The sequence below is a fragment of the Sceloporus occidentalis genome, unplaced genomic scaffold (genome assembly GCF_023333645.1).
Source record: "Sceloporus occidentalis isolate IW3139 unplaced genomic scaffold, rSceOcc1.0.p SCAF_136, whole genome shotgun sequence".
Classification (NCBI taxonomy): Eukaryota; Metazoa; Chordata; class Lepidosauria; order Squamata; family Phrynosomatidae; genus Sceloporus; species Sceloporus occidentalis.
Window position 1 is genome coordinate 910,719 of NW_028317116.1, and position 71,053 is coordinate 981,771.

Genomic DNA, 71,053 nt, shown 5'->3' on the forward strand with positions numbered 1-71,053 from the left:
TGTATAGAATTCACTAGCACAATGTATAGATGAAATATTGAGCTATACCTAAATTGGAGCCTGTAGCTGACATGTTGGTGGGAGACCTTACTTTAGATTTTAGTGATTTTTGGTGCTTTTCCAGAGTTTTTAAAAATCACCATTAAACTGTCCCTTTAAGTTACTTTTTAGAATGAAATAAAAAAAAGAGAACATTTTGTTCTGATTCCCCGAGTGGAGCCGAGATCATTTCTAATTCCAGGAAGTTTAATAATATCGGTGACATTCAATAAACATATGGTTTCCATGGATACTTTATTTTGCTCCAAAAATATTCCTGCGAGGTCAGTAAACCTTTTTCTTTATACATTATATTGACTTTGGTAGATAGATTTTATGGAAATACCAAATTCATTTTAAATTATAATTTACCTTTAGACTTAAGAAGTTTCGGGGGACATTCCTGATTTCACATACCGTATTTGCTCGATTATAAGACGAGGTTTTTTTCAGAGCAAATGCTCTGAAAAATACCCCTCGTCTTCTAATCGGGGTCGTCTTCTAATCAGACCTCAAATAGAGTCTGATTAGGATCCTCCTGTCTCACCCCCCCCCCCCCCCATCATACACACTTACCGGTGCTTCCTGCTGTATTGCCGGGGCAGCGGGTTGACGTCTACGCGATCCGCGTAGACAACGTCCGCTGCAGCCGGAAGGAGGTGTGGCTAGCAGCGGGGGTTGTCTGCGTCAGAGTGGCATATAGGGGTATAAGGCATTTCTGGAGGCAGAGTGCTCTATACAATGCCTTTTAACTCCCTTAATGCCACTCTGCCTCCTGAAATGCCTTATACCTCCCTATATGCCACTCTGCCCCATAATATGCATTTTAACCCCCTAAATGCCAGAATGGGATATAGGGGTATAAGGCATTTCTGGAGGCAGAGTGGCACATAGGGGGTCAAAAGGCATACCATGGGGCACAGTGGCATATAGAGGGTTAAAAGGCATATCATGGGCCACAGTGCCATATTGGAGTGGCCTGGGGGCAGATGTGCGTAACTGGGGGACAGGTTGGAAAATACAAGAAATAAAAACAAAAAAAATATTTTTCTCAATCATAGCTTTTATTTAAAAAAATAGTTTACATGAATTAACATTTACTGGTAAAACTTTTTTCCTTTAGGGTCGTCTTATATTCAGGCTTTTTCTTTTTTTCCTAAGTTAATATTCAGATTTTGGGGGGTCGTCTTATAATCAGGGTCGTCTTATAATCGAGCAAATACGGTAATTACTGGGGACGGAAGTCTGTCCCCTAAAAATTAAAACAATGGCGCAGCCTATTCTTTAGCAAAGTGGTTGTTTTTTAATATGTTTAAAGGGACCCAGTGATATAAAATGCAATTCATTGTTATTGTTTTATATAGCGCCATCACATTCCGCGGCGCTGTACAATACTCATGACGTTAAAGTGTTTCCCTTTCCCAAAGTAACTTCATACTCCAGCTGTTCTAACCGATACGGTAATCTAATGGGTTAATTAATAGTAGAAGTTCTCTTATAAACTTATATCCCTGTAACCTATTTATTTGAAAGAAACTTACAATTCTAAACATTCTCTTCCTTATTTCTAACGAGGACCCAATTACTCTTTTTTTACAAATAATATATTTGTGAAAAGGAATTAAAGGACCCTAAGCATTTAATTCCTTAGTTTGGACAAAATTAAATATAAAAGTTAACTTTGAGCCCAGAGCTTTCACCCTAACTTTTCCCATTTATTTTATTAAATTTATTAAATTAATTCAATGCTAATTGGAATCGTACCTTGTTATCTCACTCAAAGAGAGAACACTCGATAAGGCGTAGATATTATTATTATTATTATTATTATTATTATTATTATTATTATTTTTATTATTATTTTTATTGCATTAATTATTATAATAATAATTATTATTGTTATTATCATCATCATTATTATTATTACTACTACTATTATTATTACCATCATCATCATTATTATTATTATTATTACTATTATTATTTATTCATTTATATAGCACTATAATATTCCGGGGAGCCCTACCATGGATAATATACTCTGCGTTTTGTCCTGTGTTAAAGAAAACGTATTAAACTTGAAAATTAACTTTGGCATCTCTGGAAAAAATGTAATTGTTACCATGAAACCATGTTTTTACAGAAATTCTGCATTTCTACTGCAATACAGCAAGTGTTATTTATAAAGTGCGTAGCATTGCTATTATAAATGTAGAGTTTTCTAGTATTTTTGGTTTTGGGCTTCATAGTTGCTGGAAATTTCTGAATGAGCTTTAGAAACGTGAATTTTAGAAATAGCATAACTGATGATTTTTTGAAATGTTCATATTGAGTATGAGCACAAATATTTCAGGCAGACGCTAACGGACCCTAACAAGGAGAATAATGGGTTAATTGACCCCGTTTAATGTATAAAGCCGTTTCCTGCTGTTTCTATACACATAATTGGGGCTTTTAGGGCTTTATTATTGGTTTCAGGAGATATATATCTTTTTCTGAGTTGCCCCTCGTTGATGGGACGCAGACACCAACCTGCAAAGAAACATCCGTGGAGAAAATGGATTTTTTAAAACCAGCCTATAAAACGGAATTTAATTATGTCATTAAAGTCAGCAAACAAGTAGTCAGTGGAAATAGTGATTTAGTCCATTTTGCCGTTGAATGTTCAGCAACTTTCTGCCTCCGAGGGTGGTGGTGGGGGGGGGATAATGTGCGAAAACCTAAAATGACAAATGCATTTTAAAGAAGTCGTTTAGCATTTTTTTTATTCCATAAAAAGTAAAAAATAATAAGTGGGATTTATTTACAGATGAACTGCGTTTCACCAAAAAAAATTGAGGAAAAGCAAATAAAAAATTGACCAAATATAGAAAAAAAAGCTACTGATCTTTTTAGACCTTTAAGTAACGCTATCCCCAAATCAAATGGGATTGCTTATTGCCTGACTGATTTGGGTGATACCTTCATTGGCTATCTGGTAGATTGCAAGCTTTTGAGGCAACCTTGGTCTCTTCTTCAGCCAATAAAGGTATCATCTTTACCAAATTTGCCTTTTTTTTCCTTTCTATGGCTTACACCGTCCTGGGCTATAGTCTAAAGGATGATGGGGATTGTAGTCTCATGCTCCAGCGCCCCCTGGTCTCCCATCCCCTGCCTGCCCCTGCCCCTGCACATCCACGTCGGTGCACATAGCGTCACAAATCTCCGTCCTGATCGCATGTTCCACTTACTGCCTGTTTGCCGACCTTAATGATATAATTGGATCCTGCTTTACAGAGCGGCCATAAAAACGTCCATTCTCCCTGGCGATGATCACCGCGGGCTCCTCGCCCCCGCCACACACACAGAATTCGGTAGGATTATTTTATTTTTTTATAGCTCTATCCCATCCCTGACCATAAAGCGCCCGTTGCTATGGTTTCCTAGGAAAGGTTAATACGCTATACGCGCAGCAATATGCCGAGGTCTCACCTTCCCTGACTACAGGAGGAATACGGTGATCCGTGATGACTGCATAATAGCTCTTTATTCGATACTTTTACGATGTATCGCTCTTCAGATCCGTGCGCGCCTCCAGTGAGAGGTCTACACGGCGACGCATCGTCCATCGCGTTATCTCATCACCTGTAACGGGCTGATTTGCATTGATTAAGATCTGTGGAACTCCATGGCGTCCGCCGGCTCGAGCCGCAGACAGACAAAGCTTCAATTATTCTACTTATCTGCCCTGCACGTGATCCCATTGGCTGCACGTCTTTTAGAGACGACCAATGGCAGAAGAACCGGTCTGCAAGCTTTGTTTCGCATTCTAGGGGCCCCTAGGGTCCAATATCTCTGGGACCCCCCCCCCCACAACTCTTGGTTATTTTCTGGCGAAGATACTTAATATTGTGACCAAAAAACATCAACGAGTCTTCTTACAACCAAATTAGTGTAGTATCTCATCACAAAGCCTCATATTTGTTGGTACAAACTGTGTCGTCATTACTGAGCTTTACATGTCTGACGTGCCTCTTTTCCCCTATTACAGGTTATGTGGCCGTGTGAGCAGCCATTTTGAAGGTTCTTGGCTCCTCCCCCTCGTTCCAGCAGAAAAATGGTCCCTCTGTACACAATAAGGACTCGTTCTTCCACCTAACCAGCTGAGGAATGGAGCAGAATAACACTGTCGATGACAGTGATTTCCAGCGGAACCTTATAATTGTCCTTTCCAGTCCTCTTTCTGCCTTCATCATCATCTCCAACCTCTTCATCATCTTTGGGATTGTCTTCAATCGTAAATTACACAACACGACCAACTACTTCTTCCTTAGTTTGTTATTTGCAGACTTCTTCACCGGGGTCGCACTACCGTGCATCCCCAGAATGAGATTCAACAAGGAGTTGCGTTATTTCCCTTGTATGTTTGTCTTCATATCCCCCAACTTCTTCTTCCTCTCTTTCTTGGCCAACCTGTTGATGGTTCACTATGAGAAGTACCTTTGTATCATCTACCCTTTGCACTATCGCAGTATATGGGTCCACCGTTGCGTTCCATTCTCTTTGGTCTTGGTGTGGATATTACCGCTGGCCTTTGCCTGCTTGCCGATGATGGGTTGGAATCATTGGAACGAAACCAGCACCTGTTCCTATAACTACGTCTTCACGAACGCCTACATTTACGTGGAAACCTACGGCGTTGTTATCCCGTCCATTCTGGCAATGACGTTCATCACCGTCAAACTACTTTCCGTGGCCAGGAAACAGTTGAAGGATATTAAGAAGCTCCACCGCTCTGTTCAGAGAGGAGCAGCCACAGAGCTAGAGCACCAGATGGACATGAGGTATGCCAAGTGCATCGCCATCGTCTCCTTGACTTTCTTGGTGTGTTGGGTCCCTTACATCGCTTTCCTCCAAGTCTCGGTCTTGGCTATGGAGAAATATGTCATCAGCTGGTGGATTATCCTCACGCTCACCTGTGTCGGAAGTGGCAGTGCCGCTATAATCCCCATCATCCTTGGTCTCAGCCATCACCAGTACACAGAACTTTGGAGGAACATTTTCAGGACGTACTGCAGCGCGTGCTGCCAGCGCCAAAAAACGCCGTCCGGTCTCCATGACATGACGACCAAAGACGAGACGCTGGAGGATGGTCTGACCGCTGTCAAGTAAAGTCTTTATGACATTTGAACTCAAAAGGTTTCTTGAGAACGTTGCCTGATGAAGCCCCACTTCTTGTAGACTTGTAGTCTTGACCCGAGGAGCGAAGACCATGATGGTACCCGAGGGGTGAGAGGTGTTCATATGTGGCTCGTACGTCTGGTACCTGAAAGCTCAAGGCCAGGCCGACGTGGACTATTAATGTATATTTTTCCTAGACGTTGATGCAAAGTTTTGCCCTGGGAATGTTTCTTCCCTCCGGGGCTACGGAACAATAGAGAGGCTTTCTGCACACGATTAAGAGCTTTTTATTGATTTTAGCAATTTTTTAGCAATTTAGCAATAATATCTTTTGAGGTTATGCATGAAGATTGTTCTGGTGCAAAGTTGCAAAAGTTGAACGATCGGTATGAACATTCCATTGGTTTCCATGGCGATTGCAGCTCTTTTACCACTACTTTTGCCTTTTTTCCATCACTCCTTGTGCTTTATTGTTGTTTACTTTTGGTGACGGGACGTCATACTGTCCGACGATTGTCTTATTTATTCGTCTGCTCTTATTAAATACTAATTTACTTTGAAATAACGTTTCACAATATTTTCTAAATGTCCCATTTCTTATTTTAGTTTTTAACTTCTTGTTATTCTGCAGCGGCGCCCGTAAATATGATGATACTAGCAATTTTTGGGGCAATAGAATGACTTCTATTTTTTTATTCTTAATCAGGAGTACTCAACAGATTGCCGCTACTATGAAATAAAAATGACGTGTTTTGCACTAAAATACTGTGTATTATAGGGCGGATTGGTGTAGTTTTATACAAGTGTGTGTTTTGCTGTGTTTTATGAATATTATACTTTTATTGCTTTTATAGTTTATCACTCAATCTGTGTCTGATTCCATCAGGTTACGAACGACACCTTCCGACGTTTTAAATGCCCGGGTAGGGGTACGGCTGGTGATGGGGCTTTATTATGCCCTTTTCTGTGATTTTGTGACCTATTGATGACAATTTCTGCCACTAAAACATTTGAAAAGAGAATAATGTATTTTATTTACCCCGTTTAATTTATAAAGCCGTTCCCTGCTGTTTCTATACACATTATCGGGGCTTTTGGGGGCTGTAGAACCCAGTGATACCCTCATACCCAGCAAACATTGTGACCTCCTAGAAAAGAGGGGCATCAGGGGAGAAAAGAGGGGCATCAGGGGAGGAAATTGGAGCATTGGGGGAAGAAAGAGGGGATTAGGGGAGAAAAGTGGAGCATCGCGGAGCGAGGGGCATCAAGGGAGGAGCGAGGGGCATGGGGAAGAGAGAGGGGCACAGGTAGAGGAAAGAGGGTCTTCAAGGGAGGGGAGAGGGGCACAGGGGCAAACTAATCCATGAACCCTTCTCCTGTTCCTACTTTTTATCGGCTCTCACAAAGAGTCCACAAACTCTACTTCATTAACCCCTCGAGTCCTCAGACGCGCTCAGGATATGTCTCGGAACAAAAATAATGAAATCCTTTGACCCCTTGATTAGTCCGCACACACGCTTCATCATGGAAAGCGCTTTAATGTTCGCTGGTAGCGCTGCATCCGGTCTGCGGAAAACGACGCGCGTTTCTCACGTCGCAGGTGTGAGATTCTGTGACGAGTAGAAAGAAAGATCAATATTGAGTCACGTCGTACAATGTCACGTCCCTCCATCCGCCGTGTTTGCTTCTGTTACATTTTGTTCGGTATGGACTCCGTGACTAAATAATACGTCGATGTAATTGGCCGTTAAAGATTAAACAAGTGATGCGTCTCTGAAAGTCGTCCTTTAATTCAATTGCATGTAAAGCGCGCGCATGACATCATTTTAGGGAGATATTATCTAAGCAGATATTATAGCTTCTTCCGAACATTCTAAGCCCTACAAAAGGACGGAAGAGGGACAGAAGGAGGACCGGTCCTGCTAAAGAGGGGGCACTAGAAGGGCACGCAGTAAATAAATTAACCTAAAAGGCACAGAAGCTGTGATTTCACCTCATGTTTGTTACTGAAACACAGAAAACATTTTTAGGGTGTGAGTGGACACTCATCGTGTTTAAGGGTGTTGGAGAGTCCGAGTGCAGTTCTTGATTGTGCTACATGAGATGCAGAAACACAAATGCTAACACCATACACGCGTGTGCAGGCATGCTAACACCATCACACACACAGACACACACTCTAACACTACACGTGGATATACACACTCACACTAATTCAATACTCACAACACCATACATACACACACCAGCACATAGATGCACCTGCTATCCAACAGCATACACTAACACACCCACTTACCCTAACACTGTACATGTAGACTCACCTCTCCACTCAGTGACGTAACAAAAAATGCCAGGGACTCCAAGCCCCTCCTATGCACATACACTTACTAACATACTTACATACACACAGTAACATACAAACATACTGACACATACTAACACACACACAGTAAAACACTTGCACACACTAACACACTGACACAAACACAAACAAACACATGAACTAAAATACTTCCACACACACTAACATACTTACATGCACCCACATATGGTAACATACCTACACACAAAGTATCATACTTACACACCCAAAGTAACATACCTACACACATGTACTACTAACATCTGCACGCATACAGTAACATATCTAACAATCTGACTTACACTGACACACATACACACCTACACCGACATACTTACACACACTAACATTCTTACTGACACACACACACAACCTAGGCTTGTTGGCTCAGGACAGGGTAGACCGGGGGCCATCGCTTCCGCTATGTCAGAGCGCCGGGAAATGACGTCATAGTCCGGGGTTTGGACTTGGCGGCTGAGCGGGGGGTCCGGTCTCTAGCACCAGCTCCCCCCCTTGGACACACCGCTAGGCCTACCAACGGAGGACCGCGAGAAGACCACCGGAGACAGCGGCCCCCGGCCTATAGCTAAAACTGTGAAAAAAAGGTTGTAAACTATATTTTAATGGCTTCCCCGTCAAATTTTAGCTCCGGCCTTTGGTTTTTTTATAAGCTCATTTACGATGTTTTAGCGGCGAGAGAGAAAACGCCGAGCTCTCAGCTCATAAATTTCGAGTGTGCAAACACGGCCGTCTCGCTAAACGCATCCCGCGCTGACAGCCAAATGGATAAATGTGTTTGCCCAGCGGCCGTCTCTGCCGGTAAACAGGGACATTAAATCACAGACCTACTCCCCGTCCTCAGTGACAGAAAACTTAGAACCGGAGACGTTCTCTTTTACTGTTTAATGTACACATTTTATGTAACCAGGCAACCGCGATATAATTATTATATTTATATATATATATATATTGCATTGGGAAGTCCACCCTCATCCGCTTTAAATGCCCAATTTAATCCTTCAATTAGCTAACAGTGTCATTAATTACATTTCTATAAAATATTTTTGTGAAGTCATGTGACACAAGGCGAGTGTGCTGACTGTGTGAACAGCTTTGTTGCCTTAGTAGCAGAGATATAGAAGGTGGTAGATAAGTGGAGCAGTCTCCCAGCAGAGGTGGTTGAGGTTAATACAGTGAGGGTATTAAACATGCATGGGATAGACATACGGCTCCTGAATCTAAGACGAGACCAACCACTGATGAAGGTTTGAGTCTTTACAGCAGGAGAAACGGGCGAATAGATGGGGGCCGGATGGGGCCGATCTGCCGGCGGGTTCTGCGTTTCTCTGTGATCCATGAAATGATTATTTTTGTGTCGCCGGAGCTCGATGCCCTCTTTTCCGTTGTAAACTCAAACGCACTTCCTTTGTTTGTGTGACTTATTATATTTTTTAAAATTTTGTTTATATTTCGCTGCCTTCCTGGCCGAGTCCCGTCGGGGGAATCGTCAAGGAAACGGGAGAATTCTTTCCTAAGCGAAGGAAGGGGCGCTCGTTTATATATATTATCTATCTATAAATCTATATATATATATAGGAGGGTCACATCATATCATTAACACAAATGATCCATTTAAAGTATATGGGATCACAATAATATATCTGCATTCCCCACGCTGGGACCCAAATCCCTCTTTCTTTCCTCAAAAATATGTTTATTTAAACAATTTAATTTATAAAGCCGTTTCCTGCTGTTTCTATACACATTATCGGGGCTTTTAGGGCCGTAGAACCCTGCGATCCCCTCATACCCAGCAAACATTCTGACCTCCTAGAAAAGAGGGGCATCGGGGGAGGAGAGAGGGGCATCAGGGGAGGAAAGAGGGGCATCGGGGGAGGAGAGAGGGGCATCAGGGGAGGAGAGAGGGGCATCAGGGGAGGAAAGAGGGGAATCAGGGGAGGAAAGAGGGGGGCGTGAGGGATTTGGGACACTAGGAGGGACTGGTCCTGAAAAAGCCAGACACCCGGGTGGTGTGCACAGTGCAGCCTACATGTCGGAGTGAGATTAGGAAACATAAACAGCTCTGCGCAGTCCCCAAACTGTCCTTTATTATAAACCGCGTTAACACAATTCTGTTTCTTCACCCAACTTCCTCTTTAGACGCATCCCGTGATCCATGTCTGTAAACGAGCGCGGGGACAACTACACAATTCACACAATTAACTCTTTCACTAACTATTTTCTTCTGTTTGAGAAATCTAAGCCTAGGAATGATCTAGATTGTCAGCTCACAAGCCGAGCCTTCTTTCCCTAATGTATCGGTTCGTCTCAGTCCGCCAGTTCTAGTTCTGTCAGAGCATTCGAAGGTAGGGACTGTAAGATGCGCTGCGGGAATTGTTGGAGTTATAAAAAATAAAATATAATAACAATAACAATAATAATAATAGATAATAATATTATTAATAATAATAATAAAATAATAATAAAGAATAATAATAGATAGCAATAATAATAATAATAATAATAATATTTAAAAAAATAAATAATAATAATAATAATAATAATAATAATAATAATAATAATAATATGGCTGATAATCCTTTTGCTATAAAAACATCAGTTTCTGCCAGATTTGCATTTTTTCCTCCGGCACGAGCAGTCGGTGATTTTTATAAAATAATTAAAATGCCGAGACAGCAAAAGTTCCTCTTTAAAGGCAAATATCTGCTATAAAACTTTGCTGACTGATGTCACTGTGATGTCATTGTGATGTCTCCATGACAAGCCACACCTAATGGTCCGTGAACCTTCTGAAGTCATGGGCGGGGGAATTCTTTCAATTCTTTCTCTGTAAATACAGACTACACAATAAATGATTCGCTAATTATATATAATAAATATTAAGTATAATAAATATATCGTGAAAATGTGGAATTTAACATAGAAAAATATAATCTACCGGCAGATCGGCCCCATCCGGCCCCCGTCTAGTCGCCCGTTTCTCCTGCTGTAAAGACTCAAACCTTAATCAGTTGTTGGTCTCGTCTTAGATTCAGGAGCCGTACGTCTATCCCATGCATGTTTAACACACTCACTGTATTACCCTCTACCACTTCTGCTGGGAGGCTGCTCCATTTATCTACTACCCTCTCAGTAACGTAAAACCTACATTCCATCTAACCCCCCTGACCCTCTAGTTTTACATTATGACCTCTAGTTCTAAGTTAACATTTGCTTTAACACAGAAATATTTATTACAATATCAATTGAACTATCTTAGTGTCCGAAATACTGCTATATATGTGTTTCTGAAGTCACAAGACCATCTCTGTCAAGGCTGCCGCGGAATATGTAACACGGGCTCCTCAAAGAAGAGAATTGAAGTTTATAGCTTAAAAAAAACATCTGCAGACGTGATGTTAATTTCCTCATTAAAAAAAATTCAATTGATTTCACTTTTTTGTGGTTTGTTGCAATTGAGCTTCCTATCCCAAGCTCATTGTTAAAGCGGATAACGACTTTCCTTTCCATCTAAAAACATCCCAGTTATTTTTTTCTTTCCGCACCACATATTTTTTTTAAATAAAAATAAGTAAAAGGGGTCGGGGAATTTTCAGTTGAGTCAAAAATAAAAGATCTTCAGGATAAAAAGATGAAAGAGACAAAAAACATAAATTCTGCGATAGAAAGATAGCCGCTTACAGGAACAGCCGCGATACCCGGCTCATTCTCACGATTCGTATCCGGTTTGGCTCGGTTGTATGTTATCTGTTTGGCTACACGTCTGGAACATGCCAGCTGGCTTTCAAATCTGTTTTTTGGGGGTTTATAAAAGGAATAAACGATTAAACGAGCCATCGAGAAAGGAGATTAAGAAAGTTTTTTTTCCTCCGGTAGAAAAGTTTGCTTTTCGTAAAGAGAAATTCTAAGAGCCGCTGTGTTCTAGTAGCGGGTACCTACCGGCGAGGGACGAGGGACGAGGGGGGTCCATGATTTGAGGGGTTATATTACTGTATACAGCGCTGGGGGTTATATTACTGTATACAGCGCTGGAGGTTTTTATTGTATACAGCATTGGGGGGTTATATTACTGTATACAGTGCTGGGGGTTATATTACTGTATACAGTGCTGGGGGGTTATATTACTGTATACAGCGCTGGGGGTTATATTACTGTATACAGCGCTGGGGGTTATATTACTGTATACAGCGCTGGGGGTTATATTACTGTATACAGCGCTGGGGGGGTATATTACTGTATACAGTGCTGGGGGGGTTATTACTGTATACAGCACTGGGGGTTATATTACTGTATACAGCGCTGGGGGTTATATTACTGTATACAGCGCTGGGGGTTATATTACTGTATACAGCGCTGGGGGTTATATTACTGTATACAGTGCTGGGGGTTATATTACTGTATACAGCGCTGGGGGTATATTACTGTATACAGCGCTGGGGGGGTATATTACTGTATACAGCGCTGGGGGGGTTATTACTGTATACAGCACTGGGGGTTATATTACTGTATACAGTGCTGGGGGGGTTATTACTGTATACAGCGCTGGGGGTTATATTACTGTATACAGCGCTGGGGGGTTATATTACTGTATACAGCGCTGGGGGGTTATATTACTGTATACAGCGCTGGGGGGGTATATTACTGTATACAGCGCTGGGGGGTTATATTACTGTATACAGCGCTGGGGGGGTATATTACTGTATACAGTGCTGGGGGGTTATATTACTGTATACAGCGCTGGGGGGGTATATTACTGTATACAGTGCTGGGGGGGTATATTACTGTATAATAAGCGAGTACAGATTGTTCGGTTTCTTGCTATGAACGGCTGTTATTATCTGAGGCTGGAACGGTCTCACGGGGAAGATACTTTGTATCGCTCTGTCCTGTGTTTGGGATCCATCACTAACCCCCCCTGTCTTCCCGGCGGCTACAATTCCTTTATAAGGTATAGATGGTAATGGTGGAGGGCAATCTGTCCGCCGGGGAGACAAGCCGCCGAGCGCCAGAGCTCCCCCTGATAAGATTATAAGGCAAATGCCCCCCAGAGGAGGCAGATAACTAATGACGCCTTTCATCTCTGTGTAAATCACGTCTCTTTGACATCTTACAGGGGTCCGAAGCGATCCAAGTCCTCCCTGATCATTCATTTCATGCGTTTATTTAGCTACCGGAACAAATAGGATCTGCCGGCTCGATCTGGGACAGCCTGCAACCGGAGACGAAAGGAAATCTGGCCAAGAATAGGGATATTTAGTCTAGATATTTAGATATCTCGATATTTCGTTAGTATTTGGAACTGGGGCAGGAGCGAGCGGTTGAATGAAAGTTCATTGGATTCCCTTACGAAAAATTACTGCAGTTTTTCTGAAGTAATACTGCAGTTTTTTGGACATGAAAAAACTGCAATACTGCACTTTTACTGCACTTTTACTGCACTTTTTTTTTTATATTGCAAACCTGCAGTTGTGCTTCAATGTACTGTAGCTTTATTGCATTTGTACTTCCGTACAAAAATAACTGCAGTACAGTGAAGTACAAATGCAGTACAACTGCAGTAAATGTGCAGTAATACTGCAGTAAAAGTGCAGTATTGCAGTTTTTTCATGTCCAAAAAACTGCAGTATTACTTCACAAAAACTGCAGTAATTTTTTTGTAAGGGTTTGAGTGGTTTCTGTACATTTTTAAAACAAACGTCAGCAACGATGAATTCGCTGACTTTTGCATTTTCTATGGAAGTTTTGGGTCATTTACGCTGTTTTGTTACCTGCAAGTTCCTGGATTTATTAAAAGTAGTTGTGAGTAATGTGGAGTACTGGTGATCAGGTTCTCTCATTGACAGCATGCACTGGGGATCTGGCCTCGTTGACAGCATGCACTGGTGATCTGGCCTGGTTGACAGCATGCGCTGGTGATCTGGCCTCGTTGACAGCATGCACTGGTGATCTGGCCTCGTTGACAGCATGCACTGGGGATCTGGCCTCGTTGACAGCATGCACTGGGGATCTGGCTTGGTTGACAGCATGCACTGGTGATCTGGCCTGGTTGACAGCATGCGCTGGTGATCTGGCCTCGTTGACAGCATGCACTGGTGATCTGGCCTCGTTGACAGCATGCACTGGGGATCTGGCCTCATTGACCGTATATACTGGAATTCTGGCCATGCTGGGACTGTGTACGGGAAATCAGAGCTTGTTGAGAGCTTCTGTCGGAAATCTGGGAATTCTCAGACCGCGTTGCCCCTCTATACATTAGAGATCTGGTCTCCCCGATTGCTTTGTTTTGCTTTGTAGCGACGAGCCATCACATCATTTTTTTGAACCGGGGAATATCTCTTCTCGAATTCAGGAGGCGTCCAGTAATAATAATAAAATAACCCCCTGCTTGGGTATAACTCGCTGAGCAGAGAGGAAAGGCTTTCCCCCAATTCACGGATCGGCATTTCCGATATCTCTCACTCCTCTTCTCATTGTTCTCAAGATTCTAGGAAGTCAGGAAAAAGTCCTTCAAGACGCAGATTAACGGACGTTACGTTCCAGATCCCTAGAGAAGGGTCTCCAAATACAGAGCAGAACGGGAAATTCATGACTCCTGTATAAAGTATAAAATTATAAGGAATTTTTTCGGAATTTTCTGCCCCTCCGTTATTCCATTTTTTTTTTTTTCTCAATGCAATTGGATGATTATTAAAAATTATAATAATATTATTAATATTTCAGTGTTGTTGCTTGCAGCAGTGCTGTATTATTGAAAGGTAATTGAAAATAATAATTAAATAAATTATAATTAATAAAAAAAAATCATAAAAATAATAATGTAATATTATTAATAAATTATATTGTATTATTAATAAATTATATTGTATTATTAATTATTTCTATTATTATTATTATTATTATTATTATTATTATTATTATGTCACTGCAGACTTGTTGTGCTTATTGCAATGTATTTTAAGTAATTTTTTAATGTCATTTTTTTTTTTTGTCCCCCCCCCCAAGATAACGTTCAAAAATCGCATTAAATTTCTTCAACGGGGAAAGAATTTATCGGAAGTTTGTGTTTTGCTTTTAAACATAAATTGTTAACTTAGGAGTGACAAACGTTTGAAAGATTTAAACATTTATTGCTGGAGAAAGTGTAACAGACGGCGCGTTTAAAATATATCACGCTAGATAAACATTTCAGTGCCGGCGAGACGAGACGCGCGAGTCGTGAACGGCCACTAAAGAGGTTCTTACAACGGCCGCAGAACCAGGAAAGGCGAGGAACATTTAGAAGCTGGAGAGACGCGGCGGTTGGGAGACGGATCCTTTTATGAAATGATCAAGGTTCCGGGAGCGCTGGTGGTGAAGACGTTGGCCGGAGCGCCGGGGGGGGGTTACTCCTGGGTGTAGTGGCTCGCCTCGGACAGCTGCTTGCCGTTGTTGGTTTCGATCGTTTTAACCAGGACCACCTTTTTTGGGCCCGAAGACCTCCGTGCAGCGGAACCGGGCTTCAGGTCCACGTTTAGGAGACTGGCTATTAGAAAAATATGTCACGTTAGAAAAGCACTTTAACAACTAAATAGCGGATGTGCTTTTTTGTTTTTTTGCTACTATGGGGTGGAAAAACCTCTTAATTTTTTTATATAGAAAAGGATGATTTTCGAACTCACCCATTTTATCAAAAACACTGAGCTGTGGGCTTGAATGGTTTTTCAGCCTAAAACAAGAGAAAATGCGTTATTTGTTTGTGAAATTTTGATCCCAGTTAGGTGAGGGCTGATACCTCCTGGCCGGGGGGCAAGTAAAGCCAAGTGCCCCCAGTAACAAGCACTTACATCCGCTTGTCCGGAGCCTTCCTTTATACAGATACACTGTTACAGTGGGGTCACTTAACTTTACATTACAGGACCCCAGCGCTGTCCAGCTCTGTTTGAAGATTTTGGAAATGCCCCAGGGCACAATTGCCCCCCCAGCCATCCCACCCTTACTCGATGCCCCTATGCGCTTTTCATTAAGGGTTCCAATGCCGGAATAATCATTATAGAACCTGAGCTTATGGCCTGTTTGCCTCATTTGACCCTCACCTGGTCTCTTCCCCTTCCAGCAGCTTGCGGTAGGTGGCGATTTCGATATCCAGCGCCAGCTTAGTGTTCATCAGATCCTGGTATTCCCTGACCTTGCGCGCCATGTCTTGTTTTGCCCTTTTCAACGCGTCTTCCAGCTCTTGGGCATGCGCCTTGGCGTTCTGGACCGCCTGCTCCCCGTGCTCCTCGGCCGACGCGATGCCATTCTCCAGGTTGGCTCGCTGGTGGGGAAGGAAGAGAGGAAGAAGCTTAATTTACGGCGTAAGTTTAAATTTTTAATAACAAAGCACATTTTTTGGCCCCAATATTTCCGTTGAGAAGACCACGTCGCGAATACCGGATTAAACCAATAAGGGGATGCGTAGGTAGAACCTCTGTGACCCAGTATATGAAGAGTTAATGATTTGTGGGTTAAAACGGTGGATGTGCAGTTTTACCAAAGAAGAGCAAATGCAAAAATATTACAGTAAACTGATCAATAAATGAATGAGAAAAGTAATCAGCATATTCTAATACCTGTCCCTTTAAGACCCCTTATCTCCCACCCGGCATGGACTTCTAATACCTGGGTCTTTAAGGCCTCATTTTCACTGTTAACGCGCTGGATCATGCGGTTCAGCTCCGCCAGCTCATTCTTCAGCGATTTCAGCTCATCGTTGCTCCTCTTGGCCTGGTTTACCATATCATCGATCTGCATGGGAGAAAAAAATAACAAAAAAAATAAAAAAATAATACAATGTATCTTTTACATCCATCAAGATCTGCCAAGAACCCTATCCTCTCCGATTTTATTATTACTTTTATTATATTTTTGGGGAGGCGCGTTATTCTGCATCCTGGGCAGCTCCCCTTTCCAAATAAACCCAAGTTCTATAATAAAAGTTTGCTCGCTGTATTAGCCTCTACTACTTCTGCTGGGAGGCTGTTCCATTTATCTACCACCCTCTCAGTGAAGTACGGCCTCTTGTTGTAACTTCCCTTCTAAAATCTCTTTGTGTGTTATAACGTTTCCTCTGTGGAGTCCTGAAAATTGGATTAATTTGGGTTTTGCTATTACAGGCTGAAAAACGTAGAGTTTTTTACATATTGAGTTTTTGGTTTGATTTACTGCAGAATCTTGGGCAGGAATTATAGACACTTTATCCATTTTGTAAAAGGCAGATCTATTCACTAAAGTGCATAAACTTGCGAGATGGATAAAAATCACACAATCAAATCTAATGTTAATTCGCATTGACTCTCGCCATAAAAAAAGATTGAAAGAAACTCACTTGCCCTCACCTGTAACTCACAGAACGTCAAGTTACATATCCTCACCAACAACTCGTGGATTAAGATTATCACGTGGAGTCTAGCGTTAACCCTTAACTCGACTGACCGCTCAGATCCACAAAAGACATAATAAGGTTTCTAAACATGATCCCTGTTAACCATTAAGACCATTAACACCATTAAGGTACCTTGCTCTTGTACCAGTGTTCAGCCTCCTGCCGGCTCTTCTCGGCCATGGCCTTATACTGACCCTTCACCTCCTCCATTATGTGTTTCATTTCAAGGTCCCGGTTGTTGTCCATCTCCACGGTCACCTTAGCATTCTGTACCTGGGATTTCAGCTCCTGCAGCTCCTGGGAAGAAGATCCCCCAAAAGGGTTACCCTCCTTAAGTCTGTACCAAAAAAAACCATAATCTTACAGGAACGGCCATCACTAACAGAACAAACCTTTCCACGGAACGCTTCGATACATGGTATTGATACATTGTATCAGTATTCGCGAGTGGTTTATCGGTGGTTTACAAGTTAGGGATATCCCAGTTCGGAATAAGTACGAGAGAAATGGATTCTGGGACATGCTTTTAAGTTCCTAGCCGAGTGTTAATGCTGTTCATCTGGAAGAGGGACACTTGGTACCAAAGTAGGGACTGGCCAAACTAAACAGGGGAGATTTGGGAGGTATGCTACTGGCTGTGGGGGTCACTGAGACACCGTTACAGACTAAAACCCCAGACAATGTTTCGCCTCGGAGTTTGGTGTGAGAGATACAGATGTGAGGAAGTTGCATGTTTAACACTTTAAAAGCCAATAAGTGACGGAAAGCTTAGCTCACCACGGTGACCCTGGAACTCAAAGGGTTAATGATGCAATTGCGTGTGTTTTGTGTGTTACCTCTTCATACAGCTGCTTCACGTACTCGATCTCGTCCGTCAGGCTCTCCAGTCTGGATTCATTGTCCACCTTGTGGAGGTAAGAGTCGTCGAGATCCTGGGACGAGACAAAGACAAAGCGACCCTTAAGAGGACGAGAAACAAACGAACGCAGAGAAGGATTTGCAAATTAGCCTTTAATGTGAAAAAAGGGTTTTCCAAGGACCCGTAAACGCATTTTATAACATTTACGGAAATGGGATCTAGGGAAAGAAAGAACAAGAAGGGGCAAGGAAACTGAACACCCCCCCCCCCCGACTTCACCGACTTCACCGACTTCACCGACTTCACCGACTTCAAGATTATAGCAAGTGCCAGGAGTCTGCAATGATTCATGTGCAATACCTCATACAGCCACCGGGGCGTCTAGAGTAACAAAGGCTTCAGACAGCATTTATACCCTGAGTGGGTCGTTTCTGAGCTCTGGGGAAATTAAAAAATCGGCCCCATTCGGCCCCCGTCTAGTCGCCCGTTTCTCCTGCTGTAAAGACTCAAACCTTTAATCAGTCGTTGGTCTCGTCTCAGCTTCAGGAGCCATTTGTCTATCCCATTCAAGCCCTATGCACTCCTTGGTCTTTTATTCAGGATAGCCATATGTCGATAACTCATCATATAAACTTCTAAATCCTCTGCTGGAAGGCTGCTCCATTACTCCACCACCTTCTCACTAGATTTTCATAGAATACAAGTTCCATGTCAGTGCACCTGAAACCTCCCTATTCAGCCTCTGCTCCGGTGTGAAACGCGCGGCCGGTCTCATCCCCTATTAACACCGGGTACAAAAACCCACATACCTTCTTGGTCAAAACAAAGTCATTTTCTAATTGATTTCGTCGGTTAATTTCATCCTCGTACCTGCAGAGCGAGACGGAGTTTAAAAGGGCAGTAAAGAGAATTACTTTGCATAAAATATTTGCTTACGTTCCGGTAACATTTAAGATGCTTATTTTATTGGCTTCATTTTGCCTTCTGCGGGGAGATCTCAGGGTAAAGGATATGGAAAAATAATTACATTGTAACAACTGCCTGAAATGTTACCCCCCCAGCACTGTATACAGTAATATAACCCCCAGCGCTGTATACAATAATATAACCCCCCCAGCGCTGTATACATTAATAACCCCTAGTGCTGTATACAGTAATAACCCCCAGCGCTGTATACAGTAATATAACCCCCAGCGCTGTATACAGTAATATAACCCCCAGCGCTGTATACAATAATATAACCCCCAGCGCTGTATACAGTAATATAACCCCCAGCACTGTATACAGGAATATAACCCCCCCAGCGCTGTATACATTAATAACCCCTAGTGCTGTATACAGTTATTGACAAAAAGCTGGTTTTATCTCCTTTTTTCCAATAAACTCCCTTTATCCGCAGACCTGGAGCCGTCGCTGTCAGTCATGTGATATTTTGGGTGACTTTCCCAGCTCAAACACCACACTGAGCTGACGCTTTATGGCAATGCTAATGAAGTCCTTACCTCCATAGACTTTTATTAGTCAGTGTGTCAGCCCGGTGATTAAAACAGACCCATTCTACTGTCCCCCACAGGCAGTATGATAAGGAGTCGGGGTGTTTAGTCGATTGGGGGTCAGATAAGAGAGCGAGAATCATACAAACAGCTGGCATGCCGCTGCCTGAAAACTTTATATTACGGGGAAGAAACAGAGCAATATTTTTGAAAATGTATTTTAAATCTGATATTTAGAGATAAAAATGAATGATGGGGGTTATTATAACCCTGACTTTGACTGTAGAGAGAGTCCCTGGTGCCCCTCGGCATACTTTGCCGCCCCGTCGCTCTGCGTTTACCTGCTTTTGAGCTCCTCCACCACTCCCTGCATGTTGTGGAGCTCGGCTTGCAGCCTGTCCTTCTCGTGTAGCAGGCCATCGATCTGCTGCTTCAGGTGATTGCTTGCAGCCAGCGTGATCTGATCGATGTTGGATCTGTAACTGTCTTTGCCTTTTAGCAAATGCAGCTGGGTCTCCAACGCTTTGTTCTGTCGTTCCAGGTCCCGAACCTGTTAACAAGCAGGAGATCCTCAGGCAACGTGGCTGGACAGCTTCCCACCAACTATTATCATCTCGGTGACCACAAAATACCCTTCAGTCAGCCAATAAAAGTATAATCTTTATACATTCTTTGTATTGGTGAAAGGACAGCTTTATGAATAATGATTAGAGGAGCGCAAGGAAGTCCTCATTGGATCTGCACTCATACTTTGAGTCCCGGATCCTATTATGGGCCGATATTAATGAGCGATGAGTTTGATAAATGGAAACAATGAAAGATTTGCTCTAATCTGCAGACGGATTCCTTCAGTGCACCCAATGGGTCAGCACTAGCCAAATGCTAAATGTGAGGCAATCAGCAGTAGGATTACGCTGGTTCCCATAGCAACAGCTCAAAATGTAGAGATAAAATGCTTTGTTTGACTGGCGTTGGCTTGTGATGAGCAAATATAGTTAATGAATAAATGGACAATATTTATTAAATAAAACAGAAAAATAAATACTTAGAAGTAATGGAAATATCCTGTAAACCACGGACTCCTTTATAAAAGGGATTATAATTGTTATGTCCTGTCTATCCTTTGTACAGAGCTGTGGAATATAATGCTGCTATATAAAACAATAATAACAATAATAATAACAATAACAATGATAATAATAACAATAATAACAATAACAATAATAATAACAATGTAACCAGGTAGATGTAAAATTAATCCCTTTCCACCAGGTGGCGCAATATCACACCTTTTGTATTTTATACACTCCCAGTCTAAGGATACATGGGGGGATTCTTGAGCAACTTGAAAATGTAAAGGGGCCAGGTGGCTATCGTGTGCATGAAAGCAGGTATGATGGCTGGAGTGTCCCTTTAATGCCCCTGCAGGGCCTGAGCTGGTTTACACCCCCTGAGTGTAAATTTATAGCGATCATTCCTATTGATGGCACTTAAAGGGTTAAAGGTGCAGCTGAACGCATCGTGTGATTTACTGTATGTATTTTAGGGGCAGTAACATGTATATCACAACACACAAAACATAAAGGGGGGGGGGGGGATTAGCCGGGCTCTATAGTTTAACCTACAGATCAGTCTTCTCCCTGCCAGAACACAAGAGGGCAAACATTGCACCGCCAGCCAACAAGGGTGGCACCTGCCCCAGGGATTATACGAGATCTGTTTACCGAGGGCATTGTTTCTAATAATTCAACAATAAAACAGGAACCTGATGCACCTAGGTTCCCACTATTATCCCGCAGGTTGGCAAAGTTCTGTGCTTTTATTGGTGCAGTTGAGCTGACTGTATAAGGGCCGGTTGTGCTGAATGTTCTTTTAATGTATCAGTCTTAGAATTGTTGGTTTCCATCGCATTCTATTTCAATTGTCTTTTGTCTGTTTCTGTCTATGAAGCTCCCACGTTATTCGAACCTCATTATACGCCCCAAATATTATTTTTATTATTAAGTATTATTATTATAAGTAAAACATTATTAATATTATTATTAATATGATTATTATGAATGTTAATATTATTATTATTAGTAGTATGACGGTGATTATTATTAATATATTATATTATTAATATTATTATTATTATTACTATTATTATTAATTATTATTATTGTTAGCGTTGGGCGTGCGCAGTCTGAGTCTTTTTATACAAATACAAGTGGGATTTTATTACATTGTAACCCGAGCCGGCATTATCTGTTACCGAGGGCACGACTTCGAATGCATTGGACAAAAATGGACATCTGATCCGCTTAAATATCACGGCACATGTGATGTCATACATGTTGGCGGAAACTCAGGCGTGGGAACAAGATGTCTCACGCAGGAGTTTCCTTGCAGCTGAGGGTCCTACTGTCATAGCTGCCAACTTCTACCACCGGCGAATCGGGATGCCGGGGGTGGCAGAGCCTCGGAGCGCTGCGCATGCACACGATTCTGCACGCTGTGCTGCCAACAACACTCTGCCTCTCAGGGTTTCATTGGAATTAGCACGGAAAAGACAAAAGTCCCAATATTTCGGGAGACTCCCATACGTTATGATGTCACGAGCAGACACATGACATAAACACTATGATGTCATATCTGCAGGGGTTTCTCATCTGCTCGGTTTCTGGGCCAGCAGGCTGGACGTTCCCCAGGGGTGGCATTTGCCATCCGGCAGCTGGATTTGCATCTATCTGCAACCAATAAGATTCCTCACCTCTCAAAATCTTAATTTCACTGACTGTTTATTATTCAATTTGCCTTTTGCTGGCACTATTTAGCCCGGCCCACGTCTTCCTCTATTCTACAGCATGTGCTTAAAGGGTTAAAATCAATCTGACAAATGATCACATTCTTTTTTTTTTTGAAGAGATAATAAAATAAATTCTGCACAAACATTTACAAAACAGAATATGATTAGAACTGACGGGGAGGAAAAAGAACTTGGGGGGGGAGGTTAAAAAGTAGTTAACCATTTTCCTGCCAGGGAGCTGCCTGGGTGCTCTTTTGGGTCGTTAAATATTTAACCATTTATCTGCCAGAGCACAGCCTGTACGTTTTATTGGGTCTAAAGTTTTTTTGTTAACCGTTTATGTGCCGGGGAGCTGCCTGGGTGCACTTTTAGGTGTTTAAATATTTAACCATTTATCTGCCAGAGAACACCCTGGAAGCTTTATTGGGTCTCAAAGTCTTTAACCGTTTGAGTGCCAGGGAGCTGCCTGGGTGCCCGTTTGGTAGTTACAGTATAAAAACAATTTAACTATTTATCTGCCGGAGGGCTGCGTTGGGACTTTTCAGGGTTCAAATCTATTTAACCCTTTCTCTGCTGCTCGGTTGCTGTTTGGGTTCTCCGTAACGGCCAGTGAATTCCAGGACAGGGCTTTACTAAGAAAAAGTTCCTTTGCGGACCGAAGACATCGGTCAGGCAGCAGTAAGCAGTCTCCGCGCATGTGCGAGGGCTCTGGGAACCTGCATTCTGGCCCCCTGTGCCTTTCTGGCCCCCTGTGCCATTTCTCACTTGGTACTGAGATCAGCAGTGATCTCATCGACTCCTCATGCATGTAATTCATACGCAAGCCCGCTAGTAAGCCCGGGGAGCCAATGCACGCAGCGCCGGGGGCCACACACCGCTCGTTGCTTACCTTGTCTATGAAATTAACAAACTGGTTATTGAGCCCCTTAATTTGCTCCTTCTCGTTGGTCCTGAGCTCGTGAAGTTTGGGGTCCACTTCTAGGTTGGGTAGCGAGGAGAGCAGGAAGGTGCTGGAGCCCGGAGCCGCGCGGGACAGGTTCAGCCCGCTGATGGACCTCTGGAGACCCGGTTGAAAGCCGGTGCTGGCCCGAAAGACGGTTGGTCTTCCAGAGAGCGAGCCCTGCGAGCGGCTGCTGAAGCCGCGGGTGGCCCCGTAGCGGCTGTTGTACAGACTCATGGCGGCCGAGAGCCGGCGGGGAGATTTCTGGGGAGGACCGCGGGGTTCCGAGCGAAGGCAGCAAAGTGAAGCAACAGCACGGACGCCACGTTCATATGTGACCGGCGAGGTCCTCCTGCCCCGTTTGTTGACACATTATTTGAATAAACCTTCCTCCTGCCGAGGGATGGGCCGCATCACCTGCCTCCGACAACCAGCTTAACGCTTGTGTCGGCCCTGGGGCCACCGGAAGCTCCCCAGTCTAACCAGGAGAAACGTGCCGACTGTCTTCTTATCTGCGGTCAGATACTATGTTTCTGTTCTCAAAGAGTGCGAGCTCTGGGGAGCAGATCCCCTCCTTCATACGTGTTTAGATTGTAAGCTCATGTGCGGGACCCTCAGAAGCCCACCATCCTTGCCAAGAGCTTTGTATGAAGGTGCCATAAGGCTAGATTGTAAGCTCACTGGCCCAGGTCCCCAAGCCCTGCTGTATCTGTGTAACTGTATCTTTGTTATGTATTCATTAGCCACTCCATAAATAAACTGTACATCGCCACGGAATATGTTAGCGCGTAATAAATAAAGGATAATACTACTTTGTAACCCAAACAATACGTGGCTTCTAGAGGGGTTAACGCTCTCATACCACCTCTGCTTGGACCCGGATGGGCTTCATGTCATACATGTGAAGGAATGTAGTACACGCTAACGTGCTTGGAATGGAGAATGCGTGTCTTTAAACATATTTACTGCGGGTTGCACACCTTATTGCTGACACGGCATACATTGGGCTTTAGAGGTAAAGATTAACCCTTTGGTTGCCAGCGTGTATGTTTTGCATTGTCTGCTGGCTCATCCAGAATGATTGATGATGTCAGTGAGCGCTATGACATCGTATGGGATTTGGAGAGGTTTCATGGGGTTTCATGGTGCCGTTGCTGTCAGTGTCTGGGTTGCAGAGCACCTGTCCCTTAAACCTGTCCCTTTAACTCACCTGTCTGTGGAGGCGTGGTCACAGACCCCGCCCATTCTCTGTCTTTGCAAATATCGCTCATTATCATAACAGCAGCTGCACAATTCTACACAACAGCGAGAAAGAGGACGCTCCTTTCCCAAAGCAGCGCCCGTCTCCATACCCCTGCCAGGGCATTATATATACCCTGCACCTTATCTCTACACTCTGTGCACCTGAGCGTCTCACTGGGACCCGCAGGGTGTCTCACCTGGGTCACTAACACACCTGGGCACCTTGTCATCCCTACCAGGTCGCTTTCTCCCCCGGCACACAGGTCCGCTACCTGATCCCAGGTGTCCTGTTGCCCTCCTCATCTGCCCCGCACGCCTGCGCAGGTGCACAGCTCACGTTACCCTCCTCGCCATGTCTTACTACTCGACCACTAATGCCCCCTCGTGGAGGAGCAGCTCCTCGAGCCAGACCGGGGCCCCTGATTTCAGGATCTCCGGCTCCAGGTTGCAGGCTCTGCGCTCCGGTTTGGACTCCGCGCTGCCGGCTCTGCGCTCCGGGATGGACTCCATGCTCCTCAATAACCACCAGGAGGTGATGCAGGGGCTGAACGAGAGGCTGGCCGGCTACCTGCAGCGGGTCCGGGGGCTGGAAGAGGACAACCGCAAACTGCAGGAGGAGATCGACGAGATCAAAGCCAGCAAGAGCCTCGGCTCCAGGGACTGGGAGTCCTACCAAGCGCCCCTGCAGGGACTGCGCAAGCAGGTGAGTGCCACACGGGTACCAGGCACTGCAACTCCCATCACGCTCAGCCTCGACCGGCTCCAAACAAGTGCTCTAACCTATGGCCCCAAATGCTGTGCCCTAGAAATCCCACCATGCGCAGGATTTGGATGAGGATGATGGGAGTTATAGTCCATGCTCATTGCAGTCCCAACGCTTTATTATATAATATTCTCGAAAGGTTTACTATGTAGCATTCCCATCATGCTTGTTAACCCCCGGTGCTGTGGACTATAACTCCCATCACTCTCTACGCAGTCACTGTCTCCTTTATGTGATCAGGCAGAGCTCTGTTTGCCTCTTCCGCTTAGAAAAATATTAATTCCCTTCTCTGGGATGTCAGGCAAATACATTGTAGCAGATCCATCACTGTATTATTACAGAAAGGCTGTTACCATAGAAACTTAAGAAACTATCGGTGCCTGCTGTTCAGTCACATGATGATTAAATATTCCCAGCGAAAAAAATAAAGAAAAAATAATAATTATAATAATAAAAAATATATATAAATAAGGTAAGAATTTATTTGATTAAGGAATGATTATAGATCCATCCGCACCTCTGTCCTTTGCATATGATTTGCGTGACCTGCCAGCCCCGTGTCCTCGCGTGGCGGGGTCCCATCTGCTAGCGCAGCACGGGCAATAAAAAGCGTCAGCTCGGAAACACACCGAATCTGCAAAAAATAAATGAAGACAAATAAAAAAGAAAAAGAAAGAAAAAAAACAGAAGCGATGATTTTCACTATCGGATTCAATTCTGACAATTTTTTTGCAGAAGTTATTTATTTTTAAAGCTTTTTGTGTTTTTATTTATGAAAAAGGTGGAGGATCTGAATATGGACAACGCCAAACTGCTCCTGCAAATTGACAACGCCAGGCTGGCTGCGGACGACTTTAAAGTCAAGTAAGTTTTTATGTTGTTTGTTTATTTATTTTTTATTTAATTTGGTCACAAGACGATGTAAACCAAGCAGGATTTTGGTTCATTAATTAATATTTATTTATGTGTTTTTTTAAAAAATGCATTTAAAGTGATTTTGTTGTGTAAAAAATGAAAACTTTTGAGAACATTTTGATCTATACATTCTGCTACCCAAAGCCTCGCCCCCCGCTAAGTCTGGGGGGTATTGCTGTAGTAATGGCCCGGTTATATTCGCCCTTGTTGCCCCCGCAGGCTGGAGGCTGAGCAGGTGATCTGCGACGGGGTGCACAAGGACACCCAGGGTCTGCGCAAACTCATGGATGACACCAACTTCTTACGTATGAAGCTGGAGTCTGAGGTGGAGACCCTGCGGGAGGAACTGTCCCATCTCCACAAGAGCCACAGGGAGGTAACAAGGACCGTTTTCTTTACTTTCCTTTTTTTTGTCCCCAAAAACGCCCTCTGAAACCCCGAGGGATTCCTTATGAGGAAGTCTAATTATTATTATTTTTATATATATATAGCGCCATCATATTCCGCAGCGTTGTACAATGGAGAAGCCTGATGGGGGAAAACAACATTTTAAATTAAAGATATTTACTGCAGCAAATTTCATTATAAAAAAAAGTCGTGTCAGTAAACGTGATAACAATGATTTGTTTAAGAGGCGGAAAGAGATTTAGGTCGTAAAGAGGGACTTTCTTTACTAAGCAAGGACACTTGGAAGGTATGCTTTTAGGAACATATTTTTGTTTTGTTTTTACATTTTTTAAAACAACAAAAAGATTTTGATGAATAATTTCTGACATTAATGGGACCATACTTTTTTGGGTGATTTTCCCTGTTTAAACACCACATTGAGCTGATGCTTTATGGCAATGCTAATGAAGTCTGTCCCTCCATTCATTAGTCAGAGAGTCCAACTGGGTGATTGAGACCGAGCCATTCTATTGTTCCCTACAGGCAGTATGATAAGGAGTCGGGGGGTTTAGTAGATCAGGGGTCAGATAACAGAGCGAGAATCATACAAACGGCTGATATGCAGCTGCCTGAAAACTTTATATTATGGGGCAAAACCTTTTTTTTTTAAAGTTTGGAAAAACTTACTAGTAATAAATAAAATGATACAACTTGTTAAAGGGGGATTTACTTTTATCCTCTAGGGGAATGTGACACGGTGCAATACCCTTCACTATGATGCATTGTTCACCCCTGTGGGACACAAAGGGTTAATCAACCTTTTACAGAATAAAAATCTATGGCATTGTTCGTTTCTCCCTTATTACAAAACATGTTTGTCCAGAAGGCGTCTTCCCCGAGACACGAAAGTTTCCTTCATCCGGGTAACAGGTAACCGCGTGTTGGGTTTATCAGGCAGGGATCTGTTTGTCTCTCGGTTTCACGCGACGGCGCGAGAGCGTCGCAGAGAGATTGCGGTCACAGAGAGACGCGCACTGAACGGAGACATCGGGGCAAATAAAAAAAACACAAAAACAACCCCACCAGATACCCTAAAGGGAATGTAAAGATTATGGAGGGGTTACGGGGCAAACTGGGCAGGACACACGTGTGTCCCTAATAAAACTATAACATTCTGGGTAAGCACCAGCCATCTTCTTTTAATAATTCCATTTTTATGTTTTAATCATAAGACACTGCGGACCCCCAAAAAGTTACAGTGGGGGTAACAAATAAAACCTGAATGCAGCAACGTTTGATAGAATCACATTTGTTACACTTTTTTTTTTAATCTCTTTTCTAAGTTTTATGACGTCAATAGTTTTCCTCTTTAAAGTGAAGCTGGTGTCCAAGTGGCACTGAAGCAAAATGAAGAACGCGCTGACGGTAAATGTCTGTGTATCTCGGCTTTGCAGGAAGCGGCGGCCCTCCAGGCCCTGATAGCCAACAATGACGTCAACGTGGAGGTCGACGCGCCCAAAAAATCGGACCTGAATGACAGCATCGCCCAGATCCGCAGTCAGTACGAGAAAATGGCGGAGCAGAACCGAGCGGAGGCCGAAAACGCCTACAAGAGCAAGGCAAGAAAAAACGTTATTATTAACCAAAAAATAAATAAAAATCCTTTCCCGACCCGTTAGTAACGCAACAAGACGGAGGAAGTCAAAGGATCGCATCTCTCTCTTTCTGCCCTAGTTCGACGCCATGTCCCAGGAGGCCAACGTGAACACCAAGGCGTTGGAACAAGCGAAGAACGAGGTGGCCGATCTACGGCGCCAGCTGCAGGCCTTGGAGATCGAACATCAGACTCTGCAGAAGACGGTGAGGAGCGTTAAAGAACAGAACTCCTGGGGGGGACCTCTTGGATAGAACATTAAAATATATTAATATTATTACTTTCCTTGGTTTTTTTTCTTACGGGCGCCGCTCGCAGGTCGATTCTCTGGATCGCGTCCTGAAGGACACAGAAAACCATTATGGATCCAATATGATGGAATTAAACCGGGTCCTTTCCAGGCTGCAGGACGAGCTCGCCGCCTGTCGGTCTGACATTGAGCGCCAAGTCCGGGAATACGAGGCCCTGCTGAACTTAAAATCCAAACTGGAGAACGAGATCCACGACTATCGCACTCTACTCGAGGGAGTCGCGGACAAGTGAGGTTCACAGCGTTCCAGTTCTATGTAGACATTTCCTTAAACGGTCCCGTATACAGTGTTCCGAAGGCCCTTAGTGAGACGGCCTAATGTTTATTATAAACTCTTTTTCCACGTTCTCCCAACAAAAAGTATCAACTTCAACTTAAGACTCCATCTTCTCTTGGGCTAATAAGGCAAAATCTATTTTTATGACCCATAAACTGCCCTCGCTGTAGTCAGTACGTTGGAAAGATTTCCCAGTCTTATGTAGGCATGGATGTAATGTAAGGAAGTTTTACTTTACTGAGAAGGTGGTACATAAGTGGAGCAGCCTCCCAGCAGAAGTGGTAGAGGGTAATACAGTGAGGTATTAAACATGCATGGGATAGACATACGGCTCCTGAATCTAAGACGAGACCAACGACTGATTAAGGTTTGAGTCTTTACAGCAGGAGAAACGGGCGACTAGACGGGGGCCGGTCTGGCAGCATATTATAATTTTTTTCCTTTTTTAATAATATCCTCTTGATATTCTGTGTTTCAGGCAGGACGAGCCGAATTCCCCGCAGCCGGGGGGTAAGTGAATACGGTAAGCATGGTAAATTATGTATTAAATCGACCTGAATTCTATAATTAACACATTCTAAGAATTAGCAAAATCTCTTAATTCTATTTAATCAAACTGTTCCTGTTTGACTCTCTGCGTCTCCCACAGAACCCGACAGACAGACAGACGAGAAGGTATCGGTGACCGAAAGGGAAATTTTGGACGGCAAAGTCGTTTCCTCTTCATCCAGAGAAGTTGTCAGATAAAAATCTGGAAAACCTGTTATCTGCGACTCGCATCCGGATCATTCTAAAGAAATCTAAGATTGTTATTTTGGGTTGGGGGTAGATTTCATTCTGTCTTATTACCCTTTCTTGGCTAACAATTGATTTGTCTAAACCGGCTCTTTATGAAACAATAAATGGTATTTTAATGGTACATCATTCTGCTTTTTGTTATATATAAAACATGTGCTAGAAAAACAGTCCCAGCATTAGGATAGAAAGATTTATTCAACAATTGCAAAACAATTACTGTCAACATTTCAATTCATGCGCACAGGTGTATTCACTGGATATCATTTTTTTTTTTGTCCAATAAGAAAACAAGTAAATATAGAAGCGAAACATGGCAGGGACGGGGATAACGGTAGAACAGAGGCTACAACGCCAGTCTGTCTCGATATATTTCAGTCTTGGCAAAGCACAGCTTCAACATTTGAGCTTACGGAATAATACCCCAGAATGCAGATCTGGAACCGTTCCGCGGGGGGGTTTTACGCTCGGGAGGGAGAGGAGCCGCTCTGTCTAACTTCGCTGGTCTTGCCCCGGCTCTAATGCAAGTAATCAGCGAGAGGAAAAAGTCTTGCCCCTACGGAGAGAAGAACACAGAGGATAAATCTTATGCCTGTAAGAAATAATACCGCCCAGGTCTTTGCATTCAGCTGATGCCTCCCGACTTACGTTATAGTTTTCATCTCCTTCTTTTCGGCGTCAGGACGAGCTCTGTTCAGGACCTTAAGGAAGTCTGAGGTTTTTGCCCTCATGCGGGTGTGGATATAAGCCTGTGGCCAAAAAGAAATATGGATGACTGAACCGTACAACTTCCCTGCAAAGTCCGGGGCATCAGAGAGAACAGGAATTCAGATCAAAGTAACTTTAGACCCATACGGCTGCTACTAATCCAGTGAGAATAATGTATAGACAAGAAGGAACCCTCATAGTAAGCTTTCCAACTCCCAGCCTATGAGTTTCATATCCATACTTTAAATGTACCCACAGAATTCAAGACAAACCCACCGATCACCGAAAGTATCCAGGATCTGACCAAAACACTAAGGTTTTTGTAGAATTATAATACGTAAACCAAAGCAAGAGCCCTGCTCGGACCGTTCGGGCAGCAGGTATTTCTATCTCTGGTGAATTACCTTGGAGCACTTGATGTGATAATGCAAGTAATCCCGGAATGTGTGGATAAGATTGATGGTGTTGTCCTTTGCGTTGGCGTTGGTGTGGCGAGGAAACAGAACTAAAGAAATAGGAGAAGAGCATTAAATAAACCGTGCAGACAGAAGACACAGAGGTAAAACCGACGAGGGAGTAACACGCGAGGCGCCTCACTCGACAGAGGTAGTGAACTCCGACTGGCGACAGGCCGGATTAGAATGAATCTGTCCGGTTAAAGCCAGGAAATAATTGGTGTTGAAGCTTTAATGGCACTCAGAACACAGTGAGGGTCCACGCAACACTGAAGATCCTTTACAGTGTTACTTACCGAAGGTGATGTACCCAATGTTATCACCGACTGCTGCGTCCGTGTCCTTTAGCTCCAGAGGTGGCTCCCGGTGGCTGAAGAGCACTTGGGGGGCCGTGTGACTGGCACGTCGCCCCTCCTTAAACTCCTGCACAGGGATAAAGATCACCAAGTGAGAATAGTAAAAAAAAAAAATCCCGTAGTATAGAGAGACTGTGCGTCTGCCAAAACAGCGGAAGCCATAAAACAAACCGTATTCAATCTGGGTCCCTACTGGAATAGGACGGCAGAGAATTCTGGGACCCTGGCGGCCCTCCGCGTGGCTACATGTGCAGTCTTACTGACGGGTACGATCTGATATATTATATTTCTATTATTATTAATCGTAGGCTCCCACTGCTAGTCCTCACGGATCCGGCAATTACCTGCATGAACACCTTTCCTATAACAACATCGTCGTCGTCTTTAAACACCGTGCTGAACACAACGGTCACCCTGTCCTTTTTGGACTCCACATACCTGCAGAGACACAAAAAGCGATCGTATAAGAAACGCACCTGATAAGAGACATATCAGCAACATCCAAATTATATCCAAACACGAGAATCCAGAACAGCTCATTTTTGGGGGGCGAGATGGATTAACAGGCGGGGAGTAAACCACATCCCGCAAAAAAGCAGAACCAGACTGATGATAACCGAGGTGAATATCGGGAAACGCGGCTGACATTCTACGAGCGGACGCTTTTTTTGAATACACAAAGCGCAAGATGTGATTCTTAGAGCTAACATTAGGCAAGAGAAAAACATAAAAAAAAAAAAAAGAAGGTCTTACATGGTCTCGTCGTCCCTGTAATGGATCACCGCTCGGCTCTCACCCTCTCTCCCCTCCTCCTGGAACTTGAAGTACTTTTCGAAGACCGAGGCGAAGCAGTTGCGTTTCAGCATCCCGGCTTGGTGAATGACGGACTCTCTGTTTGGCGGTAAGGACTCCAGATCATAGAGCAAGGATACATTGTAACCTGCGGGAAACAAGCCAGCCAGTCCTGATAATGCCTAATAAGATCCTAATAAAACCCCTTTAAACGGACACTATGGTTGAGTGACGCTTATCCGAGTCCATTTTGCATAAATATAAAGTATTACGAAATTTATTTTACTATCTCATCCTCCTCCTCCCAGGCTTCCTCTATTGGAAGCAGGAAGCATACTTGCGTACACTTCCTGCCACTTCCTATCACATGCTCTCGTGTGCCAATCTCGCTGCCCTTAATTATTAAACAGAACATTAAATAAGGTTCCTACCTGACTCGGGGGAGACAAGGAAGTTCCCATAAACTTTCTTCAAAATCTGTCCAGAAGGAAGAACAAGGGAGTCAGACTCAAAAACACAAACATAAATAACTGCAAATAACGGGCGCACGAGCATCGATTTAATATCCGGCTTAAAACAATACAACGAAAATGGAGCCCTACGGAAGACTTCCACGCTTCCTCGCAGGCTGTGGATATCTGCAAATCACCAGCATCACTCCTTACAAACGACTCCTGTGCTGTTAGGAAACACTTCATCGAGCAAGGGATACCCGAGACCCTCAGTGAGAACACCTCATTCACCTTAAATAATCCCTACCTATCGGCCTATGCGGCCGGACTACAACTGTCAACAGCTATGACTGGCTGAGAGTGATGTGAACTGTAATTGGATTATAACACAGAACGCTTCTGTCGCCAACACATAACGTCAGGGACGCCAGGCCAATAAGACACTAAACACGTATTATAAGACAATGTGTGGAAGAGGTAAAAAGGGATGGAGAAACGTTAAAAGAGGCCATTACCTAACACTAGAGGATCAGAGACATTAGATGAAATGTAAGGAAGTATTACTTTACTGAGAGGGTGGTGGATAAGTGGAACAGCATCCCAGCAGAAGTGGTAGAGGGTAATACAGTGAGGGGATCAAACATGCATGGGATAGACATACGGCTCCTGAATCTAAGACAAGACCAACGACTGATTAAGGTTTGGGTCTTTACAGCAGGAAAAAAGGGAAGACTATGAGGGGGCCGGATGGGGCCGATCTGCCTGCAAATTCTATGTTTATAATCGCTGCAGCTGCTAATTTCCTAATAACGAAATTGTTAACTAAGCCTGTATTTATTTAGTTCATGGACGGTGAAGACTGCTGACTCTGCGATAGAGTCAGGGCTCCGGGGAAGGCATTCCAGCGGTGTTTGTAATGTGCTGAATCTTAACGTGATGCAGCCGTGTGCAGCGAGTCAGGAAGTCTGACACACTTCCTGATCTCCGACCACAGAGCTGCGAGCGCGACTACAAAGGGCTCGCTTCTTCCATAAAAGGCTGTCTCACGTTCACGTTTTTACACGGGGAGCATCCCGCGCCGGGCAGATTAACGCAGAGACGCGGCGACAGACTCAGTGCCGGGAAACGCTGCCCCAGAAAGGAGAGAGAGTCAAACTTTCATATTATATATATATATATATAAACCTCACTCCTCCGCCTGCTTTTCTGTTTTCATTAATATAAATGTTTTCAGGCAGCCCCATATTAGCCATTTGTTCTCTTATCTGAGCCTAAAGTATTAGACAAACACTCTGACTCTTTATAATACTGCCTGTGGGAAACAATAGCTCAGTCTTAATCACCAGTCGGACTCTCTGACTAAAGAAAGTCTATGGAGGAACGGACTTCATTAGCATTGCCATAAAGTGTCAGCTGAGTGTGGTGAGCCGGGAACGTTACCCAAAATATCACATGACTGACAGCAATAGCGGCTAAAGGTTTATTTATCTTTAAGACCTGACTCAAGGGTAGTCTTGTCTGCCACCCCCTCCATGCCGCTGTCCTTCCTACTGGGCACTGGAATACAGTGTGATCTCCGTGCACCCCACTTTTATAGCAGAGAGGATTCCTGTCTCCTTGGTCCTGCCGCCCTAATACACGACGGCAGATACAGGAAGTTTATAAAACAAAAGGAGATAAAACCAGTGTTTTTGTCAATGCTAAAATGGGTTTTACATCCCCCCCCATGGGACTTCCCATTTAGGACAGATCTATAAAGTATTTAAAATACCTTAAAACCCACATATAACGCCCAGTAACATCCAATCCCCGTCATGGATTCACTAACCTCGTCAGCTCCGTGTTCCTGCAGCTCCTTGTAGAACTTCAGGGAAATACTGATCATCACCTTGGACTTGTCACCGTTTGGATTGGAGATGTGGTAGAGAACCCCATCGAAGTCTGCAAGAGGAGACGGGTTAGACTGCTGTGAGATTTCTGCGGGTCAAGGAGTCTCATGGCGCGTCTACAAATCGTTTGTTGCGCTCTTAATGCAAGTAGGGAATTAAACCGTTATGTATCGTAGCTTCTTACTATATGAACGGTTATTGGGGTTTATTCACTAAACGGGGAATTTCAGCTGACTTTACTGCACAATATAAAAGGCCGCCCCCAGTGAACGTCTCCTGCAAGAAGAGCTTAGTTGCCCCTGGTAAATACATAGTTAAACAGGTAAGAATGCTTTAAATCCTCCTAACCTACAGAACGACACCGTTTCAGTCCAGCCCTTCCAGGAAAAGCTTGATTCATAATGAATTCGGCGAATTAAAAACACAATTCTCGCGCAAGCTCCAACTTTAGTAAATAAAGCCCATTATGAATTTATCTGATGAGTTTCCAGGTGGGGAGATGCAGACATTCCTTGGAACGAGGAGAATAAACAGCTATGTGAGTCTTACCTGCAAAGGTCACCTCGACGGCCTCTGGCTTATTTCTGAAAGAAAAGGGGGAAAAAAAAAAACCCACTGTATGTCAATGAGACTTTTTTTTTTTTTTTGCAGGAACACACACAACTTTATATAGGACACACAGAGACAATTGGGAATAAGGGAGCCCGGTCCCAGCATGCACTGCGGCGAGAAGAATGCTTCAAACGCAGGGCTTGTCGCAACTAGCACTGAAATGCAGCAAAGATGAGGAAGTAACGCACCAGCCTGAAGGGCGGAATTTGTTTGGGTTAAATATTTTAACAAATGGACAAAAAGCCCCTCCGCAAAGGTGAAGTTTTTTTTTTTTTTAAATACAAAATAAAATTGCAAAGGGGAGGATGCAGACCTATATATAATTACAGCCTTAACGCGGTTTATATTAAGCTGTGTGAAGTACGATCATGATTGGACATTTTTAAAGGTGCTGTTCCACTTTGAGAAGACCTTAGCAGATCTTTCAGATTCTTTGATTTGGCCCTTGGTTTACTTAAAGAAAATGTTTTTTTTTTTTTATATTTTTCCCCTGTTTCTATGGTGACGCATGACAATTAAGCATTCCTTGAATAGTTATGAATAGAGAGAATGTTTTTTAAAGAATTGTTCTGGTGATGGATCGGGCGTTCGGCTCTACTATGAACGTTACCGGTTATTAAGGTGCTGGGATCTGGCAGAGGTGGTAAACGAGTAGAGAGAAAGATTTATCGCTATAGCAATCAATGAAGGGGACCAATCATTGCTACAGCGGTAAGGCCACATTAGCGCCGGCGTCACCTCCCAATTGGTTAATAATTATTTGCCTCCAAGAACCACACCTTTACCCCACAGGCCCAGGCCTGAGCCTTGGCCCTCAGACATCTCTATGAACAGCCATGCAAATACTGTTTCTGGACTACCACTCCCATCATTGCAAGCATAAAAAGCAGACCCCCGAGCATCAGACTCCTCACCCCAGGTCTCCTGCTGCAGCCTCTGTGCCCCTTGTATGGGCTGACACCCCTATACCTCCCCCTGTGGCCTCAGACTCCCATAACCCTCAGCCTCCCCCTGTGGCCTCAGACTCCCATAACCCTCAGCCTCCCGTAACCCTCAGCTTCCTGTGGCCTCAGACTCCCGTAACCCTCAGCTTCCTGTGGCCTCAGACTCCCGTAACCCTCAGCTTCCTGTGGCCTCAGACTCCCGTAACCCTCAGCCTCTGCTTCCCATAACCCCCAGACTCATTTGGTGACTTCAGACTCTTATAACTCCCGTCTCTTCCGCTGCCTCTCCACCTCAGGCCTCCGTTCCCTCCCCGGCCTCACCCAGCCGCCGCGTTTTCAAACTTCAGTCCGAGGGTCTCCTCGATGATACGGTTGTTAACCTCCAGCAGGATCATGACGGGTCAGGGAGGGGGGGTTTACCGGGTGATGTCCGAACTGTCTCTCGCTGTCACGGGCTGACAGGCCGCCGCTCCCTGCCTATTCTCACCCAACGGGACACTTCCCTCTTCCCGTATTGCAAGATGGCGCCGCCCAGTACCGCTTCCTCCGTACAGCAACATGGCGCCGCACCATTGCGTTTCCTCCGTACGGAAGCTCAGTCACGCCCACTCCGTGCATGTTATGTGACTGTCCCGCACTTTCAATAGAATCATATTACTTTTTGTAAACTATTCAATGACGAAACAAAAGTTACTTGAAAAAGTAGGATATTGGTTTTAATAAACTAACAAAAAAATCCTAGTTACCTTGGATTAAAATTGTATTTTTAATAATAACATAAAAAAAATCAACACTGACCCAAATATCCAACGGACATAAAAGAATAAAACATACAAAATCCCCCTCATATTCATTATCCTCAGACTTCTGCGGTCTGGATATGTACGGCTGCGAAAAGCGTAACTTATGGCCTACTACTTCTAAAAAACGTGTATTTCTACCCCTAAAATAAATAAGTGTGACAGAGAAAAAATGGCCTACTACTTCTAAAAAACATGCATTTCTACCTCTAAAATTAATAAGTGTGACGGCGCGAAACCCAGCTAGTTATGTCTTCACGACGAGGGTCTTCCCTACTTCAAAAAAGACCCTTTATGAGATCTCCAGTCACGGTGCCTAGAACGGTCCAAAAAAATATACCAGTATATCTATAAAAATATATATATATATTTTACACAATTCATATTGGAATAAAAATATTTTTTTTTTATTTTGAAAATGAAAAAAATAAAAATGTAAAATGTTTTAATAAAGTGAAAAAAATGAAACACAAAAATAACAACCTATACCGTCTCAAACCCTTGACTAAAAAAAAGAAGCGCTATAAAAAATCCTGCAAAATATTTGTAAAAAATACGCTTCCCCAAAACCTCTGCATGCGCGGCGGCGCTGTACATGTCGCTGAACACAAACCTTTGTTTGTTTCTGCAGTTGCACAGAAGAAGCGATATATAATTTGTGTGGGTGCACCAAATGAGAAAGGGGGAAATCACAGTCGAACAAGGACATAGCAGAAATGTTGGAGATGCTGTTGTCGTGAAGGGGTTAAAGTGCTAGGGCCACTTAGTCCATAAATGACATAAAAAAAAATAAAAAAAACGGTTATATATATATATAAAAAAAAAAAGGATTCTGCTGACTGGGTAATTATTGCGGGTCCGCTACTTTGTCTCTCGACGAACTGAAATAAAGCGACTTTTCTACTCTCTCCCAACGGCGGCCATTTTTCCCCCCCGTCTGTAAAGCGGCTGCCGTCGCACCTCCCGTAGATATTTCGGGGTTGCGCACGTGCCAAGGGGATTGCCAGAGCGCGTTCTTTCCGTCTGAAGGCCGTATTTATTTGGATTTCGCGGCCGGGTTGCCTGTTGTGTTCAGTGTCGGTTCCCACGGGAGGAGAGGGACGCTTTCTGTTTGTTGAGGGAGAGGAGTTTGTTTGGGTTTTAATGGTTACCCTTTTTTTACAACCTCCTCGCCCAACCAGTTTGGAAAGGATGTGATATTTCGGTCCCAATTTCCTCATTCTCATTGTTTCACGTGGGGTGTCTATTAATAAATTATCATTTATTGTGATAGATAGATAGATAGATAGATGGATAGATGGATGGATATAGCGCCATCATGTTCCGCAGCGCTGTGCAACGGGTAAAATGGGCATTGGAAGAAGAGCAACCACAGAGATTAGGTAAGGATGGGGTGCTGTGCCCTTTGTCTGAAAGGGAGTTTTTTGGGGGCAATAGAGGCTAAAGTCCCACCTTTTTAAAGGGCAGATGAGTTCTAAGCGGGCATCACCAACCCATCGGAACGACACAGAGAGGCTGATCCGTCAGGTAAGATCGGGCACGGCCGGGGAGTGTATAGTGTGGGTTTGTGGAATGCCTAATTTGTGTGTATAGGGTGTTTCGTGTGTATAAGAGGACCTGGGAATGTTATACACAAACTGGCCCTAAAACCTTCACACATTAACCCTTAAATAACCCATTACAAAAATAACGCTATAATGGCGGCAGCCAAATTATTATAATAAGGTTCTTATTGAAACCATGACTGGTAGTTATTCTGAATGCAGTCACCTGTATTCAAGCAGGGATACCAGCTGTGATATGGAAGAGCGGAGTTCCATTTACCCCAAAACCTGGATTGGAGTGAAAACCCTGAGAATCTGCCCATTCACCCCCGAGACCCTCAGTATAGGATAAACACCCTGGTAATCTTTCCATTTACCCAGAACCTGGGGTAACAACCCTGAAAAGCTGCCCATTCACCCTGAGACCAGTAGACTGGGGTAAAAACCCTGAGACTCCGGGCAAAACAGGACACTTCTCAGGTATGATTATAAATTGAGGATAGTACATCACCTGAAACGCACAGTTTAGTGGATAAAATATTTTTCCCCCCAGAAGTGACATTTCTTCTGCCCCCCCATGGAAAATGGACTCCACGTTGGCGTTACTTGGACGGATGTAAAATAATAAACTCGTAAAACAGAAGCCGATAAACCAAACCCTGGAATCAAAAGAGTCGCCCATCGCGTCCCACCCTCCAGTAATCTGCGTTCCTTTCTAGTTTTGTTTGCAGACGAAGGAGCTCCCTCCGCGCAACGTTTTAGCCAATATTTATTATTATTAATGAGTTTAAACAGTGTGTGAGGTTCCGAGTGACACGGGCGGCGTGGGTGTTTGTGTGTTTACGGTGGACGAGGAGCAATGAAGTTGTGTGTTCAAGAAGTCTCAGAAGCTTTTATGGGCGGAAAACACCCAGAATAAGATTATTTGGTTTGCGTTGGTCGCGCAGCCTTGTTTCCCAGATGACTTTCTCACGTCGCCGGCATTTGCCCTCTGGACACCTACCAGGTTTGTGATACCAGTGGATTAGGGGGCAAATAACGGCTCCTCCTAATATTATCCTTTGCCCGTTGTATCATGAAAGAAGAGCTAGATACATTATTGCCATTTGTAGCAGAATCCCCTCCAGATCACCAAGTCTGAAGAAAACGATAACCAACCCAAGAGGACATCTCGAGCTTTCAGCCACTCGTACTATTAAAGAGAATACAATCTCCACTGATTTATTGTTCATTTAACCCATAAAGCAAATATCCACCGCATGTTTCTACCCTTATAGACCTTCTCAGGTGCTTCAGTATGAAGAAGAATCTTACATTTGATTCGCTGCTGGCAGTAGATGAAGTTCTGAATTTGGGCTCTTTCAATGGATGGCCTTTATTAAGAATATCCTTGTGTTTGTACACACCTCCAAACAGTTACCTCCAGAGTGGACATACAGGGATGTATACGGCATATCTGGGGGGCAGAGAGGCATCTCTGGGGGGTATCAGCATACCTGGAAACGTCCGAGCTCCGGCTAACCGGAGCCTTCCCTTGCGGGACGCAGCCAGGACTGCACACTGATGTCGGGAGTTCCTGATGAAACACCCCTATTTAACGGGACAATGGGCGGGGAGCGGGGCGTGTCAAGACCCCCGGAGGATTCGGGTGTTGACCCGGAGAACCGGTGCTTCACCTGGAGATCTCCCGGTCAAACCCAGAGAGTCCACAGGTATGGTCATTTGGCATATTAGCATAGGGGTTTCTTTAACATAACAACACTATTAATGATTATTAATTATTATTAATTATTATTAACTCACATGACTCCCAGTCATTTGCTGGTGATTATTGAGAATGCACCAACATGTAACAATGTTCGAGGGGGATACTCGTGGGATTTGTGCTTCACCTATTTCTCTCCAAATCAAGTAATTGTATCAAAAAAACAGGCTTTTAGCAGCTGCAACAGCTTTTGTCTTTTCGTTTGTGCCTATTTTATTGCGTTGGCCAGATAACCACGCCCACTGGATTGTGAGTGGCTGATTCCATGCATATATTAACGCCCGTTGACTTGACCGTGCAGCTGAGCAAATAGTTTACAAGAATAGCTAAGATGAACATGATAACAATGCAAAATAATCATGTCACTTAAAAAATTACCCGTAGGAGATTTCAATATGACAAAAAAAAAAAATTAAAAAAAATTTAACACTCGCCTTAACCATACAATGGCGTGATTTTACGGGACATAAATACCGCTGCGGTTTAGTGTATGTTTGTGTCGGTGATGGTTGTTAGACCCCCTCCGTGAGAGGATGGAGTGACTTCTCCTGTGGACTCGCCGACACGTATCCGGTTAAAGCAATACCCTGTATGTGGTATATATTAACTGGGCCTTTTTTTATGTATTGTTAGAAATTCTGCTTATCAAGCCATTCTGCGGCAGATTGATTGATATTTTCGTTCTTCTGGTCAAAGGGATTTGTCATGCTATAAAAATTTAAATAATACTAATAATAATGACGATAATAATATTCTTACATACAACCCTCTTGTCTCTTTGTTTCTGTCGGTGTAAATACGTTTCTGATGCACTCCTTATTATGTCCTGCTGTACAGCGCCGTAGAATATGGTGGCACTATATCCATAAATAGTCATAATAGATAGTTATAGATGGTACGGGGTACCAAGATGGCGCAATTTAGCTGTTTGGATATAAAGATGGCACTTTTTAGCTGTTTGGATATAAAGATGGCACTTTTTAGCTGTTTGGATATAAAGATGATACCGTTTAGCTGTTTGGATATAAAGATGGCACTTTTTAGCTGTTTGGATATAAAGATGGCACTTTTTAGCTGTTTGGCATTTGGCATATTAGCATAGGGGTTTCTTTAACATAATAACACTATTAATGATTATTAATTATTATTATATTTTATGTATTTCTACGTGTCCTAAGCAAACCAATGTCTATTTTTTTATACATCAAATAAATAAAAGTGAAACATGCTTTAGCAAATATGATCATTGGAGTATGAAAATCTCTTGTTCCTGAATGGGTTAAAAACCTCACACAAACCCCAATAAATATTTATAAATATAATAAATATGTTTTTTTTTTTTATTTAAATATAACTGCTGTAGAAAACAAATACTCCATATGGTAAGCCTCTCAATGTTGCACCTCTGGCACACCTGCTTTTGATGACCACAACTCACATGACTCCCAGTCATTTGCTGGTGATTATTGAGAATGCACCAACATGTAACAATGTTCGAGGGGGATACTCGTGGGATTTGTGCTTCACCTATTTCTCTCCAAATCAAGTAATTGTATCAAAAAAACAGGCTTTTAGCAGCTGCAACAGCTTTTGTCTTTTCGTTTGTGCCTATTTTATTGCGTTGGCCAGATAACCACGCCCACTGGATTGTGAGTGGCTGATTCCATGCATATATTAACGCCCGTTGACTTGACCGTGCAGCTGAGCAAATAGTTTACAAGAATAGCTAAGATGAACATGATAACAATGCAAAATAATCATGTCACTTAAAAAATTACCCGTAGGAGATTTCAATATGACAAAAAAAAAAAATTAAAAAAAATTTAACACTCGCCTTAACCATACAATGGCGTGATTTTACGGGACATAAATACTGCTGCGGTTTAATGTATGTTTGTGTCGGTGATGATTGTTAGACCCCCTCCGTGAGAGGATGGAGTGACTTCTCCTGTGGACTCGCCGACACGTATCCGGTTAAAGCAATACCCTGTATGTGGTATATATTAACTGGGCCTTTTTTTATGTATTGTTAGAAATTCTGCTTATCAAGCCATTCTGCGGCAGATTGATTGATATTTTCGTTCTTCTGGTCAAAGGGATTTGTCATGCTATAAAAATTTAAATAATACTAATAATAATGACGATAATAATATTCTTACATACAACCCTCTTGTCTCTTTGTTTCTGTCGGTGTAAATACGTTTCTGATGCACTCCTTATTATGTCCTGCTGTACAGCGCCGTAGAATATGGTGGCACTATATCCATAAATAGTCATAATAGATAGTTATAGATGGTACGGGGTACCAAGATGGCGCAATTTAGCTGTTTGGATATAAAGATGGCACTTTTTAGCTGTTTGGATATAAAGATGGCACTTTTTAGCTGTTTGGATATAAAGATGATACCGTTTAGCTGTTTGGATATAAAGATGGCACTTTTTAGCTGTTTGGATATAAAGATGGCACTTTTTAGCTGTTTGGATATAAAGATGGCACTTTTTAGCTGTTTGGATATAAATATGGCACTTTTTAGCTGTTTGGATATAAAGATGATACCGTTTAGCTGTTTGGATATAAAGATGGCACTGTGTACCTGTGTGAATTTAAATATGGCACTGATAAGCTGTTTGCAGACAACAATGGTACTGGCAAGTGACAAGCTGGTTGGGAACATATATATGGCACTGAGAGGCTATTTGGGGACAAATATTTTCTGTCTTTGGGATGAAATTATACTTTTTAGTATACCAGCCAAATGACCTGTTTTTTTGTGCGACAATCCCAATTTTGTACAATTATCAGCTACCAGAAAGAAACTCTCAACAACATGTAATTTAGTGGACTTTAGTAATTACATTTTAATCGTAACAATAAAATGATTTTTTTTTTAATTTAAAAGGCATATTTTTTCATGCTAAAATATACATTTAATACCTGTTTCTACCCGATCCCCTCTCTCTCTTTGTGACTCGCTAGCCGTGGCTTAAATAAAACCTAAAGCCGAAGTTCTCACGGGACCAAAAAAAACCAAACACCAAACACCGGACACCAAGACTAACGCAGAGAAGGAAACTTATCCCCCTTGTATTTTGCAACAACGTTACAACAGATGGAGAGAAAAGGAAACGTTTTGTGAAATGCTGTGAAGAAAGACTCTGCGCCTCCAGCCTACCTGCACTTCAAGAACATTTCTAACGCAACAAGATGAAGAACGTGGATCTGTGAGTCTCTGACGCCCGAGGTAGGAAGGATAAGAAATATTGTGCCCCAAAAAATTACGAAGACCTGGTATTTTTGGGTTTCTCTCCATCAGCACCGTAATAACCTTTTTTTTGTAATTGTGTTCTCTTAAGCAGGTTTTCAATGACATGGGAGAGTCCGTTATATTCGATGGTTCAGCTTTTGATGACCTAGACCTCTCTAATTACTATGACGGAAACACTGGGGTCCCAACTTTTGACCCCAAGTTTGCCCCTTGTAAACCTTCATGGAGAATCAATAAACATCTGGTACTTGTGATATATTCTCTGGTTTGCCTCTTCAACATCATTGGCAACAGCCTGGTTGTCCTTGTGATCTACTGCAACAAGCTCAAGAGATCCACCACCGATGTCTACCTTCTGAACCTGGCCATCGCTGACCTGTTGTTTGCCGTTACTTTGCCGTTCTGGGGATCCTACAGAGTCACGGAATGGATATTTGGGACCTTCATGTGCAAAGCGATATCTATTCTACAAGAAGTAAACTTCTACAGCGGAATCCTTTTGTTGGCTTGTATTAGTGTCGATAGATACGTGGCCATCGTCCATGCCACAGAAACCATCAACAGCAGGAGACATTGGGTGAAGTTTATCTGCCTTGGGGTTTGGCTCTTTTCTTTTGCCATATCTCTACCAACGATACTGTTCAGGACTGTATATGTTGCTCCTCAAATCGGAAAAGTCTGCTATGAAAATATTGGGCATGAAAATACAGAGCAATGGATGATTTACATGAGAATAGGTCGACATTTGATTGGATTCTTCATTCCTTTGCTAATTATGCTCTTCTGCTATGGACTTACCATTACAACGCTACTGCAAACCAAGAGCAACCAAAAGCATAAAGCGATGAGGATCATATTTGCCGTCGTGCTCGTGTTCCTCATCTGTTGGCTCCCCTATAACATCACTGTCATTCTTGACTCGTTGATGAGGTCAGGACTCATAACAGAGAAATGTGATCTGAGAAACCACTTGGACGTCGCATTATCTGTGACGGAGGTTTTTGGATACACTCACAGCTGCATCAACCCCATTCTCTACGCGTTCATTGGCCAAAAATTCCGGCACAGCTTAATGAGGATCTTGGCCAACAAGGGTCTCCTCAACAAAGAGCTGATGTCCCGCTACGCACGGAGCTCTTCTGTTATGTCCACATCTGGAAACACATCGACAACCCTCTAGTATCACAGAGCGCACGCTCCGCTTACTATTCCACTGAATAACTTTTACCAAACCTGTAGTTAAAAACTTCACGTTCCATAAAATTTATCACTGCATAACAATTGATTACTTTTGGGTTGAACCTTTGGTTTTATAAGGATCTTGAGAAACTATTGTTTGATTATCTTCCATTAAATTTGGATTATAGGATTATGGTTTTGTTGTTTTTTTACAGCAGGAGAAACGGGCAACTAGACGGGACCACCGGGTTCCATAAGTCTCCAGTTATTGGGTGATATGGGGAAATTTTGGGAATGCCCACCATGTCCTTAATCTTCCATTATCTTCATTAATGGCATAAATGAGGGGTTTTGTGTATCTACATATATGTAACAAGATGTTGTGTCAAACAATAAACTTGATATGCAATGCATGAGTGTGATGACTTTTCCTTCGAGATAAATATTAATAAAATAAATAAATATCTGTAAACGATTTAAAAACGTTAAATGAGTTATTGAGAAATTCGGCTCAGCCATTTCCTTTATTACACCATTTAAAACCAATTTGAGGAAATAAAATACTGAGATTTTTATCTTATCAGAGATAACATCAGCCCGATAAAGCCTTGTTATAGTTCAACAGTTTTAAAAACTCATTTTTTTACCCCCCCCCCATATTATACATAACAGTTCCTGCTGCTATATTCTGGCAGATAATCCTCTTCCGCGCAGCTATACCCCGTATCACGTAGACCTGGGGGACTCTCATTCAGGTCGATCTAAATCCTGAAAAGAGAGATCTCAGTGACCACAACTTAAATCTGTATTAAAACAACTCTGTGGCCAAAGCTCTCTGAGGACGGCTGCTCCAGACGCGATCGACCATATTCATAAAATGTACTGGGCGCTCCTTTGCGCTGCACAAACGAGACGCCCCCATCCATGGGGCAAAACCCGTCAACAAGCTCATTCCATGGGGCAACCTGGGGTGGGTTTCCCAAGACAATCAGCCCCTCTGTGCCAGAAGATTCCCTCAGGACCCCAAAGGGTTGGAAAGGCTTGGTGACCAAAGAAAAGAGAAGGGCAACCTGTCATCAAAGGAGGTCTAAGCAGAAGGTCTAAAAAATCCCCACCTTTAAACCAGGGCCCCGTCTCCATTAATCCAACCCGACAACCACCAGGGAACGCCCGTCAGGTATACTTTGGCCCCTAGATGGTCCCGTTTGTTCTGTTCTGCTTGCGATGTCTGGAAGGACCGGAGAAGTCTCACAATTCCTGCAATGTAGAAATTCTGGGATATCAGGTGTAACATTTCAAGGAGCTGTTTATTAATCACATTCTCTGATACATTAAACAAGTAAACCTTATTTTATTCTTTCCTCTGAAGGTTTAATGATATGAAACAAATACAGGGGCTTTTAAGATATTTCGCTATTTTATGGCAATCAGTGTCTGTTTTTCTGTCACTTGATAAATGCATTCCCAGCAAAAATGATGAAAAATTCACATTATCAGCAGAGAAGGGGGAACGGAGGCTTTATAATTAATGATTGCTGGTTCTGGTATTGTTTAAATGATTCTACAGTTTTTAAAGAGAGGATAAAATGTCCTTCTTCTCTTTTCCTATTTACACCACTGTTCAAAAAATTGGGGTCACTTAGAAATGTCCTTGTTTTGGAAAGAAAAACACATTTTCTCCATTAAAATAACATGAAAGGGATCAGAAATCCAGCACAGACGGGGTTAATGTTGGAAATGACTTTTGTAGCTGGAAACAGCTGTTTTTTAATGGAATCTCTTCATAGACGCACAGAGGCCCTTTATCACTCCCATCACTCCTGTGTTCCAATGGCCCTTTATCACTCCCATCACTCCTGTGTTCCAACGGCCCTTTATCACTCCCATCACTCCTGTGTTCCAACAGCCCTTTTCACTCCCATCACTCCTGTGTTCCAATGGCCCTTTCTCACTCCCATCACTCCTGTGTTCCAATGGCCCTTTATCACTCCCATCACTCCTGTGTTCCAATGGCCCTTTATCACTCCCATCACTCCTGTGTTCCAATGGCCCTTTATCACTCCCATCACTCCTGTGTTCCAACGGCCCTTTATCACTCCCATCACTCCTGTGTTCCAACAGCCCTTTTCACTCCCATCACTCCTGTGTTCCAATGGCCCTTTATCACTCCCATCACTCCTGTGTTCCAATGGCCCTTTATCACTCCCATCACTCCTGTGTTCCAATGGCCCTTTATCACTCCCATCACTCCTGTGTTCCAACGGCCCTTTATCACTCCCATCACTCCTGTGTTCCAATGGCCCTTTATCACTCCCATCACTCCTGTGTTTCAACGGCCCTTTATCACTCCCATCACTCCTGTGTTCCAATGGCCCTTTATCACTCCCATCACTCCTGTGTTCCAACGGCCCTTTATCACTCCCATCACTCCTGTGTTCCAATGGCCCTTTATCACTCCCATCACTCCTGTGTTCCAATGGCCCTTTATCACTCCCATCACTCCTGTGTTCCAATGGCCCTTTATCACTCCCATCACTCCTGTGTTCCAACAGCCCTTTTCACTCCCATCACTCCTGTGTTCCAACGGCCCTTTATCACTCCCATCACTCCTGTGTTCCAATGGCACGTTGTGTTCTGCGATCCAAGTTTAAGTTTAAAAGGCTAATTGATGGTTAGAAACCCTTTTGTAATTATGTTACAGACAGAAATTCCCTTGTTTTCCATGAAAACAGCTGAGTGACCCCAAACGTTTCAGCGATGGTGTAAATGACTATACAGTTCGGTGTTACAGATTGCTCTGCGGTGTTGCAAACATTCAGCCTGCATCTTAATGCGTTTGCAACATTTCAATTAAACCAAAATCCATCCCCCAGGGAAGACACTCGCATTCATCTAGATTGTGAAATATAAGTTCCTCTTTACTCCTTCGCAACCCTGGCCCTATTAAAGGTCTTAATCCGTGAAATCCCTGGCAGTGACCGTCCGCAGAGACCAACAGGTAACAGGGAATATCTATTTTCTTGATAAAATATTAGCAATTCCTGTTACTTGACGGGATAAATGAATGCTGTGCTTTCGTAATGTCATTTATTATGGATGGGGATGTATGGGTTAAAAATGATGATTGAAGATGTTTGGTATTAATGTGACATCTTATAAGGGGTCACCGTGCTGCACTTTAGGGGTTACTTGGCCACTGGTTGGGGACACCGGTGGGGTACTTTGTAGATGAGATTTGCCATAGATGGAGAACAGGGTCGGGGGGGGGGGGGTAATAAGTTTTTGTATCGATCCCCTTTTAAGGGCATTTATGGGGGCAAAGGAATCGCAGATATGTAAATAAAGCAGTGGTGGTATAATTACTCTAAATACATAAATACACCGCAGATTAATTAGGAACACAGAACCTGCCAGCAGAACGGCCCCATCCGGCCCCCGTCTAGTCGCCCGTTCCTCCTGCTGTAAAGACTCAAACCTTAATCAGTCGTTGGTCTCGTCTTAGATTCAGGAGCCGTATGTCTACCCCATGCATGTTTAATACCCTCACTGTATTACCCTCTACCACTTCTGCTGGGAGGCTGTTCCGCTCATCTACCACCCTGTCAGTAAAGTAAAACTTCCTTACATTCCATTGTTGCAAAAACATTTCTAAATTCATAATTCCAGCCTTTGTTTGTTTGTTTGTTTCTCCCATTTCTGTACCTGCGATACTTTTAATGTGTATGTTTGATGTGTCCGGCTGCACGGATAACAGTGTCACAATATTTACCAAGCAGCGCGTGGTTAAGTAATACATGCGCTGAATTTGACAATTGTTTGGTTAGGTTGAGAAATCACCAAATGCTGCATTTTTTTTTCTTTCTTACAATTTATTTCACAGCAAAAAAAAACCCCCAAAACAATTAATATTTGTGAAAACTTTCATTGTGAAACAACATATTTTGATTAAAACTCCTTGGGTGTTACATAGAGATATCTGCTTGGCTAATGGCTACATATTCACAGAGCCGGACTGCTGAGGTCTAAGTGGCCCCCGGTCAAACAACATACCTGCGGCTGGATGTATATATATATATACTGCCGGGCCAGATCTGCCACTGGAACAGCCTCCCAGTAGAAGTGGTAGAGGAAAATACAGTGAGGGAATTTAAAGATGCATGGGATAGGCATAAAGCTGTTCTAATTATGGGTTCAGACCAAGGACTGATAGGGATTGGAGGACAATTCACATAAGCATCAATCTGGCAAGTGAGGGGTTAATTGGTGATACAGAGTAGGTACAGGACTAGTATTGGGGAAATAGCTTGCTTTGCAGCAACCGGCCGTAGAGCCACAAGCCCGGGGAATGACGGGAATACACGGGAGGGACGGTAACCGCTTTTATTGCGCAACAAAGTTAATCGAGAGAAGGGAGGAAACGTAGGGTTTGGGGCAAATGCTCTGCTCTGCGGGGTAAAACTCTGCGTCTCCGTTCTACCTGCGCTGCACGAGGGCTCTGAACTTTGGAGAATAAAGATCTCGGTTTCTCCTTCTTTTAAGCAGGTTTGGAGCGAAGACATGGAAGCGTCGCTTGTGAGCAATGGCTCGATTTTTGATGGCATAGACTTCTCCGATTACTATGACGGTAACACTGGGGTCCCAAGCTTTGACAGCGCCCCCTGTAAACCTTCGTGGAGGATCAATAAATATCTGGTACTTGTGATATATTCTCTGGTTTTCATTTTGAACATCATTGGCAACAGCCTGGTCGTCCTTGTGATCTACTGCAACAAGCTCAAGAGATCCACCACCGATGTCTACCTTCTGAACCTGGCCATCGCTGACCTGTTGTTTGCCGTTACTTTGCCCTTCTGGGGATCCTACAGAGTCACGGAATGGATATTTGGGACCTTCATGTGCAAAGCGATATCTATTCTACAAGAAGTAAACTTCTACAGCGGAATCCTTTTGTTGGCTTGTATTAGTGTCGATAGATACGTGGCCATCGTCCATGCCACAGAAACCATCAACAGCAGGAGACATTGGGTGAAGTTTATCTGCCTTGGGGTTTGGCTCTTTTCTTTTGCCATATCTCTACCAACGATACTGTTCAGGACTGTATATGTTGCTCCTCATATCGGAAGAGTCTGCTATGAAAATATTGGGCATGAAAATACAGAGCAATGGATGATTTACATGAGAATAGGTCGACATTTGATTGGATTCTTCATTCCTTTGCTAATTATGCTCTTCTGCTATGGACTTACCATTACAACGCTACTGCAAACCAAGAGCAACCAAAAGCATAAAGCGATGAGGATCATATTTGCCGTCGTGCTCGTGTTCCTCATCTGTTGGCTCCCCTATAACATCACTGTCATTCTTGACTCGTTGATGAGGTCAGGACTCATAACAGAGAAATGTGATCTGAGAAACCACTTGGACGTCGCATTATCTGTGACGGAGGTTTTTGGATACACTCACAGCTGCATCAACCCCATTCTCTACGCGTTCATTGGCCAAAAATTCCGGCACAGCTTACTGAGGATCTTGGCCAACAAGGGTCTCCTCAACAAAGAGCTGATGTCCCGCTACGCACGGAGCTCTTCTGTTATGTCCACATCTGGAAACACATCGACAACCCTCTAGTATCACAGAGCGCACGCTCCGCTTACTATTCCACTGAATAACTTTCACCAAACCTGTAGTTAAAAGCTTTATATTCTTCAGAATTGACCTTTATTTTGTATTTCCATTCATTTCTTGGATTGGAGAAATTCACCGGATTTCCAAGCAGGTCATCGTGAAACATCATTAAAGACGGTCAAATGCGCCTAATAAATTTAGAGGAGATGTGAAAAAAAATAGATTTTGGTTATTAGCAAAATAGGGCAGTTGCCAGGGGCATAGAAGTTGACTGCAGCTATCTTTCTAATAGGCTCGGACTTGGCTGACCACTGGATACGTCACCAATTAATGGGGGCCTTTCTGTGAATGCGTGGCCTCATCGGTCAACTCATCGTTTTCAATGATTAATGGCATGGAGCTTCCATAAAAATAATCTTTTGAACACTTTGAATCACCCCCCCCCCCAAAAAAATGAGTGCCTAAAATGCCCCTGCAATAAAGACTTACCTGCTGCACAGGTTTATGGCTATTACTAAAAATACCTTAAAAAATATTAATAAATCAATTTTTTTTTTTTATTTGTTTTATTTTATATTTTGGTTCTTTGGAAACAGTTTCACTTCCAATGATAAATTATAGTGAATTCATAAAAGTGTTAAAAGTATTACTTTAAAAACCGTACGCAAATGTTTTTGTGGAGGAAACCGATATATTTTCTTCACTAATTGTGAGTGTTTTTAATTGATTTCTTTTACGTATTTTTGCAGACTTTCAATAAAATGACTTTTGAGTTGAATTCCAAATTCCTGCAAATTCTTGATGATTTTAAGGCAGGCAGAATGTACGTATTTTATACACGGCAGACTGCGACACAGCGCAGAACGCAATCATTAACAGGCATAACCAAGTGTATATAGGCAATGACAAAAGCAAATGACTCCGACATACGCTGTGGCGCAGTACAACACCAGCAATCAGGCACACGAAGCATATTGACGCAGCAGTAACCGCGGTCCGTGCCTGCAGATTCTTCCATTGAAACATTATTTTACTTTGACTTTATTATTATTTCACTCATACAGCCGGCCTGAATAACATTTCCGTGGTTAGATTTGTCGGCAACATGTTGTGCCTTTAATTTATTTTGGGGTTGGTGATTACTCAAGAGAACACATGGGAGCATCAGCCCATAATGGGTTAAAATGTAGTATGAAAAGGAAGTAATAAATCAAGAAATTTGAAATTTCAGATTATTGCGCAAATTGCGTAATTCCAGTGATTTAGTGTTGATTTATTGAGCCTTTGTTGAGCTGTGTCAGGTACAGTGATGTTGGGAGGGAGTGTGTGTGTATGCATGCATGGTGTATAGTGTGAGTGTGTGTTACTGTGTGGCATTTGAGAGTGCATGTATCCATGTGTGGCGTTAGAGTGAGTGTGTGTCAGTTTGGATATTGGTAAATATGCAAATATATAAATTAAACTTTCTTTTTATATAACATTGTTTTGATTATTGGTGGAGAAGGTTTGGTGAGTAGATGAAGAGCAGTTTTGATCCATGCACTGGTTTGGCTCTTGGAGTAAATGATGAGTTGTACATATTAGTATAATTGTGATGCTCAGAGTAATACATGCTTATTGTATCTATATTAAGAACTCTTTAGTGAACTGATGGGGTCCGTTCTGAGATAAATTCCCCGGGGGTAAATAGTAAAAAAACCCTTCTCTACGTTAGGAAACGTGAGGACGTACTGGAATTGTTACAAAATATCACAAAATGAAACGACACAATCAGAATAAAAACAGTAACAGGTGACGTGAATTTGTTGTTATTTATTCCTTTTTAACTGGAAATGTCTCAACTCCCTCCTATGAAACCCGGTCGCAATCCTGCTGTGCTTCCCAACACCTCATTTTATCTAACTTTGCATTAGCGACAAAGGATTTATCGCAAATAATGAATCACTGATTAGTCCATCGTTAAGTAATGAGTATATTTGGAAAGGGCATCCCTAACACATGCTTCACGGAGGGGAGGACTAAGTCTATGGTTGGCAAAACAGTAACCTAATCACATGAATAGCCCCAAAGTTATCTAAATGGATACATAATGAAGGAGGTGCTCCCCCTGCTGGTCAGTTACCAAAATACAGGCTAAAGTGGATTCAGGTTTGTATTATTATGAATTATTATTATTAATAATAATATTATTAAGAAAGAAAAAACTTAGTTAACTTAATCTTTATTAGGTCCTAGTCATTGTGTTATACGACTTAATTCCTTCATTAGATTAACCCCTTTCACGTCTGCTGGGAAGTTGGGAGGCTGTTCCACTTATCCACCACGCTCTCAATAAAGAAATACTTTCTTATGTTACATATAAGCCTCTTTTACTTTGTAGTTCAACAGAAGCTTGTGCGTTAACTGCTTGCCTCCCTTGTTAAAGATCATCTTTGTTATATTGCTGTAAACCAGCAGGGGGCGCTGACGTCCTTCTTTCAGACAATGCTATTCGCTAACCCCTTTGTGTTCTCTTTGCACACAATGTTGTGTTCTTTATACTTTTGTTTTGTTCTCCGGCCAAAGTGCCGCCGCCTTCTAGTATAATGTTCCAATCTTACAAACAAGGCTCCTTTAGCCGGATTCTCGAACCAAAGTCCTCTGTCTTTAAATGACGATTTCTCCCTTGGAGGGGGGCAGAGAAGTAAAACGCGACTCATTGCTCCGAATGCGATTTGTGTAGAAGGAAGAGGGAGACGCTTCTGCCGCTTTACAGATCTCATCTCCAGAAGGATATAAACATTTTGGAGGGAGCTTAGAGGAGGGCGACCAACATGGTGAATGGTTTGCAGGACAAAAAACAATCAGGAAAGACTAAGAGAACTCAATATATCCGGATGGAGGAGAGAAGGGAGAGAGGGGATGAGAGCTCACAAAACAACACAGCTCTACCCCGCAAAGGGTTAATCTCCCTTTGTCTGAACGTGTCTATTAAAACTCTGATACATTTGTAGCCGTCAGTGAATTCTTTGTAACATTCTGTCCTGATCATTGCTTTTGTCTAATTGAGTTTGTATCTTCCTCGGCTCCCTGTACATTTCGCTCTCTTCCCTCTTGTCTTCTTCTCTCGCTTTCTCGGCCCTCTTTCCAGACTCCTTGCTTTTATCTCCTTTCACCCCCCCCCCCTACACAGATCAGCCTCAGACTCTCCTTTTTCATACATTTGCTTCTTGTCCTGCCAACAATGTTAATCGTGGATGGAGCGGAGCCCAGAGCATCTTGGTGGGGGCCTGGGAGAGGCATTTAATCCACTGACTTCACAGAAAGGCAGCCAAAGTCAAAATGCAATGGGTATATCATAGCATAGAAGCGCTTTTTCCTCCCCGCACCCTTACAAATGCTGCCTAAACCGTGCGTCGAGTTCCAGCTTTTGTATCTGCTACTGCATCATGTCTCCCAAGTGTCCCTGATTAGGAGAAGAAGTCCCTCTTTTAGGACCCTAATCTTACGTACCGCTTTCGCTAGGGCTTGACATTCACAGATGAACTTGTTCATACGAAGCGGCTGCTGTTCTATTACTGCCCTAAATGGGGGTAGTTGCGACTGATGTATCTTTGAAATGTATCATTAGCTCGTTGATGTGGATACTTTCTGGTTCAGATGTGGGTTTCGCTGCCTTGTGATGGGGGAAGTAAATTAAAGGCAGCCGTTTGTTTCCCGTAAACTCAGCCCCTCTCTTTGATCTGAAGATAATACAAAAAAGACCCCCCCCCCTTGACCCTCTTCACGTCTGTGCGGGTTCTGGGTGACAAACCCATGAGGGTCTTTGATTAAAGGAACCCATCCCTGAGAGCTCAACTACAGAAAAATAAACATAAAAGTACTTTCTTAGCAATTATTCACTCTCTAAAAAGTAAAAAAAATGAAATAATGTACATAACTTAGGGAGAAGCTGCAGTTGCCCTCCTCCTCCTCCTCCTCCTTGGCCTGATGATTCTTGCTGCTGATTGGCTGGTTTAGACCAATTAGTGGCAATGCTAATGAATTCCGTTCCTCCATAGACTTTCATTCGTCAGAGAGTCCGTTTGTGTGATTAAGACTGAGCCATTCCATTATTTCTCACAGGCAGTATGATAAGGAGTCGGGGGGGTTAGTAGATCGGGGATCAGATAACAGAGCGAGAATCATACAAACGGCTGATATGCAGATACCTGAAAACATTTATATTATGGGGGCAAAAACTACAACTGGGGTAAAAAAGGAAAAAAGCACAATATTTTTTAAAACTAATTGTTAATCTGATTGGAGGAATAACACATTTGGTGGGAGTTCTCCTTTTAGGTGAATCATTTCATCTAGTATTATTAAATATACATTATGAAGGGCCAACCGTGGCCAATTTCTCCTACATACTGTGGGCCTGTATATAGTGATACCAATAGGAGAAAAGAACCAATGAATTATCCATGAAGTCTGATTTTTCCCTGTTATTTCCCTTTGTGCTCATGGTGAGCGTTCCTGAATTCCTTTACCGTGTTTGCCTGTACTATCTCCACTGGAAGTCTTTTCCAGGTATCCACTACCCCTTCTGTAAAATACAAGAGGCTGACATATTCTGTCACTCCCTGATATAGTTTTATACCTTTTTTATTTATTCTTGTGACTTTGGTACTAATACAGAGGTTCCAGCTGCGGACGAGTCCTGTCTGATGTATTAATGAGAGATGAGGCGCTAAAAAAGGGATTAAATAATAATAAAAAAAATAATCTAGTCCTAGCTTTCTGAGAGTCTGTCGGCTTGGTACGCGCCGTCTTCTTTCATCTGCTCCCAACCAAACGAGCCTAAGAAATTCTTTCTGTAATTCCAGTGTCTTATTTCCCCGGCATCTCGAGAGCGAACCGCGCAAAGCCCTGGGAACCGAGCGCGGCTGTAACGTGAGCCAGGAAAGAGTCCGCACGGCAGGTACGGCGCAGACGAGGCAAACAAGAGCCTGAGCATGGGCCAAAAAAAGCGCCAAAAGCCGTCTTTTGTAGAGGAGTGAGGTATGCGATGGCTGCATCAGAGCGAGGATCTCCCGATTCCGTCTGCAGCTCTCAACTTGCCCACCAAAGGAAAGATGCACAACGCAAACAGAGCCGACACAATGGGGGCCGCTGATTAGAGTTACCTGTAATCCGAACCTCCGGCGCTAATGGCTTGGTGGCCAAATCCTTCTCACCGTGAAGGAAGGAAGAATAGAAAGATCTCCCCGCATGGAGATGGACTCAGGACTCACAAGAAGACGGAGAACGTCATCAATAAGTGGAACGACCTGCGCATGTTTTATGGAACGCAGACGGGCACAGCGAGACCCCTCGGACGTCGCACAAAGTGGTCAGAGCTGGATACCAGAAAAGCCCAGAGCGGGGTGTATTCACTAAATTGTGCAGTGAATTTTACAAGCCATTGACTTCAAGCCCCGGAATGGAAACTGGGACCCTCGGAGCCTAGAGCAGGATTAGAGATCCCACCTCACCCTGATGTTGCATTCGCTTGGTGGAAGGAGACGCTTGGAGGTCTCAAGAATGCCCCTCGTCCTACAGCGCCTGGGGCAGCCGGCCCTTTAGCCTCATGGAAGCTCCTGCCCTGGACAGCTTCTTCGGCTCCGTAGAATGAATTATTAACATGGGTCACCATTGTAGAAACCTCCCCGGGTTCTCATTTTGTTACAATGTCTCCCGTGGATGAGATTTACGTGTGAGTTTACGTGTTAGTATGTGCGTGTGTGTGTTACCCAATGGCGAGTGTAAGCATGAAAGAATCACTGCACCCAGGTGCCACGTTCCCTAGGGTCACCCTTGGATGGGGTGCATTGATAAAGTGCAATGAATGTGATCAGTGACGATCGCATACGTGATATGAACGTCGCCGCTGTCTCATTGTCCTTTGTGTCCCTGAGTGCGTCAGCACCTGACACTATGGTGTCATTTACAAAGCTTTTATACGTGTCAGCTCTTCCCACACGCTAACCACGCCAGTGGCGTTCACGGGACATGGGAACTCACGTTATGCACATACACAGCGGTAAACGAGTAGCTACCTTATCAGGGTTTGGTTTTTTTTGGTAATTAAACCCCAGGTTTAGTGGACACGGGCCAAGCAGCGGACGTGGCCACCGGTGTGGGTGAATCCAGAGCCCGACATCAGGAGGGACACCTTGCACGGTTGCCACGTGGCATTATGTGACATCCAGGCTGACTATTGGTTGGTCAGGCTCCTTGTAGAATCCTTGTTCAATGGGCTGGTTAAAATGGACATCACTGATCTCCCCAACCGACCCATTTAGATGATCGCGCCACGTCGGCACAGCCTCCATAGTTTACCTTTGCAGTGTGCCGCGTGTGCTTAAAGGACAGATCGCCGGGAGATGACATCAGACGAACAGTGGTGACATCAGAAAGAAGGGTGGTGACATCAAAAGAAGGGGCGGTGGTGCCACTGACACCAGCAAAACTACTGACGGCATCTCACCTGTCTGTCATGTTTAAGACCTGCTTTTGAAGGCATCTCATTATTCCTGGGTGGCATTGGAGGCGCCCAAACCACCCTTCAATCACCAAGACTTGGGCAGAGAAAGTACAGATGGGGCAAATAACAGGAATGTGAAGGGACACTAGTCACTAGTCCAAAAATGGTCAGGAAAGTCAGGGGGACACCAAGTATGACCTGCGTGAGATCATAATGATGTTTCCTCTTTAATGCTTTAAGAGAATCTTCTCATATGAATCATATTTTGTATTAGTCTGCAGAATTAACTAAAAAAAATGGAAAAATTCTTGGAAGCAGGTATCTGATTTCCGACATCTTTTAGAGAGATTAACACAAACTCCCCAAAATTCCCAGACTGAATAAATACTAAAAAAAAAAATGAGACAATCTAAACTTTAGAACCCTGTGTAACCACCGAAGGATGACGGCTGCTCGGGATCGGGGGGCGCTTCTCGTCCCAGCAAAGGAAAGAATTCTTCCGGAAGACAATAAAATAATAAAATATATATAAATATATATTCTCTGCCTTTCAGCAGAATATCCCCAAATCCCCCAGAACTCCGATCAAACCCTGAACTCTTTTCTTCCCGTTATCCGTCGAGTGACTTCAATCTTCGCTAAGCATCTGAAACCCCCTCCGCTCAATGAAGCGTAAAAATAATCCATTCAGTAAATTCTTTCAGTCGCTAAGTGGTGATACTTTTAAAATTTCGATGCTCCTTCTGACTTAAAGCAACGCTGTTTATTTTTTTAAGTAATGTGATTAGAACGGGGCCGGAGAACTTGGATCTCACTTGTTGGCTTTTTAGGTACAACTCCTATCTTTGATAGAATATTCAAGGAGTTTAGCAGAATAAATAACGTTTAAAACAGATAATTAGCCAAATCTGAACATTCCAATCAAAAAGAGCTCCTTGGAATGTGCCGGGACCGTAACCTTCTACTAAAAACAACATCAAAAAACACTGGCGCTAAAAATACTAATATTCTTGGATAGTTCCTTAATGAGCGGACCTTAAAACACTCCACCTGAAGTTAAGCAGGAACCTCACTTGTGTCGTTACAGAAGAAAGGTTTCCATTGACTTATCAGACTAATCCTGTCCAGAAGGTCATGGCTGGTGGCCGCGGGGAGTAGGAAGAAAGGAGACACGGAGGTTCCGGCAGAGCCTTTCACAACGTCTCCGAGAGTCCTGCGCATGCAGTTACATACAAAGAAAGCTCTCAGCATGGTAGGGATGCCGGCCAATCCCTTGCCTCCCTTTCGAGGGTCCTTGCACATCACTGCGGGTTTTACTCTGTCCATTTCGGACCCCCAGATGAAGTGGAAGACTGACTTGTCGGTGGCTCGGGCAAATGGGAACCAGTAGAGGCCAAGCCTGAGCCACATGCTGCAGGTTCCTTGGGCTGCCCTCGTGGACAGGAGGATCGGACTGATATGCCAATGAAGATTTTTTCTCTGTATTGGCACAATAGAGGCACCCAAGCCGTCCCGCGCCATACGGCTGATCTCATGCTTAATTTAAGAAAATGTCTAACTTGGGGGTCCATGTCTTGACAGCTCAACTACAACACAAAAGTAGAATGTGGCTCCCGTGACGCACCTGGATATAAACTCCTAAAGGAATGGCTTCAACTGATTTCATCCTGAGCCCTCGAATCTTTAAAGCCCCCTTACATATAAAGGTGGCATGAACTGCAGTGAATTATTTTCATTGTTCCATGGGCTTGGGCTCCAAATTAGTAGAATTCTGCAGATTTCAGGACCGATGGACGCGGGTAAAGGCGGGTCTCCATGGTTTGCTATGGACCATGCATTGGGCAGTGCCAAGTCTCCTTCCCCAGCCCTGTAACCATTGTGTTCCTTGTCTACGAATACCAAGCACAATTTCCTTTGTGTTTGACTCCACCGAGACCACACAAGGAGTTACCCGACCCAGATGTGCCGGCAGACAGCCGTGGGAAGTATTAGAGCTGATGGACAGGAACATGATAAATCCTCTATCCATAAACAATTATTGTGGTTTAAATCATAGCCCCAAAATGCTGATTGTGGTTTTGGCTCACTTCGTGCATCCCAGGCTCGATGTGCGGTATATTCTGTGTGAATGCCCGTCAACAGCATTATCCGGCTGGATCACAAGTAATTCCCCGGCTTCAGAGATTTCAGCACCTGGCTGGTTAAACGGGGAGCTGTGTCAGGGTACAATCCTCACCTAGGGTAACATTGTTACAATTCCAACAACAACCTTTAGCGGATTACAAATACTTACCTTAAGGAGAAGCTGCAGCTCCCCGTCTCTTCCGTGGTCCTAAGCTTGAAGGAGCCAATCAGTGTCAGGAAAGTTCTTCCAGTGAAAACCTTTCTGTGAATGCATACTTTGGGGTCTCTTTAGACCCCTCTATGACATTCCCCAGGCTGTCACTGGAGCTGACTGGCAGTAATCAGAGAGAGATGTCTCCTGCATGGAAAATAACTTGGGTTTGGGGTAAAGGGGCACATAGAGGGAGTCTGCATTTTTGGGGACCTCTCAGCTGTTGTATGCATTAAAGTGTATATGGTGGCCGAAGCGCCCCTTTAATGCTGGGAATGGATCAGAATTCCCCGGGTCTCCTTCTTAGAGCCGCAGGAAATCTGAATGCGAGGAGCGCACCTATTTTCGACAGAGGCCGCTTTGTTTCAGCCCAGTGCAGAGGGAAGCTGGCATTACCCAGACAAGCCTGCCGAGGCCTCTGCCAGCCGCATTAACCTTCGCTTCCTTCCCGATGAGGAAGATCTTGGTTTTAAGATAAAGGTCACGTCCAGAGAGGTAAATCAGCGCAGGGTATCTCGCACCAGTAACTTTACGCTTGTGAACATAAAACTACAGAGGTAGCCACAGAAACCCAAACACAACGGGGGGGGGGGGGCTCACCTGGTGCGCAACCATAAGAAAAGACGATGGTCAAAAATAATGGGGGATTAACGGGGTTGTTTTTCTGCAAAACATGACAAAGCCACTTAAAATGAAAGAAAACTTTGTTGATTGTGAAGAGTGATGGGGTTAGTGCTGTTACCTCCTATAAAGGCAGAAGTGCCCCAAAATGCTCAGCCCTATCTACCAGGGGCTGATGGCACAGCGGCATGGAGCCTGGTAGCCCAGACATCCCACAGAGCCATGTTACGCTCGTTACGTGGCATTGTGGTAATAAGGAGGTAGAAGAGAGACAGGACTGTGTGAGTAATAGAGAGAGGCAGAGAGGGAGAGCTGTCAAGCTGCACTGATAATGGGAGAGAGGGAGATTGTGTGTATGTGAATGGTGTTAGAAGGAGTGAGTGTTAGAGTGAGTTTGCGTGTTAGGATGTGAATGTCGTCGTCCTGGCGGCGGGGGGGGGGACGACGACGGGAGTGCCATTAACTGTAAGCTCACCTCAGCTTTCTACTAATATTTTGTCTGCATTATGACTTAAAGTTGACCAAATGCACCCCCCTCTCTCCCCGAACTCCCGCCTTTTGGAGAAAGTGAGCTGTTTCAACATAATAGATCATTATATTCTTCTTCCATTATGCAATCACTCTTTACGTAGCCGAACAAACACGATTATGTTTGCACTGCGGTCCCCCGGAAACCCCCAGCGATATTCCGACCGTCCCTGTGGATAAGTCCGACGTTGTGGCTCTTTATAGCGGGGATTCCTTAAAGTTACTGTTTAATTCGGTTTTATTGCATATCATATTATCACATGGCATGCGCTGTTATATTAATGGTCTCTATGCCAGGGGTCGGCAGGGCACCCAAAGATTTAACTATTACAGCCCTTGTCTTGGCACTCATAGAATGAAATCCTGTCTGGGTTAACCTTTTAATTGCAGTAGGTGAATATTATTCAGGTGGGCGAGGAATTCATAATAGAGAAACAAAGTGACCCAAGAAGAGGGTGATATGTTTTAGCAATCCCACCCTTCAGCCATGGAGAAGGAATGGTGGGGAGAGGAAGGGGTATGTAAGTGTGAAGTGAGGAGTGGGATGGGGTGAAGAGAGGATGATGGAGATAAAGTGGGAATGAGAACACCGGGTGGGATGAAGGAGAAGAGGGGAAATACATTGGGAATCAGAAGCCTGGAGCAAAAGGGAGTTGGAATCAGTTATAGAAACATAGAATCTGCTGGCAGATTGGCCCCATCCGGCCCCCGTCTAGTCGCCCGTTTCTCCTGCTCTAAAGACTCAAACCTTAATCGGTCGTTGGTCTCGTCTTAGATTCAGGAGCCGTATGTCTGTTTAAATGCGTGTTTAAATTCCCTCGCTGTATTTCCCTCTACCACTTTTGCTGGGAGGCTGTTTCACTTATCTACCACCTTCTCAGTAAAGTAAGCTAACATACATTCCATGTAACTGTATGGCTCTCTTGTAACTTCCCTCCTGTACTTTGGTAAATCCCTTTATGTATTTAAATGTTTCTATCCCATCCCCTCTCTCATTCATGAAGGCAGGAAAAATGTAAATTAGGGAAAGGTAAATTTGAGGGGGGTGAAGAATGGTAAAGTTAGGGAGAGGTTGTAGGACTGGGGAGGGGAGAAGGAAGAAAGAGGTGTGTGAGTGCAATGTCAGGTTTTTAAAGAGAACATCTCTGAGCCCCTGGAACTTCCTGAAGAGTGGGAGGAGGAGAGGGGAGGAGAGAGAAAAACAAGCAAGTCCCAGACATTATCCCCCTCCTACTCCTTCACTCCTCACTTACACCAAGTGCGGAGAGCACAGAGCCTCCATCAGCCGGGCAGCACCAGCCATGGGGAGAGTGAGCTCCATCTGCCCACCTGGCACTGAGTCACCTGGAGACCACCTGAAACCCTCAGCCTGGCACTGACCGCTTGGTACCTTCAGCCAGGCACTGACTACCTGGGGCCATCAGCCAGGCACTGCCCACCTGGGGCCATCAGCCAGGCACTGACCACCTGGGGCCATCAGCCTGGCACTGACCACCTGGGATTATTAGCCTGCTGATTAGGATTATAACCAAGCCTGGCTTGCTCTGGTTTTATGCCCAAGGCATCACCTGCTAACTACCCCGGCAGCATTAAATGAGGTTTGGAATGACTTGCTTGGCAGGACTCGCCCGATATCGCTAGCCTGGAGAAACTTACCTGATCCATCTTTGGGTAGGTAGCCTGGCACTAAAAGGCTTGGATCATTGCCCTGGCACCAGTAGGCTGGCACTTTAATCCTTAGATAACTACCCAGGGACTCTTTTGGCCACCAGTGACCTTGGATTTATAAATTGGGAATATTAGCCTTAAATTCCTAAGCACTAGCACTATTTGCCCCGTGTTAGTAGCCTGGTGTTGTGTGAACTGGCCTAGGTAAGCAGCCCCTACTAGTCCACCTGCGGCAGAGGGTGGCCCTTGCTGGTAGTCTGCATGGGATGCACAGTGAGCTTTGTTTGCTGTGAAGAGGACCCCCCACAGATGTCTGCGGACCACCAAGATGACACTAAATCCACGGAGGAAAAAAAGAGGCTCCTTCCCAAGGTAACCCCCCCCCACACACACTGACCCCTTACCCCGGGGCAGTTTGATACATAAACCAAAACTCTCAGCCTCCTGCCCGCTTCCTTCCTCTCTCTGCCACAAAGTATCAATATCAATGTATCAATATCAATGTATCAATATCAATGTATCATTGTATCGATGCGCTTTACACCCTGATAATTTCACCGAATTGCCGGATTATTCCACCCCTTTGGGTGCCGTGTATGTCTAGTACTTAGGTGAGCCATGCCCCAAAGCAGGGTTCAAGGGGTTAATCGGCGGGGTGGTAAAAATAGTAATCATTCTTGAATTATGAAATTCGTAGCACAGCCTGCAATGCACCTGGAAGTTAAGAGGTTAACCTTCACCCAGCCATATTTCTGACAAAGCCTATCACTAGCCCATGGCAGTCTCCTAGGCTAGTGGACTTCCTTAATTGAATTGACATATCCCAACTGCTGCAGAACCTCTTGGAGAACAGATCTGTCAGTCATCTCTTTAACCCTTGTCTGATTGGCTGGTATGGAAGAGGTTCTGCAGCAGGTGAAACCTTTCCTACCCCTGTGATGACGGACATGCCTCCCAGGGTGGCCTCAGCAATTAACAAACTACCTCTCTGCCTCCCAGGAACTCCATAGGAGGGAGTGAGTGTGAGTGTGTGTGAATGTGGGAGTGAGTGTGGGTGAGTGTGGAAGTGAGTGTGTGGGTATATGGGAGTGAGTGTATGGAAGTGAGTGTGTGTAGACACCACTACTTAACTCTTTAACTGCCAGGGGATAGCCAGCATTACAATGACAGGTTCCTCTAGCAGTTAGAGCAGGGTTATAATCCAGGCCTTGCCGGGGGTCTCTACGGAGCGCTAATTACTGGAGATTTCTATAATTAAAATACGATTTATTTGTTATCAATTCACAGGAGTCTTTAGTTGAAGTTGACATCTTTTATTGGATGTAAAGTTCATAAACTTTCAGTACCTCTGCTGTCTCTTCTTCAGATGGCACATGGACATATATATATATATATACCAGTATATATATACACATCTATAAATGAATACAGATTCCGCACATGCGCAATATGTTTCAAGATGCAGCCAAAACAGGGTCCACATATGGACATGAGGCATAATGTTTAATAGAGATAGTTTGACAAACTATAAACACAAGTATCCTCTACCACTTCTGCTGGAAGGCTGTTCCACTTACCCATCACTCCTAGTAAAGTATTACATGGTCTTTTGCCGCAGTCTTTTCTTCTTGGACACTTTATACTCGATACCGCTTTAAAAAAAAGCTAAAATTGTCAAAATATATAATGGATCGCCAATTCTATGATTTCATGGAATTTTAAATAGTTAAATTCCGCCGCTCCCTTGTTTTCTGTTGTTTATTTGGAAATGAAAACTGGGTGGGATTTGTTTAAATTTTTTTATTTCTATTATATCATAATTTACTTTTCTCTTGATAAAAATGGTCAAACTGGATTTTTTACACTTAAAAAAAACCTAATAATTTAGCAAATTTCTGCATAAAGCTCGGACTTGTTGTAGCAAATAATAGAATTTCCGAGTTTTAGCCCCTTTGCTAATTCTTTCTTCCTGGGTGTGCGTTAGATATTGTCACTTGGCACGCGGAGAACCTCCTCCCAGCAGATGTGGTAGAAGCTAATACAGTGAGGGAATTTAAAAATGCATGGGGCAGGCATGCTAAACGCAGCCAAACAGGGATTATTTGCTTTTTCTGCTCAGTAAATTTAGGTTTTGAGAACTATTTATGTTTCTGAGTAGGAGCACCGCATGTATTGCTGATTTTACTTATTTGTGTCACAAGACACAGCTACCAACAGTCCTAAATTTCCCTGGACAGTCCTGACAACCAGGCTTATGTCCCATCTGTTGCCTGTTTAGAGCAGGGTAATAGGCTGTCACGATGACAAAGTACAAAAATGCAGAAAAACATATTTAAAATGAGATTTATCACCTTTTACTTCGGTTTTTGCCTCATAAATCCTGTAAGTGATACATCGTTTCCGTGTGACTTCCCCTTTAAGTTGTTCTCTGTAGGTGATATGAGAGCGTTGCTCTGCTCCTCGTACGCCTGTAAGCGATCCCTTCCTTCTTTTCTCGCTCGGTTTCGCGGATTGGGAATATTTTAAGGGAATTCTCTTTCTAGTAGAGAGACCAGAAGTCTGCGGCTTACGATAACAATACTTTATTTTGACGCACGGCTTGGAAACCCGAAATCTTTCCCTTTAAGGGATTTAGGAACTGGTTTTGGAATCCGCCGACGAGATCATTAACATGAATGGAACAATGGAAATATATATCCATTTAGAAAAAAAATGTTTTTTTGTTTTAAATGTAAACATATTTCATAATAATAATAATAATAATAATAATAATTTTATCATATTTGAGATCACTGGCAGGATAACAACCAATAAGAAAATGTGTTTTAGGCAGTTTTCTTCAATAAACAATGAGCAAATATGATAAACGCTTCTTTCTCTCTGGGCCAGAGATCCGAAGATTTTCTAAAAAAAAAAATTATTTCGGTCTGCAATTATGAAATTTTACGCTTCTGGCTTTTTCTATAACTAAATTATTGTGGAGTTCTGGGGTCAGCCCTGGCTAATCCAGCCAATGGAATCCTGCTTGAAAGGGGGCACAGATGGGTCATGGGAAATCTAAAGTGATTAAATTGTTAACCCTTTCATTGCTGGAGCCCCGGGATCCATCTCCTGTAGGGCTGGGAAGACAACAATGAATCATCTTTGATATTAAGCAGGAAAGAATCTGACAATGTCACTTCTTTTCTGTAAACTGACAGTAACGTTGTTGCACGGTTTTCAGTTTTTAACATTTGCAGATTTTGGGTTTTTTTCCTACATTTTCCCCGTCTTCTTTTCCTCCTTCTTTGCTTGGAGGTGGATACGCCATGGCGACGGAGCACGTTGTAGGTTAAGTAAAGATCTGAATACCCCTTGAATAATCCCCCTATATGCATTTACTCCTTTTTTTCCCATTGATTTCTATGGGGACACTTCCCTGCCACTGATTGGCCACAGTGGCGCAAAACATTGGACCAAGGAGGGGGGGAGCTGCAGCTTCTCCCTGAGGCCTTTTTTTTGTAATAGGTGTGATGGTCTTTGTGTTCTTATTGGTTGGGGTAGAAGCGGCAGGTTTCCGTGCCGTAGACAGGCTCACTTTTACCTCTGAGTATAGAAGTGGCGCTGAGCTCATACTCCAAGCCCATCTCCTCGGCAGAGTCTGGAGTCAGGTACCCTCTCCTCCTACACCCAGCGCTGCCTGTTGTGTAGTTTTAAGGCTCATTGGCTCCAAGGAATTGCAGATTATCCACAGGGGGTCCTTCTTCCCGGCTCCGTGCTCATGAGTTGAAAGGGCCGTGCTTTTTATTTGCAAATGTATCATGTCTTTAACGTCCCGCTTGGGTTTACCGTTATTATTATTATTCATTTCTATAGCGCCATCATATTCCGCAGCGCTTTGGGTTATGCGTAATCTACATTTATTTAGATATTGGGGGTCATGCTGAGGGTGAAGGGGATGTTGTGGCGGCCGTTTGTTCTTGGTGGTGATTATTTATCATGGTGGGTCGGTCCCAGTAGAGGGTTGTTGTAAAACATGGCGTGGCGCGGAGACCCTCAGAGAGTGCACGCGTCTCTTGGTCTAGCGTAGAGACCTCCACGCTCGTTGTCGTACCCCTTAACGATGTCACAAAACAGTCAGGGGACGGGAGCGAAGATCAGATCGGATCTTTAGGAATAACGCGGCAAAGCTTGCTTTACGGCGAGCCCTTGGCGGCCGCCGCGCTTGGAGGTTTTCGCTTGTTCGGTTTTAAACCCAAAACGATAGAGATGATGTTTAAGCCCCCCGGCCCGTGTGTTTTCAGGAGACGCATTCTGTCACACCATGTGCATTCCCGTGTAATGCCGATGACTTTCTGCCTCCCACTAAATCCGATAGATCGCGAGCCGAGTCCACGGAGGAATGTGCGCTCCTCACAAGGGGACACGCCTGGCCTCCTTTAATTGATGTTGTGGGTCCCGAGCGCGCCCGCCTTACATTGTTAGGAACAGAAGCTGTGCTGGAGATAAGTCATTACCCGATATACCAGTCCTGAGATGACAAATCTGATTGTTGCCAACATTCCTGGATCTGGAGGGGCAGTCCCTACAATCGGGCTTAGGTCAGCTGTCGTGTTATTGGTGGGATTTCATGTTCCCCGTCACAGTCCTAGACATTCTATTAATTTAAAGGGACTAAATATCAAATCCTTTAATATTTATAATTTCATTTGCTTGGTAGATATAAGAAAAGTCTGCTTTTTAGTTTTTTTTTTAAATATTTTGTCACTGACTGTTCTTGATTGGTTCAGGCAGCCATCGTAATGATGGGGGAAGAGAACTTCAGAACAGGACGTTGATCGGATAATGCTAGATCTGCCACAGGCTGCCTCCTGTCTCCAATTCATTAAAAATCTCCAAAACAGTTACAAAACTATCTAGAAGTAGATTCCGTAAATGAACGTAGTTTTGCTAAAAGGTCTCACGGCGGCCATATTTTTTCTGGTCATTTTACTGACCTTTTCCACGTCCGCTGCTGGCCACCGGATGGCATGCTGCGCTCAAACATTTACCAAAAAAACATGCCTTTCTTCTCGAAAAGTCCCTTTCCTTTTTTAGCTTCATAGATTGGCGAAAGCAGCAATTCAGTCTAATATGGTAATTTTAGATTGTAAGCCTGCGAGCCGAGCCCTCTTTGCCTGATGTAACTAATGTAAAATTATCAGACCCTTTGAACGTAGGGACTGTGAGAAGCGCTTTGGGAATTGTCGCTATATAAATAAAAGATAATAATAATAATAAAAATAAAAATAATAACAAAAATAATAATTTTAATAATATTGCTGCATTTTCTATATATTGTAAATGGAAACAAGTTTGTTTTAAACCACCTCCATATTTTATACTACAGTTCTACCAAATACCCCAAGGCTTACAGTCTATTTATCAGATCGGGTCACAAGGGATCTGATCGCCTTTATTAGGAGCTAGGAGTGATATGCGTCTTCTTCTGTAACTTTCCGTGGCTCGTCTATCCTTGTATCGCGAATCTCTTTATTATATTGCTAAAGAAAAATAACTAAAATAAAGAAAATATTTTAAATTTGGATGTTTGCCCCTAGGCTGCCATTTTTGGTGGGTCATGTGATATTTGAGCCCCGCCCACTGGTTATCAGACTGCGTGGTGATGCTTTATGGCAGACATTTTTTGTAACGCAGTATTATTATTAATAATGATTGGCTTATTTGGCGTCATCGCATTCTGGAGAGCTGTAAAGACTTTAAAATGGTTAGACTTAGAAGCAATCATTTGCTTATTTGCTATTTTGCTTTATATTTATTTGTATTTATTTTATATTATTTTTATTTAGTATTTATTTCATTAATAAAAAAAAAAGTCTACTTTATTTAACAAAGTCTGGAATTGAATTAACGTATTACATGTATGTAGCCCATTCAGGGGAAATGGAATTAAAATAATGTTATTAAAAGTAAAAGTATCGTAAAAGTTCTGCTTTGTGGTTATTTGGTGTAGAATTAGGAGAAGCGAGCAGCCGAGACGCTCTCTGTGTGAGGACGACGCTTTATGGCTTCTCAGGCCTTCTTCGGAGATATCTGATCTCTCCTGTGATGGAGGCACCATTGAGCCTGAGTTTTTTTGTCCAGTCCTGTTTATTTGTGATGTGTATCTCTTACAACGCCCCGGGGACAGCTTATTCTAAGGAAACAAACAGAGTGCACAGAATGATGAGCCGGGGAAGGCATTATGAGAGGGCGAGGACAGACATGACACCAGAACTTGTTCATATGACTGACAGTCTGACTCTCCAGCCGCTGAGAGACTCAAAACAAGGTACAGATTGTACTATTCAGTGTCATACCTCCCGAGTGTCCCTGCTGAGGAGAAAAAGTCCTTCTTTGGAACTCAAATCCTTCTTTTCTAGGAGGTCAGAATGTTTGCTGGGTATGAGGGTATCGCAGGGTTCTACGGTCCTAAAAGCCCCGTTTGCAGGACAAACTCCGTAAACAATGTTTTGTAACACAGAGGCGCAGGCGCTTATTGAAAGATAAAACCCCACGGAGCGCTGTGTCTCCCGGAGCAAAATTAATACTTGTTTAACCCTTTCAGAACCAGAGGGTGCTGAAACAGGTGTATGTCGCTGGTAGGCATGATGGAGATATTGGATGAGGACCACGCGCCTCCATGTAGATTACGCCATCCGTTTCGCCTTTCTTGTCAAAAATATGTTAGGAGTGTTACGGGATGAAAGAGTTCTGACGCTTTGTGGGGGGGCTTTAAAAAAATACTATGGATTTTGGCTACAGAGTCATTGGTCCAAACCTGGCATGGACAACGGACTCAGCAGAAGACCTTACTGCATTGTTCCCATGTGTCCCTGTATATCAGGACCAGTCCCTCTGTCCTCCCCGATACCCCTGCTTTCCTCCACTGATGCCCCTCTTTCCTCCCATGACCTTCTTTCCTCCCTGTGTCCCTCTTCCCCCCCCCGATGCCCCTCTTTTCTAGGAGGTCAGAATGTTTGCTGGGCATGAGGGGATCGCAGGGTTCTACAGCCCTAAAAGCCCCCGTAATGTGTATAGAAACAGCAGGAAAATGAAACCTTTATAAAATTTTTACTAAACTCCAGTTATTCTTAAACCCCTATACGGAATCTCAGTAAATCTGTCACTATTTATTCCTTAACCGGTGAACAATTCCTAATTGAGCACAGAAATCCTTAGCATCCGATGATTTGTTATGGCGCCGCAATATTCCCTCTGTACGCTTATAATGAGCGCCTTATCTTGCCAAACTATAAAGGAGGGAGGCGGTTATCTGTCTCGCCAAACGATGACGCTAAAATATTACATAATTACCATTATCTTTTCATAGATAATATAAATGTATCTGCCGCATCACTAACAATCATACCGGGGAACTCTCAGGGTTTTTGCCCCAATCTCAGGGTGAAGGGGCAGATTCTCCAGGTCGCACAGTCTGACTCCTTCCTATTCTCCTTCGCTGTGATCATATATAAGACTATAGGTGCTTTTGCCCTTTCGTATGTTACGGATAATATCCCTGCTTGAATGCAGGTAAAGTAAGTGTATCTTTAAATAACAACAAGTCAAGGTTTCCATGAGGGCCCCCAATGGGCTATTACGTGGTTAAAATGACAAGAGTCTCAGGGTCTCCTCAGTTAGACAGCTCACGTGGATGCTAATAATCCAGATCAATATTTTAGAATGAATAAAACGAACGAATGAATAAAACGAATGAATGAAATTATTTTGTGAGACGGCAGAATTCTATCTGGAACAGAACTAGAAAAATCGCAAGCATTCTCGGCTGTTCTGTATCTTCGAGGCAAGTCCCCTCTTGCAGATTTGGAGACATTGGAGCTCTATTATGTCTGCGTTGTTGTAAGATCTTCCTTCTGGGCTTTCAAAGAGAAAATTGTCCTCGGCGGGCTACGGTGGCTGTCTGAGGGCGCATCTGTGTAACAAAGCCTGCATTTTATTTTCTTACATATAGCGGCCGATTAATTCGGCTACAGAAGCTTTAGGTATCGGCGGGTGGGGCGGAAGGTTTTAGAACCCAAAGTTTGAGAGTTTTAATTATTCTTTCTACGCGTCGCTCTATTAGGGTTTCCAGGATCTAGATTTCGAGGGACTGTCCCTCCTAAACAGGGATACTTGGGAGGGATGTAGAGGGAGTCTTCAGTGAAGCCCGCTTGGGTAACGCTACAAAGTCTTCAACTTCACACGGCAGCCGAGAGGTTAATAGCCGATTTATTTTGTGTGAAACAGGTGGAAACGCAGGCCGATCTGATTGATAAACACATGGCGGTGACGCAGACGGTTTCCCCGGCGATGCTTGTCTCGTCGCTATGGTTTCGGATTCACGTCACGTGAACCCAGGGGACAAACAAGGGGGAAAAAATAGTATTTTAAACAATTTTGCCTCCTCCTGCCCAGTCCAGCCTGCAAGGGGGGGGGGGAATAGCCATTAACCCTTTGAGTCCCAATCGATTGGACTGCATTAATTAATCGATAATTAACGCATTGAGCGAATGAGCCGCTAACGGGGTACGCAGCTCCGCATTGCGCAGGAGACAGGGGATTCGATGACAGGAAGCCATGTTTAAGAATATTACCGGGACCTCCAAATTGTTTAGTTTTTTTCCCTCCTCCAATCGTACGACGTTGTAAAAAAAAAAAAAAGGCGAGGAAATTACTTTTATCTTAAATTTTGAGGGCTCTCACGGACGCCAAACTGGCACTTTCACACCTTATTGTTACACCCACAATGCCGTCTGTTGACTTTGGGTCATTCTAACCGAGGCGCTCTCTGAGAATCGCATTACTTTTTATTCCCATTGTTCTCTGTGAACGGCCTTTGTTTATTTTTCCAGATTCTCTCGACATTTCGTTGTTCCCTACAGGGGCCCATAAAGCTTTACTTTAGAAACTAGGCCTTTCCGGGTCCTCGCCGAGAGATAACACTGACCTATGGAGGACTTAAAGGGTTAAAACGGAAATAGGTCACTTTTCGCCGAATCTTGCATTTCTTTACCTGTCATGATGTTTACAAATTAAAATAATCAATATTTTATTTATGTAAAATTACCAACAAGGGGCACTCTTGTTTTAGAGGGTGTGGTTAGAGGTGTGGCTGGGGGTGGAGCTTTCCCTAGACTTTTTATGTGACTTTGTGCCCTATCGCTGGGTATTAAATGTTTTATTTTCCCCGTTTAATTTATAAAGCCGTTTCCTGCTGTTTCTATACACATTATCGGGGCTTTTAGGGCAGTAGAACCCTGTGATACCCTAATTTTTTTAACTCCTTATGTCCTATTAGAGGGTATTTTGGATATTTCTTTAAAAAAAAGGAGGCATTACGGCTCTGGGTGACGCAGAGCTGGCTGTTGGTTTGCGGTGAGGCTTTAGTCTGTTTACAGAACCTTCCGCGCTAATTGCTTCGTTACAGTAATAGGTGTTCTTTTTCTCTGTAATTTGCTTGTGCTGAGGTTCCACTGGGTCGTTTTACACCCCGGCCGCGTAATTATAGATCACTGGCCGCTGTAGCCCGAAGCTCTTCTGCGCAGAGACCCCCGATCTCAGTGCCGCGTCCCGCTGGGGTCTGATCCGAAAATGATCG

General features: G+C 43.5%; 6 protein-coding genes across 6 annotated transcripts; 4 read left to right on the top strand and 2 right to left on the bottom strand.

Moving 5' to 3' along the window:
* Positions 1–4,188: 4,188 nt before the first annotated feature.
* Positions 4,189–5,190, top strand: LOC149281290 (G protein-coupled bile acid receptor 1-like). Its single transcript, XM_089499480.1, has one exon. The coding sequence runs from the start codon at positions 4,189–4,191 to the stop codon at positions 5,188–5,190; it is 1,002 nt and encodes a 333-aa protein (XP_089355606.1).
* A 9,777-nt stretch (positions 5,191–14,967) lies between these two features.
* Positions 14,968–23,302, bottom strand: LOC149281291 (keratin, type II cytoskeletal 8-like). Its single transcript, XM_089499481.1, has 9 exons — positions 23,015–23,302; positions 19,679–19,887; positions 18,654–18,714; positions 17,822–17,917; positions 17,118–17,282; positions 16,223–16,348; positions 15,658–15,878; positions 15,244–15,290; positions 14,968–15,107 (listed from the first exon to the last, which is right to left on the bottom strand). Exons 1-9 carry the CDS (start codon positions 23,300–23,302, stop codon positions 14,968–14,970), a joined length of 1,353 nt encoding a protein of 450 aa, XP_089355607.1.
* A 1,357-nt stretch (positions 23,303–24,659) lies between these two features.
* Positions 24,660–29,288, top strand: LOC149281292 (keratin, type I cytoskeletal 18-like). Its single transcript, XM_089499514.1, has 8 exons — positions 24,660–25,010; positions 25,852–25,934; positions 26,205–26,361; positions 27,827–27,991; positions 28,107–28,232; positions 28,345–28,570; positions 29,092–29,136; positions 29,263–29,288. Exons 1-6 carry the CDS (start codon positions 24,660–24,662, stop codon positions 28,567–28,569), a joined length of 1,107 nt encoding a protein of 368 aa, XP_089355640.1. The 3' UTR covers position 28,570; positions 29,092–29,136; positions 29,263–29,288.
* Positions 29,289–29,919: 631 nt separating this feature from the next.
* On the bottom strand, positions 29,920–36,011 carry LOC149281293 (actin-related protein 2/3 complex subunit 2-A). Its single transcript, XM_089499457.1, has 10 exons — positions 35,938–36,011; positions 34,610–34,644; positions 34,000–34,112; positions 32,151–32,196; positions 31,681–31,867; positions 31,272–31,365; positions 30,868–30,994; positions 30,521–30,621; positions 30,057–30,157; positions 29,920–29,964 (listed from the first exon to the last, which is right to left on the bottom strand). The coding sequence occupies exons 1-10, from the start codon at positions 36,009–36,011 to the stop codon at positions 29,940–29,942; spliced, it is 903 nt and encodes a 300-aa protein (XP_089355583.1). The 3' UTR covers positions 29,920–29,939.
* A 1,872-nt stretch (positions 36,012–37,883) lies between these two features.
* Positions 37,884–44,171, top strand: LOC149281294 (C-X-C chemokine receptor type 2-like). The gene is made up of 2 exons (XM_089499482.1): positions 37,884–37,943; positions 43,083–44,171. The coding sequence occupies exons 1-2, from the start codon at positions 37,884–37,886 to the stop codon at positions 44,169–44,171; spliced, it is 1,149 nt and encodes a 382-aa protein (XP_089355608.1).
* A 4,556-nt stretch (positions 44,172–48,727) lies between these two features.
* LOC149281295 (C-X-C chemokine receptor type 2-like) lies at positions 48,728–49,798 on the top strand. The gene has a single exon (XM_089499483.1). It carries the CDS (start codon positions 48,728–48,730, stop codon positions 49,796–49,798), a length of 1,071 nt encoding a protein of 356 aa, XP_089355609.1.
* Positions 49,799–71,053: the final 21,255 nt, after the last annotated feature.

Bases quoted from the DNA above. Each gene is read 5' to 3' on its own strand.
- LOC149281293 (XM_089499457.1), bottom strand. From the start codon at position 36,011: ATGATCCTGCTGGAGGTTAACAACCGTATCATCGAGGAGACCCTCGGA. The intron at 34,113-34,609 runs GTAAGACTCACA...CTCCTCTTGCAG, and splicing joins CGTCGAGGTGACCTTTGCAG to ACTTCGATGGGGTTCTCTAC. The intron at 30,158-30,520 runs GTAATTCACCAG...TTTTGGCCACAG, and splicing joins ATCACATCAAGTGCTCCAAG to GCTTATATCCACACCCGCAT.
- LOC149281291 (XM_089499481.1), bottom strand. From the start codon at position 23,302: ATGAGTCTGTACAACAGCCGCTACGGGGCCACCCGCGGCTTCAGCAGC. The intron at 19,888-23,014 runs GTAAGCAACGAG...GCTTGTTAACAG, and splicing joins TTGTTAATTTCATAGACAAG to GTTCGGGACCTGGAACGACA. The intron at 15,291-15,657 runs GTGAGGGTCAAA...CTCTTGTTTTAG, and splicing joins CTGGAAGGGGAAGAGACCAG to GCTGAAAAACCATTCAAGCC.
- LOC149281294 (XM_089499482.1), top strand. From the start codon at position 37,884: ATGAGTTCTAAGCGGGCATCACCAACCCATCGGAACGACACAGAGAGG. The intron at 37,944-43,082 runs GTAAGATCGGGC...TCTCTTAAGCAG, and splicing joins CAGAGAGGCTGATCCGTCAG to GTTTTCAATGACATGGGAGA.
- LOC149281290 (XM_089499480.1), top strand. From the start codon at position 4,189: ATGGAGCAGAATAACACTGTCGATGACAGTGATTTCCAGCGGAACCTT.
- LOC149281295 (XM_089499483.1), top strand. From the start codon at position 48,728: ATGGAAGCGTCGCTTGTGAGCAATGGCTCGATTTTTGATGGCATAGAC.
- LOC149281292 (XM_089499514.1), top strand. From the start codon at position 24,660: ATGTCTTACTACTCGACCACTAATGCCCCCTCGTGGAGGAGCAGCTCC. The intron at 25,011-25,851 runs GTGAGTGCCACA...TTTATGAAAAAG, and splicing joins TGCAGGGACTGCGCAAGCAG to GTGGAGGATCTGAATATGGA. The intron at 26,362-27,826 runs GTAACAAGGACC...TCGGCTTTGCAG, and splicing joins TCCACAAGAGCCACAGGGAG to GAAGCGGCGGCCCTCCAGGC.